This window comes from Manis javanica, chromosome 2 (genome assembly GCF_040802235.1).
Source record: "Manis javanica isolate MJ-LG chromosome 2, MJ_LKY, whole genome shotgun sequence".
Classification (NCBI taxonomy): Eukaryota; Metazoa; Chordata; class Mammalia; order Pholidota; family Manidae; genus Manis; species Manis javanica.
Window position 1 is genome coordinate 139,452,589 of NC_133157.1, and position 72,089 is coordinate 139,524,677.

Here is a 72,089-nt window from a genome sequence, read left to right on the forward strand (position 1 = left end):
AAGTGCTATTGTAACTGTGATTTTAAGAAATCTAAAGACAAAAGCATATAGAAACAAGGAGCTCCCAGGGCCAAACTCAATTCTAAATTAAACCTACTGAGACTGGAGGAGTTGTTTGTTTACATCTCAGGCCACAGGGCCTTGAAGCCTAAGAACTTTGTTGGTACGAAGTGGCCGCCTTAAGGAGGGAGACTCCTGGTGAGACACCCCTTAGGTCTGCCACCTGATGGCCTTGCATGCCCTCCCTTGCCCTCCTCTCCTCAACTGAGGAGATAAAAACCTGTGCACCTGCACGTGGCCAGCTTTCTGGGTTCTAGCCCACAGTATGCAGTCTAAGTCCCAGGGGCTGTCTCCTTCAGCACTTTGCCATCACCCTCTTCTTCTTTCTCCCTACAATGCAAACTTAGTGCCCCTGGTGCAGTAGCTCAGTCCTCAGATGGGGGCTGTGAGCTCAGGGTGGTGAGTTGTGGGCAGCCTCCCTCACCCCTGACTTTCCACTGGGTGAGACCAGCGTCCTGTGCAGGGGACAGGGTTGACACCCCACCCAGCAGCCCTCTACAAGGACAGGCATCTATTCCCCTGCTGCTGGGAGCATTGGCTGCTGACAGTTCACAGAGGCCCCAGAATGTCCTCAGCCGTTCTCAGAAATGCCACCGAGGCATCAAACTTCCCCCAGAGGTGGCTCAAAGCCAGTGACAGGGCACTGGAGTTGGGGTCCCTGTGAATGGGCGGCTATGGTACTGGTCATGGTACCCTCCAGCAAGTATCAGGCTGGCCTCACCTTGCCTGGCTTCTTTCCCTACCTTGCTGCTGTCTTTGTCCCCTTCCAGGGTCCCTGAAGCCCTCCTGTAGGAAGCTACTTCCACAAAAGCCCCAGACCCAGACTCCACTTCTAGGAAATAGATCTAAGACGAGTGCCTATGTGTCCAGGTCATTTGTGGTGTTTCAGTGACTTCTGGAATTCTAGGTTCTATACTTGAAGCTGAACACAATCACAGTCAACAGACTCTCTGGATGCCCACTGGGCAGTAGGGACTGCCAGATGATTAGAAGACATTCAAGTGTGAAAAGCAGAGAAGCACATAAGGCTGCTTGTCCCCTTATGTGGGGGGCTTCCCGATGAGGCCTTCTCGTCATCCCATCATCTCAGGCCTGTCATGGACCTGCCTGCCCGACAGAGCTATCCCCTGATCTCTGACAACACCTCTTCTGGGTTTTTTTTGTTGTTGTATGTGTTTGTTTTGTGTGTTTGCTCTTTTCTGATTGTTGTAAAATATACAAAATATAATACTTGCCATTCTAATGATTTTGTAGTGTCCTGTTCAGTGGCATTAAGTTCCACACTGCTGTGCAGCATCCCCTCATTCTCTCCAGGACTTTTAATCTTCCCAAACTGAAGCTCTGGCCCATTAAACACTCATGTCCCATTGCCCCCTCCCCCAGCCTCTAGCCACCCCCATTCTCCTCCCTGTCCCTGTAAATGATTTCCCCAGGTGCCTCCTATCAAGCGGATGGTGTGGTCTGTCCCTTTGTGTCTGGCTCATTTCAGTGTAATGTCCTCATGCTCATCTATGTGGCAGCAATGTCAGAATCTCCTTCCTCTTGAAGGAAATAAAATTCTACTGTGTGAGTCTACCACATTTCATTTGCACACTCACCCATCAATGATGGGCACTTGGGTTATTTCTCTGTTGGCTGTGAGAGATCCTTTTCTATTTTATGCCATGTTTTTGTGGCTTACGGTTATGTATCACTGTGTTGGGGCTGCCCATGACCCTCTGAATAACCTTCCATGTTTGGGGGCTTCTTTGTGGTTTGAGTCCCACCTGCCCTGCATGGAAGCCAGAACTCAGCTGCCTACCCTCCTTGCCCCCTGTACCCAGGCCTGAGAGTTTGGCTATCCCAGTCAGACTCACCCCGACAAGGCTGACTGGGAAGGGGGTAAACGAGGAAGAGGCTCAGTGCAGGACACGCATCTGGCTGGTTCAGTTATGCAGGTTTCAGCTGCAGGGTGTCCGGCAGGCACTGGTGCTGGCCGCAGAGTCAGTTGCCAGAAAGCAGAGTCCCTGGGAACTGTGCAAATGGTAGCTTCCCATCCTGGGCAAAGACAGGACAATGGGTGAGTTGCATCCCCCTCAAAATCCTGTGTTGAAGCCGTAACCACTCCCCTCCCCTCCACTGTACCTGGGAATGGGACTGTATTTGGAGATGGGGTCTTTAAAAAGGTGATTAAGGTAAAATGAGGCCATTTGGATGGGGCCTTAATCCAGTCTGACTGGTGTCCTTATAAGAAGAGGAAATGTGGACACAGAAGGACACACAGGGAGGAATGCCCATGAGGGGAGGCCGCATAAGGACCCACAAGGACAGAGGCCTCAGGAACCAACCTGCAGAAGCCTTGACCTCAGACTTCCAGCCCCAGGAAGGCGAGGCAGCCCCGGGCCAACTGCCTCAGGCAGGAATGGGACAATTTTCTCAGCCAGGACAGTATTGCTGCTTGGTTCCTCGTGTTTTTCCTGGATCCTTATCCTAGGGGCTACTTTCAGGCAATGTAATGATTCAGTGATCCATCTAAAATCCTTTTATTAAATTCCTTGCAGCTTGAAGTATTGAGAGCGAGGATGTAGATATGTGTAACTAAAATCCCTGGCAGATAAATATATATACAGAAATGATTCAATCACAAGGGACCAAATTTGAAGACCATGTATTTGGACCGTGCCAGTGGGTGGGAAGTACACTATAAACGAAATTAGGGGCCATAAGTTAAGTAATTGATGTACAAAAGGTATTTATTCAACAAAGGCTTTTAAATGCCTATTATGTACCAGGGTGTTTTGCCAGTGGGTTTCAGCCACAGGCAAGTTCACTCTTAGCTGGGTGTGACTGAAAAATTACAATGGAACATAGTTGAGGTGAAAGGGTTTATACCCAGCTTTATTCCCACTGTGGCAGGTCAAGTGTTAGAATCCGATCCACTCAGAACAAGTCTGCATGCAGCAAGCCAGTCTCTGCCTCTGGGCCTCTCTGTCCCCGCAGGCATCTCAGTCTCTGTCCTCGGTGCTGCCACCACTCCAGCCTCTGCTCTCCTGAAGTCGTGCAGCCCAGAGCACTGGGCAGAGCTGTTTATGTGAAGTCAGTAAGAAAGTATTGCCCATACATGTGCAGTGAGCCAGCCGGCCAAGGTCAGGTGAGAATCCTTTCATTTTCTCCACACAGGGACTGGTATAATAGGTGAGCATTTCTGTCTTTAAATTCCTGATCATTTCTATTACTTTTGTAAAACAGTGTTTACAGTACAGTATTAAAGATCTGTGAAATATGTGCATTACAGTAAGATTTAGAATATAGTATTAAATCATTTTAAGGCTTTGGTTATTGAAGTGACATTCTAAATGTACTTAAATGAGTTTAATCCAAGTTAGTAGTGATATTTGATACTTGCCTTTAGGAAAAAACTGGGTGGCAAAATGCCAGTCTTTCGCGTTTGAGATCAGTGATCCCAGAGAAAGGCACTTCCGCTTTGGCATTTGTGGCCGTGTGAAGAGAGTTGCTCCTGAGCCATGGGAGTTAGAGGGAGACCTGTGAAGGCTATCACAGCTTGTTCATTAACTTAAGATCCCAACAAGGCCCAAACTTAGGGGAAAAGACAGCCCTCAACCGCCTTGGCAACCTCCGCTTGGGTGGGGAGGCGCTGCAGGGAGGAAGGGCGCTCCCCGAAACGAGGCAAAGGGCTCTGCCAGGAGCAGATTGGAGAACTGACCCCTGTTTTCACAACTCACAAGTGTGTGATGTTTATTTTTATCTAATTACAAGACAGCATTTTTATCAAAATAAATTTTATGTAGTTATCATACCCACCTGATAGGAAGAGGTTAACAGCCATGCTCAAGGGCAGGGACCCCCTGTCCATAACAACGTTCTCCCGGGACAAATGTCCTGAGTTCGGACATTTTCTTCCCTTCACTTCTTTACCCTGATCATCTTCAGAGATTACCGAAACTTGGGTGTCTTTTCTCCCATTCTATTGGACACGATGCCTGGAATCGGTGTTTTTGAAATATTGTTACTAAGAATGTTTTTATCATTTCTTATAAAACTGTTTTGGAGGATTAATCTTTCAATAACTTTTTTCTAAACTAAAGGTTAGTACAGTTGGAAGCCAAGCACCACCCACTGCCTACCTCTGTAAATCAACTTTAACTGGAGAATATCTATGCCCAGTGGTTTTGGTATTATCTCCAGCTGCTATCTTGCTATGGTGACAGAGTTTGACTGTTTGGGACCAAGACTCCATGGCCCCCAAAAACTTAAGTGTTTGTTATCCAGCCCTACACAGAAAAAATTTGCCAACTCCTGACCTAAACCATGGAAGATCTGAAAAGATAACTTAGACTGGTGTTGATAAAGCATATTTGAGGCAAAGAATATAAAATTAGTGAATTATATACTTATTTCTCTTTATTGATTTTTTTTACCTCTCTGTTTTTCAAATACTATACAATGAAAATGCATAAATTTTGTTAACAGGAAAAATTTTAATATAATTTATTTACTATATACAGAGTGGCATAATATTATTTGAAGTTAGACTATGATTAAAGTTGTGTATTGTAAATTTTAAGAGCAACAACTCAAAATAAACCAATAGTGGAAACAAAATGAAATTGTAAGAAATTGTGGGGTAATTAGTGCAAAGATCTGGAGGTTAAGAGATTTTTCAGAGAAATGGATTAAAATTCCAAATATTATATCTAATCCTTATCATATAATGCTGGCTGAAAGAAAAATCTTAAATTTACTGTATGAATTAATGAACACAAGCTCATACAGAACACAAGGAGAACCGAGAGCCTGGGGAACTATAGTGTTTCCAGACACGTGGAAGGCTGAATTTTCACATGAGAAGATAGCAGGTAGGATTTTATTAATGCCACCAGAGCTGAAGATAAACATCAGTTAAGGTCAGATAAACAGAACTCTAGTCAGAGTGGGAGATTGTCTCCCTTGTGTAGGTACAGATATCGTCATGCAGCTGGGGGTGAATGATACTCCTAACAAGAGTGTAGAATAGGACCAGAGAGAATGCAAAAGGAGGTATTTTCCAAACTCTTTCAAAGGAAAATTGCTCAAGCTCTTGGGAAACTTTTGACAGTGAATGAAGAACTGATCAGTGAAGTCTTGGAACAGCTACTGAACTGAAGATGACCTGCAGCTGCCGTGATCAGGAGGGGGCTGGTGGAAGAAAATCTGTTACAGAGGAGAGCATGCTAGTCTCCCCAGGCCATGCCCTAAGGGCAGTGAGCTCTCAGAGGGCCAGTGTGAGACACCAGCTGGGCGACGTGGGACTCCATGGCAGGAGTCTGTCTGAAAGAATCAGGATTCGGTGCCCACACACCAGGAAGGTTAGATGTTTGGGGTAGTTTGAGCCTCTGCAGAGTGGACAGTACCTTATTCGGTACCTTCCAAACACTTACCAAAGTGCCTTGCTCAAAATTCAGTCTCAATAAACGTCTGTTGGATAAATTAGATTGGGAACAATCTTTGCCATTTTGCAAAAATATCTGAATTCAAAATAAGCAAGATATATTTCTATATTTAAGGATATCATAATCATTTTCTGAATGACAGAGCTAGAAACAGCTTAAGCCTATCTCTCCTTTTTACAGTGTGTTTGTTCATTCAGCCAGGTACAATGCTATGCACTACAGATAAAATGGTGAGTGGTTTCTGATAAAATTAGTTACAGTCTTGCCAGGGAAACAAAGTATTATAATACAAGGACATTTATGGTGACTGACAAAATAATAAAATAAGAAGAAAATTTTAAAAAATAAGGAGGGAGGGAAGGAAGATTCTCACCAGGTGGACTGTAGGTTGTGGTTGAGCAGAGGCAGTACCCAAGGCAGACTTCCCCAGTGAAAAATGTTTTTATGGGCGACATATAATGAACCCAATTGGCCAAAAGTAGTCAGACTTTTATTGTGGTGTTTACAGAAGATTGGATTTTTCAATTTTTTTCTCCAACCCTTTCTTTTGCCATGGTATGAACATGACCTCTGATGAATACTTCTGAGTCAGTTAATGTCAAGTGAGGTTGAACCACCTCAAACCATTGATGAGTTTCACTTATTTTTTTAAGTACAGATACTTTACACAGTGTGTGTGTATGGTGGAGATAGTCAGAGAGAGGGAGAGTAACAGATTTCCCAAGCATAGAAGTAACTGTGCAAACCTATGTTCCTGAACATACCATCTTTCCTGAATTCTCCAAAGTGGAATTGAAAGGTCTTCTCTAACAGATCCTCCTTGTAGGAGAATTCAAAAAAATCCATGTAGGTATTCCCTTGTCCCAGGGGTAGAGTCAATCCCAGTCCACCGCTGGAGGACACACCTGACCTAGGGACTCATTTCTAGATCAGAGAGGAGAGAAGGGGAAGCAGTGACTTTGTGGTGGAGAGAACTGGCAGACCCCACCCTGACCAAGTGACATAGGTTCACAGTGTCTTCCCTGTCACGTGGATGTGGTGTGTGTGCCCTGCTGAGATGTGAGTGACAGAAAGGGCCATTTACATCTACAGTGTTCATTCCAAAAGCCCGTCACCCAGCCTCACCAGGAGAAAACCATCAGATGGGCCCAGACTGGAGGACATGCTGCAGGGTCCTGGCACCACTCCCCACGACAGCCAAGGTCGTGAAAGGGAGGCAGAAACTGCCATAGACCAGAGGAGATATGGCGGCTGAATGCAACATGACCCCGGAAAGGATAGGACATTCACGGAAAACCTGTGATATCTCAAAGTGTGGGGTCAGATTAACAGCAATGCACTAATGTCAATGTCTTAATTTTGACAATGAGCCACAGTAAAGTAAGATTTTAATCAGGGGGGAAAACTATGTGTATGGGAAGTCTATACTATCTTTGCAACTTTCATGCAAATCTAAAATTATTCTAAAATAAAAAGCTTATTGAAAAATTATACTCTTATAGAAGTTAATTGAGAAATGGCAAGATAAAAAGAAAAGTCATGTAGTATTAGCTGTTCATGATTAATATAAAGAAAAGAGATTTAAAGTATGATCAGATTACTAAAAACCAGTGATTATTTGGTTCTTTAATCTTCAGCACACTCAGAAGGGAATGAATGACACCTCTCATCATTTCATTGCAATACTCAGCTCTTTTTCTGTCCATACCTTCAGCATACTCTAGGACATGAAATTAAGAAAGAAGGATTTCCCTCTGCTCTTCATTCTGGGTTTTTCTGAATTCCCTCAGTGAAGCATAAAGGTGCCACGATGACCATTTCCACTCTCCCTGTTGCTCTTTGGCCTCCCAGCATTCATTCTACATTACTCTGATAATAGCACCCCAGTTGTTTGGGGAGATGTGCTTTCCCCATTGAGTAGTGGCTAGTAAGACTGTGAATCAAATCATGAAGCCCCCACCCCAGTCAAGTCAAGACCCATGCCCAAAGATAGGACAATCCTGCTACCTCCTAGAATCTGAGAGCTGAATGGCAGTGATGCCGGGATTCTTGTTTGCTGAATAGAAGAATGAACTTAGCAAACACGCAAGGTAGGAGAGCCAGGAAGAGGCTTCTATTTAAAGATGAAGTGAGAAAACAGAGCTCTTGGTGTAAGAGCTGGGGTGGTGCATTGTCTAGGGGATTTGGGGGCAGTTGAGGATTTGGGGGAACATGATAAAGGACTTAGGGGTGTGGACTTATTAATAGTGGTCCTAGAATGTTCATCCTTGATGAGATATTAAGTCCCTTTTAGCATGCTAAAGTGCATCTTATACATGATTATAAATGATTATCATCATAAAAACATGGGCTATGCTGAGATACTTTCCTTTATTTGGGGACCATTAACTGATCTTACTGAAGAATGACTCTAGAGCTTGATGTTCAACAGAGTTTGGGTAGGGGGTTTTCTTGCATGTTGTTACGCTGCTCTGACTGTAAGTATCTTGCCTTGCTTTTTTCAGAGGCCTTCACCGTACTCTGACTACATTCACAGTCCCTGTCTCAGCAGGTCATACACTAAAGAGTTAAAAGACTTTGCCAAACTTACTGGCAGAGCCTCAGAGCATCAGTGGGAGTGGATTCTAAAAATGTTAAGACTCAACCTGTTTGAATTCATTGACATGGGTGTGTAATCTCGTCTGGGATCTGGGATTTCCTAGGGTGGTTTGAGCTCCTGTGAATGGTATTAAAAGTCTTTTCAGTTGGCTAACTGGAGCTTGAAATTAGAGATGGCCTATATTTAATAAGGTCAAAATGCGAGGACATCCCTATAATTCTGAATAGGAGTCTGAAAGTATTTTATAAGATTCTAAAAGGGGTGATCTGCTAGCCATGCCTTATGATAGTCCTGGAGAAATGCCACTCACCAAGATAATATGAAAGGCACTGCCAAAGGGACCCCCACCACTCTTGAAGAGCTCTCTGGCTCTCAATGGAATTGTTTTACCTGATCACGTGGTACAATGGAACTCTAGAATGGTGGAGGCCAGGTGATCGTACATTCCCATCAGAGAAAAGAATTATCTGGCCTATGAGTGTGCCTGCATTACACAGGCTTAGGCCAGAGGTGGCTGGGTTCAGTCAATGGGAACAGCTTTGGACCATGTGGAGCACCAATCTTTGGGGACATCCTAGGTACTTGAAATCATGCACCCATCAGCTGACAGCTTAGAACTTCCCACTCCATCCATATCTAACCCATTCTACCACCTCTTGCTTTTAGACAACATATTTAGAACCACAATATTTCCATTTTTTGGCCGCAGGCCCCATACCATTGTTGGGAAATACACCCAAAATTCTTGGAACATATATCTTAGCCCAAGTACCACTAACAATAGTTGCCAGTACCTGATTCAGTAAGACAGTTATGGGGTGAAGGCATGTATGTGGTGATATCTCACTTCGCAGGTGCCTCTAGACACAACGTAGACTCAAAACAGAACCAAAAGCCCTGGAGAAAACCAGGTGTGCAGCTCAGCAAGTTGCAGGGCATAGGAAGATAAGAGGAAAGCAGCTCCATGTGAGGCTTCCCTAAGCAATGAAGCCCACCCAGTGCCTCTCCTGCATACCCCCAAAATCTATTTCTATTCATAAATTGTCTCTTAAATACATAAACTAAATCCTCCACCAGTCTCCTCTCTGCTCTCCTTATTTTCCCAGACAAAGCTTATGTCTCTGCTGTATCCTAGACTCAGCTCTCAGATTTGCTGCATGCTTTTCCCTTTCTGGTTAGGACTTTGACTCTTTTTTGTTAATATTAACTCATGCTCTCTGTCCAGGAAGATTCATGAACCCCCTTCCTGCCAGCTCTACCCTATAGACACCAGAACCTGTGCTCCATCCATAAATGATGACACATCCACGGATGCATTTAGATACACCTGTAAGGACTTGAAGTATTTGAGCAATATGATACCATTCCAAGAGTATCAGACTTAAAGTCAGAAAGCCTAGCACCAAATTGCAACTCTGCCACTTGTTATCTGTATAGACATGAGGAAGCTACTAAAAATCTCTGAGCTTCTATCCCCCTTGTCTCTAAAATAAGGTTAAACTGATTATATCAACCTCATAATTTCCATGAGAATTAAAATAGCATGAGGAACTGCTCAAAGCTTCTGCACATAGCATAAATTCAAAAATAAATTTTGACTGTCTCTATTTTAGTCTAATACACACAAAATAGTTTCCATTAGAACACAGTTCAGAAACTTTCATTTATTGATATTTTCATATTTAAAAGTCATGCCACAAATTCTATGAAGCTACTGAATTAAAATTCTAACTTTGGAGGTTGCTATTTTAATAATAATGACGCAACTCCAAATGGTGATGGAGGGAGATTCCAATTCTTCACAGCAAACCAAGTACATTCCACAGATCACTAACAGCCCTTTTGCACTGATGATGAATCAACAGTGCAGTGGAATGTAAAATAAACAGAGCCTAACCTCTTCCTTCCTGCCCCATAACAGCTTCTCTTACTGGCATTTAACTCAAGCAAATGAATTAAAGAGATGTTTAGTATTTCACAAAAGTGAGAAGTTTTGAAGAAGACTGGAAATGTGTAACCACCAGGAGGCGAAATATATTATGTCCCAGGGAAAGCTCACTCTTGGATGTCAACACATGATCCAGTCTGGGCTAGTCAGCATCTCCTGACAAAAAACGTTAACTTTTGAATGTAAAAACATAGAAACTGAGCATTTGCAGAGCTGAATCTTATCAACAACAGTGCACTCATGGGAAGTTCCACAATTTACTGTTGAGGTCCCAGGATCCTAGATTCCTATCGTTTCAAAGGCCAAATTTTATACTGAAACCCATGAGATACCTGGTGTCCTCCATAAATTATCTTTTTGCTTAATCTAAATCAGGTTGTTTCTGTTATTTAGTACTGTTTTTTCTGAACACATATACAAATATATTGGATAAAATAAACTAAAAATTTACTAATGAGAAATATTTTCCTGCAGAAAACTGTAAATTGTTTTATTTATTTTGGCATTAAAATCCACTAAGGGGCAGAAAGGTTTTTAGCTGAAGTTTCTCCAATCCATGAAAAGCAAACTACACAACTAAATTTATGTTTAATTTTAAATGGATAGCTAGTTCTATTTCAATCAAACAGGTGGTTCATTATTATATTCTTTCAAAGAACCATAAACTGATTATTGAAAAGATTTTGAGCCTTATTCAGACATGTTTTCAAGCTCTCTTTTAAAGTAAAATTTTGGAAATAACTTACATAAAACTAAATAGGGCACAATACCTATGTACTAGAATGGCTATATTATAACCAGTAAAATATATTTGGTGTAGTACTAATTAAAGTAAAGCAAGATACAATTATGTAAAAAATACAAAAAAATACAAATCAATTCTCAATGATTGTTGGGGAAGGAAATGATACATAATTTGTCTTGCTTTTTTCTATTTTCCATATTTTTTCTGAAATGTATTTCAGTTACTTTAAAAATAAAGGATTAAAACCAAGTTTTAAAATACAGAATACATAGGAAAGTTCCTAAATTTAAAAAGCACACAAAAATACAATATAGGTTGTTCTGTAATAGAAATACTAATGAAATATTACTAATGAAAAAATACTCTTTAATGCCTTCAGATTAATTTCTAAGGTTTTATAGTCTTCTTGTTATCTATTTCTTTAATCTATAATTACCTTAGTTGAAGAACAGTCAACATATTTATACCAAACTTATCTGCCAGAGGAGACTCAATCTAGTTGTTGGTAAAGACCAGCAAATGAGGAGAGGGGAGGGTATCCATCTTCCCAGAGAAGGTGAAATCTGCTTTAACATTGGAAAGCTAAGGAGAGCCAGGAAAAGTGTTGGGGCACCTAAAACACTTAAAATTCATAAAGAAAAATCAATAAATACTCATTTAGATGAAACTAACTTTTAATGAATTCTGAAGGAAGTTTATATTCTGGAATGGAACATTTAATTACCAATCAAGATACACAACTTTTAGAAGCTGCCCTCTAAATGCCTAGAGCTTTCTTTTCAATCTTGGCTCAGGAGCTGCATTTATCTGCCTCCTGCCCTGGTGGGTCTGTCCGTGATGATGTCAGCACTGACTGCAACAGGTATTCACGCTTCTTCTGACCTATGCTTTCATTAAAGAACCTGTGTGGGTTTCCACATTTAATCAGTTAAATCAGTGGTGCCTAGCTTGCTGGGTGTCATGGATGTTCCTACAAATTTAATGAAAGCCATGGATCCTTTCTTGAGAAAAGTGAAGCATGGATAATAGAAAATATTACACACACAAATGTTATGTATATGCACATGTGTGTACTCCATTCATTTTCAGAGGGTGACTTTGTAGCCTGGCTGAAAACTTCTCGTTTGAACTCTGACTGCTTCATAGTCACCTCCTGGTACTGCCTAACTGGATGCTCCACAGGCATGTCAACATCCTCCTGGCCTCAGGTAAGTGCACTCTCTCCTCCATGCCTATCCCCTGTCCTCCTGTGCTTCCGTGCTTCTAGTGGCATAAAAGATGCAAGTAGCACAAAAATATCAAATACAGATTTTTCTGGAAGTTGAAGCCTGAGCTGAAGTCCTCGCATGTGTCCAAGGTCTGAGGATGTCTGTGTCTGTTGAGAACTTTCACTTGGCAATTAGGGAGGCTCTGGCTGTCCTGCACACCTTCCTGATGCATTACAGCTGCATCATAGGGACTGGGAAGCTCAGGAGGTTTTTAAACAATTATTTTTTTCTTTTCCTTTTTGTTCTGGGGGTAAACTGAGGAAAGCTGCATGGACACACCCCGAATTTAGAGGAAGGACTGGCCACGTTGTTGAAGGCTGATCTTCGAAATGTCCTGTGTGTCCTCTGCCTCCCAACTCCAATCATTCGGTGGACCTGTTATCGGTCATGGCAGCTGCTCCACAACCCACAAGTTGGAAGTAGAGCTCCATTAAACCAAGAAGGAAGGCTGCGAGGATGGTCTTATCCAGTACTTATTAACTGACCACCCAAATCCTTTACACCAACCTTCTGAAACGTGCAGTAGGCAACACTTCTCTGACTTGAGGCAGACAGGCAGGGAGAGCAGCTTCTGTCTTCAAACTATTCTCTCTCTCCCTCAGTTCCTTCTGCCCTACACCCACTGTCCTGCCCAATATTGATTGCCACAGGCTGAAGAGGCTGAAGACTGTCCCCTTTTGACGAGGATCAAGAGGCATCTCAGGGTACTGTGAGAGACGTGGACATGTGGTTGACCTTGCCTGGGGCTACACCACAGGGATCCCAGGAGAAATTTCGAAACAGGGTATTAAGGGGCTGCCAGGCCAAAGCCAAGGTAAAACTTGGAAACTCATCACTAAATCTCCATAGGCACCAGAGAGAAGAGGGATCCAAGAGGAAATCAAACTGAAGAAACTCCCAGGTTAAAATGTCCATCAGACGTCATATAATAGCAGCTTGTGAGCCTAATAGGACTCAATATTTTTTATTTGGCTGGCACACTGTATGTAGATGTTATTTTACTAAGTAACCATGAGTGTTTTCTCCTACTCATCTGTCAATCATTTACTTCTCCACGTGACAAATTTTTTCAGTGAAGACAAATTAAAGGTTCTCTATTCATTGCCCTCTCAACCTCTGTTGAGGTGAATACAGTGAGAAAATGAGTGTGTATAGTAAAATAAACATCATTTTAACTGGAGATATTTTTATCCAATCTTTGCAGGTTTTAAATATATATATATATAGCACAGAATACATTTCTGAAGCACATTAGTCATCTATGAGAATGTTTAAAATCTAATTTCATGGAATTCCATCTGACATAATTTACCTTATTGAAACCATACTAACCATAAAACTCCTTTAGGCTATTTTCTGTGTTGCTGCCAAATACATCTCACCAATAAGTTCTTATTTGCCATTACCCCATAGCCTCTTCACTTTTAGAACAGTAGCACTCCAGCTCTTTAGATAATTATGAGCAAAAACCACTTCATTTTTCCAAATGTTGTAAATGTTATTATGACTACCATGTTAAATGCAACAAACTAAAAATACAGTGTTCTTCTTATTCTCTACTAGACAGCATACTGCAGAATTCCATCCCACCAACCGAGTTTTTTAAATATAATTATTTGTAAGTCTTTTACCCACAGGAACTGAAAACAGAAAATGTAGCTTCATAATATTCTTGAAGCCAAAGGGCATTTTTGAGCCTGGCTTTCTGATGGACAAAGGAATGTATGTTTATATACACAAACAGATAAGATACCCTCCATTATGGGGGGAACCGAAAGTGCTGAGAAATGAAAGGGAGTGCTAGTACAGCATGCATGTGTCTGTGACACCACACAAATAGTGGGAAAGTGATGGAAAGTCAATAGTTGTACTGTCGATGCATTGCTGAGCAATTCATACTTTGTCTACTCTAAAAGGATAGGAGTTTTCTATCATTTCATTGTAACTTTCTCAGTTTCATTACATTATAAGTGTAACAGGGTGAGTTGCTACATTCAAAACAGAGCACCCAGGTAGCCCATACATGTTCTCACTCCATGACACACACACATGACCCCAAATCCAAGTACAATCAGACTTTTTACTTAAGGTAGCAATAGCATATGTTCTAACTTCAAAAAGGCAGAAATTGTCTCAGGATACTGATTATCAGTTCAGAAAACACATACTTATCCATATGTGCATTTATAGTAATCATATTTCAATAGTATATATAACCTCTGCTATAAGTATCTTTAAGTCAAAGGAAAAAAGATAAAAGATTTTTTCATGTTTTGTTTTTAATAAAATTCATATTTCAAATTAATGCAAATAAAGACAAAAATTCTGAATAAATGTATTTAAATATTATTAAGTAAGAATTATTTAAGTGGACTTCATAATGACTATTCAACATATTACTAAAAATCATATACAAAAAAATAATTTGTTGGTATTCTCAGACATAATTTACATAAATATATAATTCATACATGTATGGAATATTAACCATGTAAGAAAATAATATATATCTAGCAAAATAAAATAGCATAATGTTTAATATTCTATTTGCAATATGTGATTAAAGCTTTGTTTTAAAAAAAATAATCAAACTATTGAATACACAAAGATAAACCAAGGAAGACTCCATTCTGTGGTATGACACAGACAAATATAAAGACTCTTATTGTATTCATCATGATACACTATAAAACTAGGAGTTTCAACTCTTTTTTCATTTGATATGATTCAAATTAGGTCTTTCATTTTTTTGTGTTTTTTTTTTTTGCTTCAGATTCTTAAGAAATGCCTGTGGGGGAAGAAAAAGAAAAATGTCATTTAGGACCAGTTTCTAACATCCTTAAAAATATGTGTAGTTTTAATATATAATAATTATTTTGATTAAAGAATCTGTGGACTCTTATAGCCTAATCTGAGAAGGTAGACTAGAGATGGTGGAGGTGGGGAGAAGCTAATCACTACTTTAGAGATTTTAAATGATGACTTCCCCATGAAAGTTTTATGGTATCTAGAAAAAACAGAAAATGAATTTGACATCACCTAAATAAGTCATAAATACTCCTAAAAGTAATATTGTGATTCTGATACCTTGTTAAATAAATAATTAGAAACAGATACTCTCAGAAATGACTCCAACAGAGGAAGCCACTAAATCTCTAAACTCTGCAATTTCAAACAGGCATATTTATCAGCCCTGTCTTCTGTGGATCTAGTCCCAGGAGAATGTAAGTTGGCACACAATATTTTAAATTATAATACAGTAGTTATTTTTTGAGAACTTTTCCAGTTATTAAGTTGTTTCTGCACTTTATTAAATTTATGCATTCAAAAAAAATGTACTCAAACAAAGAAAGAGATAAACACGGCTTGGTTTAGGCCATCTCTGTAGCCTAATGAATTTTCTCGATTTATTCATGCTTCACACTATTCAAAACGTTCGAGATACATAGGGAATAACTAATTCAGGTGAGACAAGTATTACCTTGAGAATAATTAATTCAAGTAAGATAAACACTAAATACTGAAATGACCTCAATCAAAAAGAAAAGAGAATCTTTATGTTTAGCAACTGTACATATGCAAAATGAAGAGTGCCAATTATTCTGCTAATGTATAATTGCTTTTTAAATAAGAGTAAGAATAGCAACAAGAGCAATAGGTTAGGACTGTCACATTGTCATAAGAAACCTGTGAGATGAGTTAATAAATCCCCATGCACCTGTTTCAGAAGGTTTAAGTAACTTGGCCAGATCAAGACATTTGTAGATAGTTCTGGTCTACAGGTACTCCGTGACTTCTATTCCCACCCTCATGAACTAAGGAAGAGTTTCTTTAAAGGGACTTGTCCATGGTACTGAAACTGACCCCCAAAAACATACTACCCTGGGAAAGAGCTACTGATTAGAAAGATTTTTGCAAAATATCTTTCAAACTTTTGTATAGATTCTACTTTTGTAAATGAATTTTACAATTTGAATTAGATTTAGATTATACAAATACCTATTGCCCTAGGGTCCTAGGGTAATTTAGCCAGAATGAAAATTCTGACTTAGCACTTGGCTCTGGCAAAGTTTAACTGGAGCAGATGATGGTTGTGTATTCATTATATTTTCCATCCTTTGCCTTTTCTTCTATTCTCCCAATGCTTTCTCTTCTCTCCTTACCAAACAAACCCAAATCATAGGACCTGGCTCTACTTTTGCTATGTTTTTTGACCAGTTAAGAAAAGGCAGACCTTTAAATAATTTTGTTAATCTAATGTCTATCCACATCAGGTCTGCACAATAATGATAGAACACCAAAACTTGAAATACTTTTAAAAAATCACTTAGGACCAATAAAGCTGCCGAAGTGGTTTATCCTGATTCAATCACTGTTGAGGGCATTTTAATTAAATCAATAAACCAGTCTGTGTAATTAGATCAAACTTCAACACTAAGTGAAAAATCCACAGATTTAAGTTCATTAGTTGTAGAGAAAATCAGCTTCCTGGCTTTTTAAATTGTTCAAAATTTCTTAAGAAAGGCTATTAAGCAGAATAAGAAAGAGAAATAAATACATACTCACAGGGTAGGTCTTCTATGTCTGTGAACACAGTGGACTCACTGCTAATCTTGTTAGCAATCTAGCACATCTTTTGTAGTCTAGGAAAAACATTTAGAGGTAAATCATGTACAGTTACTACAAATGTTGGGTCACTAATTCATAATGATGACAGCTATAATTTAATAAGTAGATAACATAACAAATGCTTGACCTGGATTTTCTCATTAATTCTACTAATAACACAATCAGATAGGTGCTATTGTTATCTTTACTTTAGAGATGAAAAAACAGCATCAAAATGTTAGGAATTTCATCAATAGTAAGCAGTCTGGTTGCAAAGCACAAACTCTCCACCAGGCTGTGCTACCACTTAATCATTTTTGCCTTGATTCCAACATGATTAATTTTCCCTAGTCATTAAACACAAATAGTTTTGGGACAACTCTGACTCAACATCCTAAGTAAAATTAAATATTCCTCAAGATGAAAAATCTAGTTTAAAATAAACAAAATACTTAAAATTCATTTTCTTTAAAAGGAAAGTTTAGGCTTAGAAAGGAATTTAAAAACAGCCAACTGAGTTACCACACAAAATCATGATTTGAGCAGTTCAATGGCATTTAAATATCATGTTTGGAATTACTACTAACTTCAGTAAAGTAAGCATCCAAAGGAATACATTAGAGAAAACTTTAAAACACAATGCTACTACTTTTATTCAACATAGTACTGGAGGTCCTAGCCACAACAATCAGACAACACAAATAAAAGGCATCCAAATTGATAAAGAAGAAGTTAAACTGTCACTGTTTGCAGATGACATATTTAAAAAATGAAAACTCTAAAGACTCCACCAAAAACTATTAGAATAACTGTATTCAGCAAAGTTGCAGGATACAAAATTAATAAACAGAAATCTGTTGCATTCCTATACACTAACAATGAATTAGCAGAAAGAGAAATTAGTACAACTCCATTTACAATTGCATCAAAAAGAATAAAATACTTGGGAATAAACCTAACCAAAGAGGTGAAAAGCCTATACTCTTAAAACTATAAGACATTCATGAGAGAAATTAAAGAAGATACCAATAAATGAAAATACATCCCATGCTCATGAATAGGAAGAATTAATATTGTCAAAATGACCATCCTACCTAAAGCAATCTACAGATTCAATGCAATCCCTATCAAAATACCAATAGTATTCTTCAACAAACTAGAGCAAATAGTTCTAAAATTCATATGGAACCACAAAAGACCCCAAACAGCCAAAGCAATCCTGAGAAGGACGAACAAAGCTGGGGGATTATACTCCCCAACTTCAAGCTCTGCTACAAAGCCACAGTAATCAAAACAATTTTGGTACTGACACAGAAACAGACCCATAGATCAGTGGAACAGAATAGAGAGCCCAGATATAAACCCACACATATATGGCCAATTAATATATGATAAAGGATCCATGGATATACAATGGGGAAATGACAGTTTCTTCAATAATTGATGTTGGCAAAACTGGACAGTCCATGGAAGAGAATGAAACTGTCTAAACCCATACACAAAAGTAAACTCGAAATGGATCAAACCAGAATGTAAGTCATGAAACCATAAAACTCAGAAGAAAACACAGCCAAAAATCTCTTGAGTATAAACATGAGCAACTTTTTCCTGAACACATCTCCTTGGGCAAGGGAAACAAAAGCAAAAACAAACAAATGGGACTACATAAAACTAAAAAGTTTCTGTACAGAAAAGGACACCATCAGCAGAACAAAATGGCATCCTACAGTACGGGAGAATAAAATTCATAAACAACTTATCCGATGAGAGGTTAACATCCAAATATAAGATGAACTCGCATGCCTCAACACCCAAAAAACAAGTGACCTAATTTTAAAAAATGGGCAGAGGATCTTAACAGACACTTCTTCAAAGAAGAAATTCAGATGGCCAGCAGGCCCATGAAAAGATGCTCCACATCACTAATCATCAGGGAAATGCAAATTAAAACCACAATGAGATATCACCTCACATCAGTTAGAATGGCCAACATCCAACAGAAAAGAAACAACAAATGCTGGAGAAGATGCAGAGAAAGGGGAACAGTCCCGCATTGCTGGTGGGAATGTAAATTGGTGCAGACACTGTGGAAAACATAAAAGTTCCTCAAAAAACTAAAAATAGAAATACTATTTGACCCAGTAATTCCACTTCTAGGAATTTGCCCAAAGAAAACAAGATACCTGATTCAAAAAGACACATGCACCCCTATGTTTATCACAACACTATTTATAATAGCCAAGATATGGAAGCAACCTAAGTGTCCATCAGTAGATGAATGGATAAAGAAGAGGTGGTACATATACACAATGGAATATTATTCAGCCATAAAAAGAAAACAAATCCTACCATTAGCGACAACATGGATAGAGCTAGAGGGTATTATGCTCAGTGAAGTAAGCCAGGCAGGGAAAGACAAGTATCAAATGATTTCACTCATTTGTGGAGAATAACAACAGAGCAAAACTGAAAGAACAAAACAGCAGTTGCCAAAGGGAAGGGGTTGGGGAGGGTGAGTAAGAAGGGAGGGAGAAGGGGATTGAGGGGTATTATAATTAGCGATCACAATACAGGTAGGTCTCAGGGAGGCAATACAGCATGGAGAAGACAAGAACGACTCTACAGCATCTTACTATGCTGACAAACAGTGACTGCAATGGGGGTGAAAACTTGATAATATGGGTGAATGTTGAAACCACAATGTTTTTCGTGTGAAACCTTCATAAGATTGTATATCAATGATACTTTAATAAAAAAACTATGCTACTGTTATTCAAGTAAAATGATTACAAATAGTAAAATGATGTGATATAAAACTATTTACTTTAAAATAACTGATGAGAAAATTTTGACTTATACTTCATGATCATCTTATTTTTTTGGCTTCTATGAAAGAACATCTTATTTATGCCAAAGAACTGGAAAAATGATAAAAGGATTAAATCTTAACTTTTTGGTCCTTATGGAAATCTAGCTGTTTTTGGATTTGGATATAGGCCTAATTAGAATGCGTTTTCATTCCCCACAGTGGCAAGGGCACACACAACCTTAACTTAAATAGTGTCAGTGTTATAAATAGCATCTCATACAATGTTTAGTCTATTGCTTCCCACCCGCAGACACTTTGAAATTTAGAATTACGTGCATCAATTGTTGGATAAAGATTTTCTTAAAAGAAAAAAAAAACTACTCAAGCTACTTACAGGCTGGTGTTGAGCAATCCCTGGTATTGTGATAGAGTCGGTGGAAATGTTTGCTACATTCAGCTGAAAATGTGACTGGCCCTGTTGGACAAGAAAAGAATGCTTATGACAAACAAAGGCATGTTTTCCAAACAAAGTTGATCACACTTTATGGACAGAAACCATACAACTCTAGTTTACATCCTTCCATGCCCTTCAAAGAGCTTGTCTGAGAGCATTTCCTACTGAAGTCTGGAGAGAGGCCATATCTGTGAAAAATAATCTAAATTCATTTCACATTCTCAACATCTCACATAATGGAAAACAGTTTCAGGTGAGCTTTTTAGAAAAAGTAAAGAGAAAGCTCTAGACAGGAAAAAAACTCTGTAGAGAGTAAATTGAGCAGCTGTGAGGAATAAAAAATAAGTTATCTAATTTCTGTTCTTCAGCTTTTATTTAATAGGAATTAATGAGTATATGCAGAAGCATGTATTTCATTTTCTAACTATAGTAATTTGTGTCTTATTGGTGTTAAGGACAATTATAAAGTGGACAGAGCCTAGAGACTTCCTTTACCTATCCCTACAGATCCAAGATGTTCTCCAACAAAACTAATCCCTACATCTGCCTTTTTGGAAGTGGAGGAAGTAGGAGAACCCACAGCTCAGCTAACTGCACCTGGATACACTCCATGTGGGGAACTCCTTACACTTTGAGCCTCCCTGGGTCTCAGCTTGATCCTCAGGACCATCACTAGCATTTTGAAATTCATTAACAAAAATGGCCCGTAGCTTTGGTTAGGTGCAGAAACAATGTCCTTCCCAGCGTAGAAGCCTGAGATGTAAAACAATGGGAGGTAGCCAGGATGATTAGGAATAGAGAGGAACAGCAATAGCAAAGGTGGAGGTACACGGTTCAAAATAATCTCATATTTGCTAGAACTGGGGATACAGGATGACTGCTAATGATTCATGAAGTTAACACAAAGAACAAATTGGTGTTATGAGAGAGCGTGCTTGAGATATGGCATGTGAAAATCTGTTCAGAAAATTTCTATAGCCCCCAGTGGCTGGGGAGCACCATCTAAACTTCTTAGCACACAATTTAGGATTCTTCACAGTATATGACTCCAACCTACCATTCCAGCCATACTTGAGCCTGGGGGCCACACACGCCCCTCCTAACTTACCCCAGTGCATCCATACCATCTGCCTGTCCTGCCCTCAAACCACACCATGTGCTCAAAGGATTCCTTCTGACCAGAATACCTCTCTCATCTGGGAAAATCCTGTTCATCCATTAGACACCAACTTAAATATCATGTGTTCTACAAGCTTTTCCTGGTAGTTCTTGGCAAAACTATTCCCTTTCTGTGTAAAACTTTGTTTACACTTCTATTACCAGTTGACACTGCAGTTAATACATGTTAATAGTGTTTGTCCAACTCCCCAGCTGGACTGTGAGCCTCTTAGACATTTATCTTCATATCTCCAAGGCCTGAGTAATTTGAATATCATCTTTTCACTTAATTGAATCACTGATAAATGTTATGCTTACCCGTGAAATGCTTTATGAATTTGTCTTTTAGGTTCAAATCTCTTGGGAATATTTCTGAAAAGAAAAAAAAAAAACCTTAGAATTTCTTAGGTACATTCCACTAAAAATAGGCTATAATGACAAGTACTGAACGGAGGAACTCGTGTCAGTATGTGCAGCCCATTCTGAATCTGTAGCTACAGCCCTGACCATGCCTGGGGCTCCAGACCTCCAGCAGAGCTGACTGCCTGCCCAGCACTCCCTTAGGGAAAGTCCTGGGCCTTGGACCTGGCAAAAGAGCACAACCAGCACTGAACATCTTATTTTTCTCTCTACCCAAGACCTTGATTCTCCCCCATGTTCCCCAGTCTCAATAAATGCCATCAGTTTACCCCTTGCTCAGGCCAAATATTGAGAAGGTATACTTGACCTCCTCTTTCTCCCACCACTACATCCAACTTATTAATTTTGTGTATTACTCTCCAAAAATTATCAAAGACCCATGCACTTCTACTTCCTCTCATTAACACAAGACTAGTCCAAGCCATCATGCTTTTGTGACTCTATTTTGCTGTCAGCTCCTAACTTGTCTCCTTTCCACAGCAGCAGAGCAAACAAATTGACAGTTATTTCAGGTCCTGACTCTCTTAAAAGGCTTTGAACTTAAAAGAAAATATGAAATCAACCTACATCTCAGACTCTACTTTGTACACACTATGAATGCACCATCCAGAAAATGCAATTTATAAAAACCATGTGGGAGCATTTGCAACTCTTTCAGAGAAAAAGAAAATTGAAATTTTAATAAAATCTGGAACCTGCTTGTTGACAGTTAACATGCTTAAACTCACACCATCCTATTACAGACTGGCATCTGTTCATGTCAAACATCATATAAATATAACAAAGCATGAACATTTGTCAAGTCCCTATAGATGAGTCTGAATCACCACATTGACCTTCGTGGCCCCACTGAGATGGTAGAAAAAGAGCACCTGGGAACCTGAACAGCTCCTTACATCTTGGAATTTAATGGGGGTGGAGCCAACGGCCCTGGGAGGGGCAGCAGGAGCTGGCTGAATAGAAGCTCCCCTACCACCACCAACGACCATCGGCACCTGTAAAAAATAAAAACTAACCCAGAAAAACAAAGCAGCAGTGAAGACGAACTCCTTTATATAAATATTTTGGCATTCTCATCAATTACATTCCAGCCTGAACAGGGATCTTTTCCCATACCTCTCTGAAACCCAGCATGGCCAGTTGGCTCCACATTTTATCTGGCAAGGTAGGTCTACTAGCCCTTCCTGGAAGCCAAGAGAAGCGCTGTGGGAAAGCATGCTCAAAGACTTCATAAATATTGTAGTTTCAACACCATTTTAGAGTATAATTTCAGTCTGTAGACCTTGTGCAATGATGACACCCAGGTTTGTAAGGCATACATTTTCAATGAATTCCTCCCTCCTCCTCTTCATCCCTGTAATGCGTTTTGTAACTTCTCTAGAAGCACTCATTGTCACGTTCTGATCGGGCCGACAGCGTCTGCCTCCACCGCAATGCTGCAGGCTTCAGGAGGAAAGGGACAAATCTTGTCCATCTGTTACCACCTAAGGGGGCCCGGCAGTGCTTTGGGGATGGGACACTGCAAATATTTAAGGAATTGAAAGCTGAAAAGATGACTCAGGTAGGTTACCTTTGAAATGTAAATAATCAGTGCCTCACTGGAGCCCAATAAAGGCCAAGAAAATCATACTTAAAATATGTAAGATAAATTCTAGCCGAAATAAGCAGGCAACGAGAGCAACAAGGGGCCAGGCAGTTTATTTGAGCGCAATTCCCGGGTGATATTCCCCTCTCTGGCTATCACAGGCTGGGGAAGTCACACTCAGCAGGGCAGGCAGTGAGTTTTTAAAGAAAGTAAGGGGAGGCAGAGCTTAGATTTACAGCGGCGCGAGGATTGGCTAGCTTAAGGCACATTTTTCAGGTTGGGAGGAGGCAGCAGCTGGGGACTTTGGCACTTCATCAGTGTCTGACGTGCTCACCCCTCCCCCAGTGCCTTCAACCTTAAAAAATATATTTGAATTTCAATTTCAGAGTACAAACATCATATAGGAATATAGGAATGGATAGAAGATTGATTTAAATGAAACAAAGAATGATAAGTATGGGATAGCTGGGTAAGAAGAGACGGGAAGACACCCTAGCCCATTCCCCACAAAAAAGAAAGAAAAACAAAAGCTCTGAAAAGGAAAAGAATACAGTGTGCTCAAGTACTTGAGAAATGTCCAGGATAATTATAGGAGAAAGGAGGTGAGGGAGAGGGGAGACAAGGAAGCAGACATAGATGGGCCTTCTTATCCTTTATAAATTTTGTCCTTAATTCTAAGAGTGATGAAACATCAGTGTGTGTCTCATCACTCTTAGAATTTAAAAAAAAAAAATTTTTTTAAGTCAAGCTTCATTTTTCAAAGATCATTGCACCTAGAAAGAGGGGCAAAATAGCTGCATAGAAAAACTAACAGGTTCACAGAGAAGTTACTGTACTTCTGTGGAAGTGCTGGCCTGTGTTGGCAAACAGCAGCTCAGGAATCCAGCCCTATGCCTGATTTTGTAAATAAACTTTTATTGGAACACAGCCATGCTCACTAGTTCAGGTATGGCCTCTGCAGGCTGTGTACTATAGTGTGAGTTGAGTATCTGCAGAGATTTTTAGGGCCTACAAAGCCCAGAATATTTACTCTCTTGCGCTATCTGAAATGTTTGTCAATTCCTGCTTTGTAGCACACTCCTATTTGTATGAAAACAAACAAAAACAGTGGTGTTTGCAGGGAGGCACCAGGGAGTAGGCTTCTGAGGCAAAGAAGAGACATTTTTCCATGCATACATTTTTAAGAAATGCTAACTTTTCTGAACATAAATCTATACTAATTTTTCAACAAAAAGCTAACTGATTGAAAATGAATTTGTATTTAGCATTAGGTGTACCTGTGGTAATTTTTCAACAGAACATTAAATGACCAACTGAATATGAGAACTACCCTAAACAAGGGTGCTGACTGATCTCTGACAGACAATGGTCTTAAAAAGCAAACGTCATTATAGAAATGGTTTTAGTAGCCACATTTAAAAAGTAAAAAGCAATAGGGGAAGTTAATTTAACAATGTATATATTTAACCCAATATATCCAAAATATGATTTTAACAAATGATCAGTATTTTTAAATTACTAAAAGATATTGTACTTTCTTTATGCTAGGTTTTCAAAACCTAAGGTGTATTTTACACTACAGCACGTCTCAAATTGGACTAGCCACACTGCAAGTGCTCGGCACACGCATCTAGTGGCTCCCACGTGGGACAGCACATGCCTAAACGATAAGCTTTGTTCCCCTGCTATCTAACTACAGGGGCATAAAAGATTATACATATGGATAGATGAGTCTCTAGGTAATGCATAAGGATTATCCTGGAACAACTTGACTAACCTACTATCTCATCCATCCAATATGTGAAAATTTCTATTTTCAATTAACCAAAAGTGTTGCCAACTACCACCCTCATCAAATTTAAGTGTACAATAATAATTTTAAAGAATAGATTAGTATATATGTGTATAAATATGAGAAGTTCCTACTTATTAAAAAACCAGCAGAGATAACGTGAAATAATAAAATATCCTAACAGTTAGAAAACAATAGAAAATATTTAGTGCTTGCTCCACCTGTGTATAACTTAATATTTTACCATAAAGACAATTTACTCTATGATTCTTTATAAAGCCATGCTAATTGATCTTTGAGCCTTGTGAGGCACTGAGGGGCATTATTTTGTGTTGTCATCTAGCATTTTTCAGGTACTTAAACTGAAATGTTTGCTATATAGTTCCATGCATTATCATTTCCATTAAAGAAATGACACAGTTATTGTTTTTCTCCATATAGAAAAAATATTCTATTTTCAAAAACAAGAACTAGCTTTCTTACATTGCTGATATTACTGATGTAGTTTTTAACATTAAAATTTATTAAATATTTGAGTAAAAAATCCTGTCAGCAAATATATTCAGGCAGTACTTTTAAATACTAAATTAAAATTTTTTAAGTCATAAAATTTATGTCATAAATTATTGTCATAAAACTTATACTTTTCTTTTTTCCTTGTATAGTTATATGGCATCTGTGTTAGTATATATCTGTAAATGTGTAAATACATGTTTTTAAATCATGCTTCTTCTGTTAGAGTTTAAGATACTTAAATAGAGGGATGGAAGGGTGGAACTCTCTTTGTATGAAACTTTTTATGGGGCCTAATGCTACTTAAGCTACAAATTACTCTCAGGATATTAAGTATAATCAAACTAGTAGCTTATCAAATTTTTGGTTTCAGAGTATGTTCCATAGACCAGCAGCATCAGCTCCCAAGAAGGAACCCTTGCTGTTCTTAGTGGTTGCTGACTAAATAATTCAGTTCCATGAATATGGAAGCATATAAGAAATACAGAATTTCAGGGCCAAACCAATTGAATTACTTCTTTTAAATATATTTTTTATTGAAGAATAGTTGACATACAACATTATGTTGGTTTTAAGTATACAACATAGTGATGCCACAATTATCTACATTATTAAATCCTCGCCCCAACTAGTGTATTTACTGTATGTCAACATAGAAAGATATTACAGAATCATTGACTATATTTCCCATGCTGTACTTTCATCCTCATGATTAATTTATATTATGATTGAGATTTTGTGCCTCTTTATCCCCTTCACACACCCCACCCTCCCACACCAACCTTTTCCCCATAGTAACAACCAGTCACTTCTCAGTGACTGAGTCTACTGATATTTTGTTCATTTTGTTTTGTTTTTAGATTCCATTAATAAGTGAAATCATAAGGCATTTGTCTTTCTCTGCCTGGCTCACTTCACTTAGCATAATACCCACTAGTCCATCCATGTTGTCACAATGACAGGGTTTCTTTCTTTTTATGGCTGAACATTGTGTACATGTACCACCTCTTCTTTATCCATTTATCCACTGATGGACATTTTGTTTGCTTCCATATCTTGGCTATTGTAAATAATTTGGCAATGAACATAGGGATGCATATATCTTTTCAATTCAGAGATTTTGTTTCCTTCTGGTAAATTCCTAGAAGTACAATTACTGGGTCACACAGTATTTCTATTTTTAATTTTTTGAGGAACCTCCACACTACTTCCACACTGGCTGCACCAATTAACATTCCCACTAACAGTGTAGGAGGTTCCCTTTTCTCCACATCCTCACCAACACTTGTTATTCTCTCATCTTTTAGATGTTGGCCATCCTAACTGGTGTGAGTTGATACCTCACTGTGGTTTTGATTTGCATTTCCCTGATGATTAGCTATGTGGAGCATCTTTTCATGTGCATTTTCTTCATCTGTATGTCTTCTTTGGAAAAATATCTACTTAAGTCCTTGGCCCATTTTTTAATTGGGTTATTTGGTTTTTGCTGCTGAGTCCTATGAGTTATTTATATATTCCAGATATTTATAAAAATGTTAAAACATTTCAAAAATACTTGTATAGCATTCTGCACTGTGAAAACATTTTTATGTGCAACCAGCTGTTAAGAATGATAACTGTTGTTGTTCAAAAGTAGATTAGTGTTCAAAGCAGGCACAGGATCCAGCCCAACTGATGTTTTTGTTGGTTGCAGCAGCTAGAAGATTTAATAACAAACTGAGCCCCAGGAAAACACCATGGGCTGTTAATCTAGTAGTAAATTCACACCACCCTAGAAGAACAGCCATTAAGAAGCAGAAACTTGCCTCTACTGAGACCAGCAGTTATGAGGCAGATGAAGGCAGAAGCATGAGTTGAATTAGAGAAAGGTCAAGTTTGAGATTCCTGTAGTGGAGATACTCAGCAAATAGTGGATATATGCATTTAAAGGACATGCCAGAGAACAGATAGGCACATTTGGAATCAGTGGCACAGAAGCAATAGTGGAAACTAGAAAGGTGCACATCATACAAGGGGACGTGTCCAGGCCAAAAATTCACAATCAGGAATGAAACCCTGGGATACACACTTGAAGCGCAGCCAAAAACAAGTGGTCAAGAGAAAGAGAAAGAGAAGAACAAAGTGAGAATAATCATGGAAATGTAATCATTTTAAAGGACAGTAGCAAAGCAGCCAAGGGTCAAGTAAGATAAAGACTGACAGGTGTCCCCTGGGAAACAGGTGCGCCGTGGGCAGAAACACATGACAGCCAGCCAGCACCCAGGTGAAGCTGGCAACACAGTTCAGATTTTTGTCCTGTGGTTTGTATTAATTATGCCTTTTTATTTTTTGGATTTCTGATGCTTTGACATCTGAGGGCTTGCTGACTCTGAAGGAACTGCCCCTCCCAGAGCTGGACAATTCTTAGAGAGAGTAAAGCTTGCAAGCCCACCTTTCATTTGCAAACCAACAAATCCAGAGCCTACAGCCCATCAATCCCTTATGTAGCTCTCATACTCAGGGGCCACTGCCCCTGCCCTAATCCCCCAGGCCAGGTTCCCGACAACTACAGACAGCCCCCAACCCCAGAGCCCACTGAAATATTCAATTTAGTCAATCCCAAGCTGGCTTATCCTCCGCAGCATGGCCTTTCCTGAAGATACCATGATAAAGTGCCTTGCCCACAGTTCCCCTGGTGCTTCCCAGTATGGCCCTGAGTGGCAGGCTACGATTTCTGTTACAGGGAACCGTGAGTAAAACGTCTTCCTTCACAACAGTCATTTGCATACCTACATGCCTTACCAGACCTGATTAAAACAAATCCCAGGTACATTTTAAAATGCAACAGGTGCTAGATACAAGAACACCTCAGAGATATTGGAGATATCGTGGGTTTGGCTCCAGACTACCACAATAAGATGAATATCACAATAAAGAGAGTAAAATGAATTTGATGATTTCCCAGTGCATATAAAACTTATGTTTACACTACAATGTAATCTATTAAGTGTATTATATCTTTTAAAATGTAGATACTTTAAAGAGAATTTAATTGTTATAAAATGCTAACCATCATCTGAGCTTCTAGCGAGTTATAATCTTTTTGCTGGTGGAGTGTCTTGCCTCAGTGTCGATGGCTGCTGATGGATCAGACTGGTGGTTGCTGAAGCCTGGATGGCTGTGGAAGTATCTTAAAATAAGAAAACAATGAAGTTCCAACATCAATTGATTTTTCCTATCATGAACAACTTCTCTGTAGCACACAATGCTGTCTGATAGCATTTTACCCACAGAAGAACTTCTTTAAAAATTGGAGTCAATTCTCAACTGTTGCTTCATCAAATCTTGCTGCTGCTTTATTAACTAAGTTTATGGAGTATTCTAAATCCTTTGTTGTTACCTCAACAATCTTCACAGCATCTTCAGGAGGAGCAGATTCCATCTCAAGAAACCACTTCCTTTGCTCACCCATTGAAAAAACTCTTCTTCTGTTCAAGTTTCATCATGAGATGCAGCAATTCAGTCACATCTTTAGGCTCCACTTCTGATTCTAGTTTCTCGCTGACTCCACATCTGCAGTGACTTCCTCCACTGAAATTTTGAATCCCTAAAAGTGAAGATGTATTGGAATCAACTTCTTCCAAATTCCTGTGAATCTTGATATTTTGACCTCTTCCTATGAATCATGAATGTTTTTTTTTCTTTCATTTTGGTACCATTAATCTACAATTACATGAAGAACATTATGAGTACTAGGTTCCCCCTTCACCAAGTCCCCCCCACATACCCCTTCACAGTCACTGTCCATCAGAATCATGAATGTTCTTAATTGTATCTGGAATGGTGAATCTTTTTCAGAAGGTTTTAAATATACTTTGCCCAGATCCATGAGAGCGATGACTATCTATGGCAGCTATAGTCTTACAAAATGTACTTCTTAAATACTAAGACTTGAAAGTCAAACTTCTTCCTTAATCATGGGTTGCAGAATACATGTTGTGTTAACAGGCATGAAAATAGTAATCTCACTGTCCATCTCCATCAGACCTCTTGGGTGACCAGGTGCATTTTCAACAAGCAGTAATATTTTGAAAGGAATATTTTTTTCTGAGCAGTCTTAATAATGGGCTTCAAATATTTAGCAAACCATGTTGTAACAGAAGTGCTATCATCCAGACCATTTTGTTCCATTTATAAAGTACAGGCAGAGGCGATTTAGCATAATTTTGAAGGACCCTAGGGTTTTCACAATGGTCAATGAGCACTAGCTTCATCTTATCACCAGCTGCATTAGCCCCTAACAAGAGAGTCAGCCTGTCTTTTGAAGCTAGGTACTGGCTTCTCCTTTCCAGCTATTAAAGTCTTAGATGGCATCTCCTTCCAATCGAATGCTGTTTCATCTACCCTGAAAATGTATTGTTTAGTGCAGCCACATTCATTAATAACAGTAGCTGGATCATGTGGCTGACTTGCATGCAGCTTCTCCATCAGCACTTGCTGCTTCCCCTCGCACTTTTACATTGTGAAGGCGGCTTCTTTCCTTGAACCTCATGAACCAACTTCTGCTGGCTTCCAGCTTCTCTTCTGCAGCTCCCTCATCTCTCTCAGCCTTCATGGAATGGAAGAGTTAGGATCTTGCTCTGGATTAGGCTTTTGCCTTAAGGGAATGTTGTGGTTGGTTTATCTTTCATCCAGACCACTAATACTTTCTCAATATCAGCAATAAAGCTGCTTCACCTTCTTATCATTCATGACTCAGAATGGCACACACTAGATCATAAGATGATAGATCTAATTTGGCTTTGGGAGCAAATAAACAATCTTTTAGGGGAAAGGATTAAAGATGGTGATGTGAGAGGAGAGACAGAGGCTTCCTCCTAAAACTGGATACAATTAGAAAATACACCTGGTGCAACTAATCCTGAGAGAGCAACAAGAAAGAAGATGATGCCAGAATGCATACACCTGGAGAAAAGAGCAGACCTCACCAAATGGAGTAACACACCAGAGCTGTGGCTCAGAGGGACCCAAGCCCTTCCCCCACCCCAGCTCACCAGTGGGAGGAGGAGAAATGGAGCAGGGAGGGACTGGAAGGCTTGGACTGCTGAATACCTAGTTCCAGAGATCTGCGCTGGGAGCACAAACATACATTTCATGGTGCTTTCATGATACTCTTCTGATTATGGGGTTGGAAAGCTGGGACAGGAGGAATTCCTGGGGAGACTGGGATTCCAGCTGCTCGTGGAAAACAGGGATCCATATCTGGCTGCTCTGGGACAAAAGCTTATACCTGTGTGACTGGCCCAGTGGCTAAGGCAGTGGAGACAGGCACAGCAGCCAGGAAGCGGGGAACAGCTCTTTCCTCCCCCCAGGCACCAGTACCGCTCCCCTGCGACCCGCAACATTGCTTCAGGGGCTGAGCAGCTCCAGAGACTACAGCTTCTGGACACTAGAGGGCGCCATATACAAACATGAAATGCCAAAGGAACCTGGTCCAGAGTAAAATTATTAACACAACTCCCGAGAAAGATTTAAATGATATGGGCCTTGTGACTCTTCCTGAAAGGGAATTGAAAATAAAAATCATCAAAATGCTAATGGAGGGATGGAAAGACATCCAATAACTCAGGAATGAATTCAGGTCAGAGATACAATCGTTGAAGAGCATGATGGAGAGTATTAAAAGCAGGTTGGATATGGTGGAGGAGACAATAAACGAAATAGAAACTAGAGAAGAGGAATACAAAGAAGCTGAGGCACAGAGAGAAAAAAGGATGTCTAAGAATGAAAGTATATTGAGAGAACTGTGTGACCAATCCAAGCGGAACAATATTCACATTATAGGGATACCAGAAGAAGAGAGATACAAAGGGATAGAAAGTGTCTTTGAGGAGGTAGTTGCTGAAAACTTCCCCAATCTGGGGAAGGAGATAGTCTCTCAGGCCATGGAGATCCACAGATCTCCCAACACAAGGGACCCAAGGAAGACAACAGCAAGACACATAGTAATTAAAATGGGAAAGATCAAGGGTAAGGACGGACTGTTAAAAGCAGCCAGAGACAGAAATAAGATCACATACAAAGGAAAGTCCATCAGGCTAACATCAGACTTCTCAGCAGAAACCTTACAGGCCAGAAGGGAGTGGCATGATGTATTTAATGCCATGAAGCAGAAGGGCCTGGAACCAAGATTACTTTATCTGGCAAGATTATCATTTAAATTTGAAGGAGGGATTAAACAATTTCCAGATAAGCAAATGCTGAGAGAATTTACCTCCTACAAACCATCTCTACAGTCTATTTTGGAGGGACTGCTATATGTGTAAGTGTTCCTAAGGCTGAATAGCTGTCACCAGAGATAATAAAACCACAGTAACGAAAATAGGACAGTAATTACTAAGCAAATGCAAACTTAAATTAACTATCCCCAAAGTCAATCCAGGGATAGATAAAGAATACACAATATGACACCTAATATATAAAGAATGGAGGAGGAAAAAAAAAGAACCTTTAGATTGTGTTTGTAACAGCATACTAATTGAGTTAAGTTAGACTCTTACATTGTAAGGAAATTAACCTTGAACCTTTGGTAACCATGAATATAAAGCCTGCATTGGCAATAAGTACATATGTATCAATAATCACCCTAAATGTAAATGGACTGAATGCACCAATCAAAAGACACAGAGTAACAGAATGGATAAAAAAACAAGACACATCTATATGCTGCTTACACGAGACTCACCTCAAATGCAAAGACATGCACAGACTAAAAGTCAAGGGATAGAAAAAGATATTTTATACAAACACGGAGAAAAAAGCAGGTGTTGTAGTACTAGTATCAGACAAAACAGACTTCAAAACAAAGAAAGTAACAAGAGATAAAGAAGGACATTACATAATGATAAAGGGCTCAGTCCAACAAGAGGATATAACCATTATAAATATATATGCAGCTAACACAGGAGCACCAGAATATGTGAAACAAATACTAACAGAACTAAAGGAGGAAATAGAATGCAATGCATTCATTTTAGGAGACTTCAACACACAATTAACTCCAAAGGACAGATCCACCAGACAGAAAAAAAGTAAGGACACAGAGGCACTGAACAACACACTAGAACAGATGGACCTAATAGACAACTATAGAACTCTACATCCAAAAGCAACAGGATACACATTCTTCTCAAGTGCACATGGAACATTCTCCAGAATAGACCACATACGAGGGCACAAAAAGAGCCTCAGTAAATTCCAAAAGATTGAAATCCTACCAACCAACTTTTCAGACCACAAAGGTATAAAACTAGAAATAAATTGTACAAAGAAAGCAGAAAGGCCCACAAACACATGGAGGCTTAACAACATGTTCCTAAATAATCAAATGGATCAATGAACAAATTAAAATAGACATCAAGCAATATATGGAAACAAATGACAACAACAACACAAAGCCCCAACTTCTGTGGGACTCAGCAAAAGCAGTATTAAGAGGAAAGTATATAGCAATCCAGGCATATTTAAAGAAGGAAGAACAAACCCAAATGAATAGTCTAACATCACAATTATCAAAATTGGAAAAAGAAGAACAAATGAGGCCTAAAGCCAGCAGAAGGAGGGACATAATAAAGATCAGAGAAGAAATAAATAAAATTGAGAAGAATAAAACAATAGGAAAAAAATCAATGAAACCAAGAGCTGTTCTTTGAGAAAATAAACAAAATAGATAAGCCTCTAACCAGACTTATTAAGAGAAAAAGAGAATCAACATACATCAACAGAATCAGAAACGAGAAAGGAAACATCACAACGAACCCCACAGAAATACAAAGAATTATTAGAGACTACTATGAAAACCTTTATGCTAAGAAGCTGGAAAACCTAGAAGAAATGGATAACTTCCTAGAAAAATACAACTTCCTAGAAAAATACAACCAAGGAAGAAACACAGAATCTAAACAAACCAATTACCAGCAAAGAAATTGAAGCGGTAATCAAAAAACTACCCAAGAACAAAATCCCCGGGACAGATGGATTTACCTCGGAATTTTATCAGACATACGAAGAAGACATGATACCCATTCTCCCTAAAGTTTTCCAAAAAACACAAGAGGAGGGAATACTCCCAAACTCATTTTACAAAGCCAACATCACCCTAATACCAAAACCAGGCAAAGACCACAACAAAAAAGAAAATTACAGACCAATATCCCTGATGAACATAGATGCAAAAATACTCAACAAAATATTGGCAAACTGAATTCAAAAATACATCAAAAGGCTCATACACCACGACCAAGTGCAATTCATCCCAGGGATGCAAGGATGGTACAACATTCAAAAATCCATCACTACCATCCACCATGTAAACAAAAGAAGGACAAAACCACACAATCATCTCCATAGATGCTGAAAAAGCATTCAACAAAATTCAACATCCATTCATGATAAAACCTCTCAACAAAATGGCTACAGAGGGCAAGTACCTCAACATAATAAAGGCCACATATGATAAACCCACAGTCAACATCATACTGAACAGTGAGAAGCTGAAAGCTTTTCCTCTGAGATCGGGAAGACAGGGATGTCCACTCTCCCCACTGTTATTCAACTATAGTACTGGAGGTCCTCCCATGGCAATTAGAGAAAACAAAGAAATACAAGGAATCCAGATTGGTAAAGAAGAAGTTAAACTGTCACTATTTGCAGATGACATGATATTGTACATAAAAAACCCTAAAGACTCCACTCCAAAACTACTAGAACTGATATCAGAATCCAGCAAAGTTGCAGGATACAAAATTAACACACAGCAATCTGTGGCTTTCCTATATACTAACAATGAACTAATAGAAAGAGAAATCAGGAAAACAATTCCATCCACAATTGCAATAAAAAGAATAAAATACCTATGAATAAACCTTACCAAAGAAGTGAAAGACCTATACCCTGAAAACTATAAGACACTCTTAAGAGAAATTAAAGAGGACACTAACAAATGGAAACTCATCCCATACTCTTGGCTAGGAAGAATTAATATCATCAAAATGGCCATCCTGCCCAAAGCAATATACAGATTTGATGCAATCCCTATCAAATTACCAACAGCATTTTTCAACGAACTGGAACAAATAGTTCAAAAATTCATATGGAAACACCAAAGACCCCTAATAGCTAAAGCAATCCTGAGAAGGAAAAATAAAGTGGGGGGATCTCGCTCCCCAACTTCAAGCTCTACTACAAAGCCACAGTAATCAAGACAGTTTGGTACTGGCACAAGAACAGAGCCACAGACCACTGGAACAGAATAGAGACTCCAGATGTTAACCCAACCATATATGGTCAACTAATATACTATAAAGGAGCCATGGACATACAATGGGGAAATGACAGTCTCTTCAACAGATGGTGCTGGCAAACCTGGACAGCTACATGTAGGAGAATGAAACTGGATCACTGTCTAACCCCATACACAAAAGTAAATTCGAAATGGATCAAAGACCTGAATGTAAGTCATGAAACCATAACACTCTTAGAAAAAAACATAGGCAAAAATCTCATGAACATAAACATGAGTGACTTCTTCATGAACATATCTCTCCAGGCAAGGGAAACAAAGGCAAAAATGAACAAGTGGGACTATATCAAGCTAAAAAGCTTCTGTACAGCAAAGGACACCATCAATAGAACAAAAAGGATCCTACAGTATGGGAGAATATATTCATAAATGACAGATCTGATAAAGGATTGACTTCCAAAATATATAAAGAGCTCACACACCTCAACAAACAAAAAGCAAATAATCCAATTAAAAAATGGGCAGAGGTTGCTTGGATTAACACATAGTCTACAGGCACACACCTGATCATCTACAATTGCTCTCCTACAACACTAAACTATGTTTTCTACCTTTATCTTGCATCTACCTACCACTTCAGCATTTTATTAAAAATAAAAATAATAATAAAGGGAGAAATGTGGGATCAACATATAAATCAAGTATAAAAATCAAATGAATATTCAAAAAAAAATGGGCAGAGAAGCTGAATAGACAGTTCTCTAAAGAAGAAATCTAGATGGCCAACAGGCACATGAAAAGGTGCTCCACATTGCTAATCATCAGAAAAATGCAAATTAAAACCACAATGAGGTATCACCTCACACCAGTAAGGATCACCGCCATCCAAAAGACAAACAACAACAAATGTTAGCAAGGTTGTGGAGAAAGGGGGACCCTCCTACACTGCTGGTGGGAATGTAAATTAGTTCAACCATTGTGGAAAGCAGTATGGAGGATCCTCAGAATGCTCAAAATAGAAATACCATTTGACCCAGGAATTCCACTTCTAGGAATTTACCCTAAGAATGCAGGAACCCAGTTTGAAAAAGACAGATGCACCCCTATGTTTATCACTGCACTAATTACAACAGCCAAGAAATTGAAGCAACCTAAGTGTCTATCAGTAGATGAATGGATAAAGAAGATGTGATACATATACACAATGGAATATTACTCAGCCATAAGAAGAAAACAAATCCTACCATTTGCAACAAGGATGGAGCTAGAGGGTATTATGATCAGTGAAATAAGACAAATGGAGAAAGATAATTGCCAAATGATTTCACTCATCTGTGGAGTGTAAGAACAAAGGAAAAACTGAAGGAACATAACAGCAGCAGAATCACAGAACCCAAGAATGGACTAACAGTTACCAAAGGGTAAGAGACTGGGGAGAATGGGAGAGTAGGGAGGGATAAGGGCAGGGAAGAAGAAAGGGGGTTTTATGATTAGCATGTATAATGTGGGGGGTGGGGGAAAGGGGAGCGCTGTGCAACACAGAGAAGACAAGTAGTGATTCTACAACATCTTACTATGCTGATGGACAGTGACTGTAATGGGGTTTGTGGGGGCGGTACTTGTGAATGGGGGAGCCTAGTAAACATAACGTTCTTCATGTAATTATAGATTAATGATAACAAAATGAATTTTAAAAATAAATTAATAAATAAACAATCTTTTACTTTTAAAGTTAATTTTAAGACCCTTCAAATTTTCTTTTCACAATTTCAGTTCCAAAGAAAAAATATTTCCTAAATGTCAACTTTGCACAGTGACTTCAGTACAAGCTACCAGGTACTACAAACTGAGTAATCTGTGGTCCCCAACTTAAAAGAGGCTTATATTCAGACAAATATAATATCCAATTAATGCAAGTTATAATATGAACATATGAGTATCATAGGAGAAAAATGGTTTGTGTAAAAAGGAGAAGAAATTGTTACTCAATGAGGTAATCTAACCAAAAGGCTAATAATAATTCCAAGTAAATCACATTTAAATGGTATTTTAATTTTATTAGTATGTAAAAGACTACATTTTCATATACGATATATTTTAGCTACTGTTTCCTGATTGATAGATACAGAATTATATTGAGTTGTAACAAAAGAGTTATATAGGAGTTCTGACAAAAGCCTACACTCCAAAATATGCTACTTCCCCTGTTGGTAAGTTTCTTTACAACAGCAGATACAGGAGGGAAACTGCACCAGTCACCTGGCCACATTTTTCTGTCCTACACAGCAGCAAAGATCTTACAAATCTATTTTTAAATGCTTTACAGCTCATTTCCAGCAATAAATATCAAAGCCCAGGGTAGGGGGAAGTTTAACCATTAAAAAGGAATTTTTACAATCCTAATTTTCCTAACCAATACCTGATTGGAAAGTAGCCTCCCAGGACTGTGCCATTCCAGGGAAAGAGAAGCCATTGTATGTGATTCTGTCAACTAGATGCACAGAATTTCCCTACCTAGCCGCTAGACGAATAAGCTCCTGCAAGTAAGCCACAATTAATACTCAGAGATGGGCAGAAATTCATTCACATAAGTTAGCTCTGCTAGTCACAGTAAGTGTTCTTCTGGTGAGAGCACTTGCCTAATACTTAGCAAAATATCATACATCACCTTTCCATCTTGACCTATTCCCATGCTAATGGTTTTCAGTAAAACAAATAGCTTCAAGTAACTCTGCCAGTGAAATATTTAAAAGTACCCATCTGCACCCCCCTTCCTGGTGATATGCAAGGTAGAGAAAATTATTTTTATTATTCATGTGGAAGAAATTTTGCTCACCAAGTACATGGGCAGTTCTAACAGTAATAGACTTGTGACAGAGGAATTTGGGTTGTACACAAAACCTCACTCTTACGCAAGTCCCAGTGGAATTTAGTATGTATATTTTCTTGTTTTATCAGAACTGTGGGGATAAAAAAATGAATTAGGATTTAGATATTTTTGAACATCTAAATAACTGCAAAGACATCATGAACGAAGGGAACCTAGAAGGATAGATAGAATTCTGAGAGGCGGACAGAGAAGCACACTCCAGAAGGCTCCAGAAGAGCCCAGCAGAGTCAGACAGAGGGCGCCACATGTGGGCCAGCCTGGGGCACTTACTGCTACACCCTGTGAGGGCCAAAGGAAGGTGGGGAGCAGGCCGTGAGGGGGCTTGAATGTCCTGCCTTCAAGAGAAGTTAGGACTTTCTTAAATAATCAAGAGAGGCCACTGCAAATCCAAACCAGGCCAGCACTCCTTACTAAGAATACTCATTTGCAATTGTTCAGAATAACCTCAGTGAAAAGATCTTCATATTCTCTTGCCTTAAGCATCCTGCCACCAAGGTTTTATATTTAAAACAACAATATAACATAAATCTGATTCCAGAAAGTTTGTAAAATAGTATAAATGTTTACTGAAGTCTCTTGAGAAGGCAAACAGGATATAATATAGAGTCAAAACTCTCTAAAGGGCTCCCTTACACTCCCATCTCCCCACATTTCACACTATTCCTTTTCTGTCCCCAGCTCCTGCTTGCCTCTGCTTTGCCACCTCTGCACCCCATTTCTCAGTCTGGCCTAGGCTGAGCTGCAGTGCTCCCTCCCTGGGCAGTTTTAGGGTAGGAGTCTGCAGATGTGAGGGTCAGAGAGGCTGTGGACATATACTTTCTCACACTTTCCAGAGAGGATGGCCTGGTTGGGCATCTTGCCTGAGGATTTCAGCCATAGGCAAGTTCACTATGGATTCAGTGAGACCAAAAAATGACAAAGGAATGTTCTTGGGGCAAAGGGTTTATACCTGGCTTGTATTCTCACGGTGGTGGGTAGAGCACTAGAATCATGTCTGCATCCAACAGGTGGTAGGTCTGTCTCTGCCACCACCCAGAGCACTGGGTTGAGCTCCTTATATAGTGACTCAGCCAATAATTACCAAGAGGTGTGGAAGCAGTAGCCTAGCAGTAGGCCAATTGTATCATTAAGTTGTTCAGGGTCAGGTGAGCATCCTGGCCTTAGGAACTTCCATTTTCCCCACCCTGGGCTACTGGGGTTGGGAGCAATCTAGAAGGCCCATGTAGAACGGTCATGGGGACTTGAACTAGGGTGACAAGGACAGTGAAAAAGGGAGGATCCGCTTCTAGAAACACTCCAGGCAGGATTTGTTAACTGGACTGAGCTCCTCAAGACCTGGAGTCAACAACATTGATCAGCCCAGCTTCCCAAGCCCGGGAGGGCTGACGGGCTGAAGGAATGGGAGAATTTGTGCTCACCTCTGGTGAAGCCCAGGTCCTGGGAACCTAACCCACACATCTCCCACCTTTTCCCCCAGCCACAATCCTAGCAGCCCTGGCTGGGCACCTCCCTCCCCAGGCTTTGGCACCCACTGCTCTCCTAGCCGGCACACTCCCCCACCTGGAGCACACTGTCTGCATTAAGGGAGGTCACCTAAGCCACAGAAAGGAGAAACGCACACCTACATGCAGCAAGGATTCCAGGGGCCAGCATGTGCAGCTCCATGTGATGCTGCTTATGTTGCAGAATTGAAGGGGCATCTGGCCAGATGAGGGTCCTTGGCCTCCAGAGCCTGGCAGAACTCTCCTCCAGAAAGGGCTGCAACACCCAAGCACATCCCTGGGACACCCAGAGAGGGCGCTGTCCTCTAGTTGGGCCCTGACCACACCCACATGTTCCAGCCACAGACTCAGCTGTGGATGGGATGAGCCATCCTTTCTCCTCGTGTTAATAAACCACAGTAGTCAGAAGATGAGGCCATCACAAACAGCTGTAGAAAGAGGTGGGCAATAAGTCGCCAGTGTCTTTTAACAAGAGAAAAGTCTGTTAAATGTCAGTGAAACAGGTCTGACTTAATGTGGTGTTACCATAAATGTTCTGTAGTTTGAGACTTTCTGCCACTCTTTTACATTCCAAAGAATTCTGCGATGTTAAAATAAAAAACAAATGGAGACCAACCTGGAGCATTCCCTGAGCAGACAAAACCAGTTTAGTCATACAAACAGAGCTTAATTTAGCTTATTTTGCAAGGCTAACATGACTCGGGTCACTTCTTGCTTATGCCTCTCAAAATCATAAGCAAAACTAATGCCGTTTCCAAGGTCGACATAAGGTAACCATTGGCCAATTTCCTTATTGTCTAAGGAAATTCTATTATTTATATCCCATCATAATGACTAATGAACTCACTGCCTCTCACTACATAAGCTGCTTGTTATTATACACCCATGAGCCTCGTTCCAGGTTTTGGGTTGAGTGCTCTTAGTTGGCAAACTGTCTTTTCAGTGTGTGCGCAATAAACATTTTTACACAATATATTTACTATTTCAGTGATTCTTTGGCTTTACTTGAGCTACTTCTTAACTTTTGACAGAGATAAAACCTTGGACTAGCAGAAATTTCAAGTCCAGGTATACAGAGGGTGTGCTTCCATCACTGGTCACAATCCCCACCCCCAGCGCCTCCCTGAAGGTCCTGCACGGTCTCCCTGGGAATCTCTGTTCAGTTCCTGGACCTCCTCCCTTCTGCCCTCCACCGGGTTTCCCAGTGCAGGCTCCCCCTCTCTGCACATCTAGAACCCAGACACCTGGCTGCCTGCCTCTCTGGGGGGCTTTAGCCCTCTGCACAGTGACTGGCATGTAATAGGTACTCCACGAAGGCTGGTGGAGTAAATACGTAGATATTTTTATCATATCTATCATGAGAGAAATATGTTACTAAGTAATCCCTCTTTGCTTTCCTACAGTGAAGTATGGGGCAGAAGAGCCGCCACAGCCAGGCGCAGTCGGAGGCCAGGGCTATGTCCTCGATGCTGGCAGATAGACGGCCTGAAAAGGCTCTCTGCTCCCAGCCTAGGCCCCAGCCCCACCTTGCTCTTTGCTTTCAGTGTCCAATCAGAGACACCGTGCAAGTGCCTTCCGGCTTCCCAGCTCGGTGCCCTATCCCCTCTGACCTCCTGGTGCCCAGGGCCTTTCCGGTTCCCTTTATTTGGCTGGATTAAACTGCCTTGGTGGGTCCATGGCCCTCTGTATTGTATTTTTCTCACTCCTCATTCCTCCCCACCCCTCCCTGGGATTTCTAAGTAGCCAGGAACCTGCGTGCCCGGAGCTGATTTGGGATCCGCGGGTCGCGTTTGAGGGCCCTCAAGTGACCTAGGAGAGGGCGTGTCAACAGGCCGCAGCCTGCAGGAATTCGCTTGGTCCCAACACGTGCTGCGTGTGAGGGCAGTGCCTCACTTAATTCCCAAAGCCCGGGAAGAAGGCGCTGACCGGCCCCGAACCGTCTACTGTGCCCACTGCGGAACTGAGCCTTGGGATGCATCCCAGCCCCTTACACAGCTGCCACTTCCAAGCCGCATTCTCTTTGATTTTGCTGCTTAAGTGTCAACAAGAATCAATCCAATAAACTCACATCTTTCTCTAAGAACTGGTCGTCTGCAAAGACCGGCTGTTCTCCACTGGGCTTAGGCTTCCCCGCCCCAAGGGTGCGCCCCTAAAACCCAGGCTGGAAGCCAACGACCGGCGGGGAGGCGCCTTACCTGCGCTGCGGAAGGCTCTGCGAGCCGGGCCTCTTCCGACCGCGGCAGGGAAAAGCCAGGGCTCGGGGTTCTGGTCCGCGACGCGCGATCCCCTGCGGCCCCGGGGCCTTCCCCGGGCTCCGTGCGGGGACAAAGCTAGGGCGAGCAAGAGGAGCGCGGGCAGCGGGGTGCCTGGCTTGGCTGGCCTCATGGCTCAGGAAGGAGCGGGATCGCAGGGCGGGCAAAGGGAGTCCCGGAACTGGGAGGCTGGGGAGCTGGGTCCCCGGGCTGGGCGGGAAGGAGGGTCCGCGGCCCACGAGGAGCGCCGGCGTCCCGGTGGTGTCGGACTGGCGCAACGCCTGGACCTCAGAGGACAAGGGTCGGGGAGGAGGCGGACGGCGGCTGGGGGCCGTCCGGGTGACAAGGGTAAGTCCCAGCGCACGGGACACTCAGCAGGCACGCTGCCTCCCCGACGAGCAGCTGACTCAGCCTGCTCTTCGGGGCCCTCGCGGACCCCGCGCCCTGGCCCCGCGTCGCTCTCCCTGCCGCCCAGGGCCTTGACCCCACTCCGCCCCGTCTGTGGGGTAAACAGCGGGCAACTTCACAGCCCGGACAGGAGGGAGCACCGGCAGGACCCGGACTGAGATGGGCGGGCGCCACACGGCCCAGCGGGAAGATGTGGAGCCCGCAGTCTCCGCCCCTACCCCTGCTTTAACCCCGTCGCACACCCTGCCCGGACCCGCCCCTTCCCAATCCCATCCCCAGGCCTCTACCCCCAGGACTCCGCCCCAGGCTGGCACCCACCTCCCGGCCCCCGCTCCCGCCCCCAGCCCTCCGCCCTCCGCCCTCCGCCCTCCGCCCCAGCCTTGTGCATCAGCTCCCGCCAGCACTGCCCTCCGCGGAGCACGCTCCTGCGCCCTCTGCCTGCTACACCGTGGAGTCTCCGCTGCGAGCGCTCCCGGAGAAGCGACCACGTTTGCCCGCCTGAGTCCCAGTCGGCTAGAATTTTAAAGATGAAGAACTGTCCAAACTTTTTGCTGATGCCAACAACAGAAAAACAGTAAGTGCACTTGTTCTGATTAAAATAAAGTGGGCATCTCTGATGAAACCGTGCTTCGTGTATTAATGTGATTTTCTCATTTCATTACCCACTTTATTGTTTTCCATTAAAGTATATAGAGAAATATTTAAATTGCTCACTAATCAACTGCTAATTATCTTCTCAGGTGTCAAGTGGCAAATAGGTGAAAGGTAAAGAAATAAACACTTCGGGTATTGTCCAATGTTAAATCACCCTGCAAAGAGAAATTGTCAATCACAAACCCTAGGAAAAAAAACAGCTTATTCAAATAGTTTTCTCTAGACTTGGTATTTCCAACCTGCCAGGAAATGTGGTGTTAAGTCCGGGAAGAGGAAATCCCGGGGCAAAATACCTCCAAAAACCGAAATTAGTCAAAGGGAGAAATAAAGTTTAAAACCCGTTTGTTGCTTACAAACTGCAGTCCGGGGCAGTCTCTTTCCTGCTCCAGCAGAAGCAAAACCGGCCCTCCCCTCACCTCTCAGGTACTGATAAGCCCTCTGTTGCCCAGGTAATTACCCATTGATATGGAGATGACCTCTCTCCCAGGCCCCTGAGGAATAATGCAAATGCACTAAAGCCATACTTCTTTCCACCTCTGAGCCTATTGCTATGCAGATGTACTTAAGCCAGGTAAGACTTTCTCGAAATACTATGGTTTTACCCACTTGCAGGAAGCAGCAAGCTTTACAAGAACCCTATAAAAATCATGCTAAATGAAACCCTTTTGAGGAAGATGTTATATAGGTGAGGACTGCCACTTTCAATGACTTCACTATAAAGGAAACACAAGAATCTGTTATTTCCAAAGAAAATGCAATGGCCTAGGAGCATGGGTTCCACCTGGGAAAATTAATAAAGAGAGACCTCACTGAAATGGAGTGAGGAGGCGAGAAGAAGGTGTCCTGCCACCCAAGGTCAATTAGAATTGTCAATTGCAGACAGCATAAGAAGAATCTTCAACTGAAAAGAATCATCAATTATAGGCCCCAAAAAGAAAAGATGTCTGTTGCATCTTCTATAAGAAATCAACCACCCCTACCACTCAGCCAGTGGGTAACCATCAGCACCCTGAATGCCTGCTTTTCTCCAATGGACTCGTAAAACAACCCCTCCCAACTTCCTCTTTCTTCTCCAGAAAATAATGTTCCTCTCCTTTCTTTGCTGGATTTGCCTGTGGTTTGCCGACAGCTTGCATGTCCTGCTATTCTCTAATAAAGCTATTTTTGATGATAAAATAACTGACTTTTATTTTTAAGGTTAACACACCATGAGAGACACAAGAAAAGGCAATCTTAGAAAAAATACATTGAAAATGTCTCAGGAGGCCCTAATTAGGCAGAAGATGTTCTTTCTCACAGCTCCACTCAAATGAAGAAAACATTAGAAGCCCACAGACATTGGCAAGCAGTTTAAAAATTAATTTTAACCAGAAATGTAATGTTAGGGATGGAAACACAAGAATCTGTTATTTCCAAATAAAATGCAATGGCCTAGGAGCATGGGTTCCACCTGGGAAAATTAGTAAAGAGAAACCTCACTGAAATGGAGTGAGAAGGCCAGAAGAAGGTGCCCTGCCACCCAAGGTCAATTAGAATTGTCAATTGCAGACAGCATGAGAAGAATCTTCAACAGAAAAGAATCATCAATCATGGAAACAATAGAAAAAATAAAGTGTGAAATGATGCTGGAGAAGCCATACAGAAATGACAATGAAAAGTGGACTCTAAATCAACTATCATGAAAAAAATAACTCAGAAGAGTATTTCCCTGCTCTCTGTACACTGAAACTAGAGGAAGTGAGCCATCTGATGCACTTTTCAGAGCCTGACAGTTTGAACTCTACATTTTGCTCAGTCTTGTGTCAAGTGACCTTGAGCTGACAATTTAGCCTCAGTTTTTCTCTGACAAAGTGAGGAGACTGAATTTCAGTTGTTTTCAGACAGTATGAGGCATGTGAGAGAAGCCCTTGGTGTGTGTCTGGAAGAAATGCAGATTCTGACCCTCTGGGGGGATTTCAGTTCCACCTAAGGACTGAGCCCTTTAAAATAGATCTGTATTTTAAAGGTTTCTGGTAGTTCTAAAGCTGTTGTCCTTGAAACCTACTATATTCATTCAATAAAAATGATCTGAATGTGAACTACAGGCCAAGCACAGTGGAAGCACTGGAGCTACAACAGTGAGGACAATAGACAAGACGCTTGTCTTTGTGAAGCTTCAGGGATGGAGCTCCCAACAGAATGGTTTTATCAGTAATCAGCTGGCTTCTTGTTTTGCTCCTTGTTTATCACTGATGACTTCCTACTGCCCAGCTAACTAAACACTGCTTGCCCTACCTCTTCCTAATTCGTTCAGCTTCAGCAGCAACTTTAAGTGTTTATGTAGAAAACAATTTCAGCAGCACATGGTTACTTATTTTTTAATGGACTTTTTTTTTAGAGTTTTAGGTTTACAGCAAAATTGAGAGGAAGGTAGAGATTTCCCACATACCTCGTGTCCCCACTACACACAACACACAACACACACACACGCACATACACACCCACTCGCACACATACATAGCTTCCTCTGTTATCAATATCCCAGACCAGAGTGGCACATTTGTTGCAACTGATGAACCTTCACTGACACATCATTGTCACTCAGAGTGCGTAGTTCATGTCAGGGTTCACTTTTGTTGTTTTATATTCCATGGGTTGAATAAAATGTGTGGTGACATATATCCACCATTATAGTAGTATAGTATTATATGGTGTAGTTGCACTGCCCTAAAAATCCTCTATGACCTACCTATTCATACCTCCTTCTTCCCCCATCCAACTCAATAACCACTTCTCTTTTTACTGTCACTATCATTTTGCCTTTTCCAAAAAGTCATACAGTTAGAATCACACAGTTATGTGACCTTTTCAGATTGGCTTCTTTCACTTAGTAATACACATTTTTCTCCAGTTCTTCACATAGCTCGATGGCTCCTTTCCATTTAGCACTGAATAATATTCCATTGTCTGGTTGGACTGGTTTGTTTATCCATCAACTACTGAAGGACACCTTGTTTGCTTCCAAGTTTTTGTGATTATGAATAAAGTTGCTATAACATCTGGGTTCAGATTTTTGGGTGGATATAAGTTTTAATTCCTTTAAATAAATACCAAGGAGCATAATTGCTGGATCATATGGGTGTTTTCTTCTAGGAGTTTTATGGTTTCAGATCTTATGTTCAAGTCTTTAGTACATTTTGAGTACATTTTGAGTGTTTAGTTTTGTAAGAAACTCGCAGACTGTCTGCCATAATGGCTGTACCATTTTGCATTCCGACCAGCAGTGAATCAGAGTTCCTGTTGCTCCACAAGCTCATCAGCATTTTGCGTTGTTAACTTGTTTTCTACTGTATAAAGGAGTGGTTTCTGTGTAGAAAAGGGTACTTAGATTAATGTTTTAAATAACTTAATATTTAACAGTGCACATATTGAGACAGGAACCATGGGTGTAGTCAGAGTAGGGTGAGGGCCTCTGGAAAGACCCCTACCAAAACTCCATATTAAACAATTAAGGAAAGTCAGAGTCACATTAATTCTCTAAAGTAAAATATCGAACTGGGAATATAAGCATTCTTCAATGAGGTTAGTTAAGACTAAAAAAACCAGGAGTAACTTGGCCTGGAATGTTTGAACATCCCCCAGATAAGAAAATACCTCAGTATAGCCCATGTTCTCACTGTGTAAATTAAATGAGGCTATTGTAAAACTTACTTTAGCCTGCTGAAAGGCCCAGCGTATCTTCTTTAACTTTACCCAGATGCTGCTTTTCCCCCTCCAGCCCCTAATCAAGTAATATATAACCTGGGCAATTAATACAGCACGCAGGCCCAGTCACAAACAGCACAGTGAAAACAGGAAAGATTCCATCTTGAAGATAAGATTGCATTTTAAACACCTCCCCCCCCAAAAAAAATTGGTTTCTTAACATAACAGACAATAACCCAGCCCACCCACACTTGGGAGCAGAACAGGTGGTTTTGATTTATGTGCTCCCAAAGCAAGAAGCTGCTATTCTGGTAAAGAATGAGAGCAGTGAATTTCTGGTGTTAACTCTGCAAAATAATCCAGAGGACTGATAAGAAACTTAGTGTCTCTTCAAAGATAAACATTTGGGGACCATTTAGTGGGTCATCATCCCTAGCCCTTTGTCTCTCAACTGCCTATAAATCCCCTAGACAACACACCAGCACGGGTTCTCTTGTCTACTCCTGGCATAAGTCAGGAGCTCTGTCCTCTCACTGTATCTCTCAATAAAAGCCTCTCCCTGGCTCGCCTACCTTGGGTGTTTGGTAAGTTTATTCTTTGACTCCGTGAACAAGAACTACGGCATCAATATTAAAAACAAATTACCAAGCCTTGAAACTCAAATCTTATTTTCTTTATAAGTTAGCTAATCAATTGAACAAGTTAAGTTCCCCTAAATATTTAACACCAACAAACCTTATTCAACATTTCAAATTATAATCATGAATTTAATATATTTGATTCTCTTAAACATTTTTTTTGAGGAGGTAAGAACATTTCAGTTTTCTCTTACCAGATTTTGCCATGTTATACAGCAGATCCTCAGACCTTATTCATATTATATATGAAAAGTTGTGTCCTTTTCCAAACCCTCCATATATTCCCTGTCCCCAAGCCCCAGCAATCACTCTTCCACTCTTGTTTCTATAAGTCTGACTTCTTTTTAATTCTACATGTAAGTGATATCATGCAGTATTTGTCTTTGTCTAGCTTATTTCACTTAGCTAATGCCATCAAGGTCCATCCATGTTGTCACAAATGTCAGGATTTCCTTCTTTCTCATGGCTGAATAATATTCTAGTGTATATGTGTGTGTATATATAAAATATCTTTTCTAAATCCATCCATCTATTTATAGACACTAGGATTTTCCCATATCTTGGCTACTATGAATAATGCTGCAATGAGTGTGAGTCCAGATATTTCTTCAATATCCTGTTTTTATTTCCTTTGGATAGATACCCAGAAGTGGGGTTGCTGGATCATAAGGCATTTCTGCTTTCCAAACTGGTGACACCAACTTACATTCCCACCAATAGAGCACAACTGTTCTTTTCTTTTTGCATGCCCTCATCCACACCTGTTATTTCTTGTCTTTCTGATCATAGCCATACTAACAGGTATGAGGTGTTATCTCATTGCAGTTTTGATTTGCATTTCTCTGATGATTAGTGATGTTGAGCATCTTTTCATGTACCAGTTGGCCATTTGTATGTCCTCTTTGGTAAAATACCTATTCAGTTCCTCTGCCCATTTTTTCATTGGGTTGTTTGGGTTTTTTTTGCAATTGAATTGTGTTAGTTGTTTATATATCTTAGATATTAACCCTTTATCAGATATATGATTTGGCAATACTTTCTCCCATTTAGTAGGTTCCCCTTTCATTTTGTTGATGGCTTCCTTTGCTGTGCAGAAGCTTTTTAGCTGATGTAGCCCCACTTGTTTATGTTTGCCTTTGTTACCTTTCCTTTAGGTGTCATATCTAAAAAAAATCATTCCCAATTTTTGGCAATTTTTTAATTGTCAAAATTATACAATGTCAAGGAGCTTTTTTATGTGTTTTCTTCTAGGAGTTTTATGGTTTCAGATCTAATGTTCAAGTCTTTAATACATTTTGAATTGATTTTTGTGTAGGGTGTAAGATAGAAGTCAGTTTTTGGTATGTAGCTGTCCAGTTTTCCCAATGCTATTTATTGAAGAGACTATCCTATCCCCATTGTACATTATTGTTTCTTTGTCATAAATTAGTTGACCATACACAATTAATGACCATTTATTTCTGGACTCCATATTCTGTTCCATTGGTCTATGTGTCTGTTTTTTTTGCCAGTATCACAGTTTTGATTACTATAGTTTTGTGATATAGATTGAAATCAGAAAGGGTGAGGCCTCCAGCTTTGTTCTTTCTTGAAGTGTCTGGCTATTTGGATGCTCAAACATTTTTAAAAGACAAAAATTTTTAAGGCACAAGTATTTAAAAATCCATTGCTACACTTTACCAAAATTATTGATAATATAAACTTTTTTCTTAAATCATCACATCTATGTATATTTTGTATATGTAATTTGGATAACAAGGTCATTTTTCCTGACCAGGGTGGATTAGAAGTCCAATTCAGGTCAACTGAGGTTATTTATTCAGGGCTATCTGTTAGAAATGGAGAACACCAATTCTGTTTTGAATTTGCAGAATAGGACATGATTATAACACAAAAACCTGGGAGAACTTACAAGACAAACTATGTCATGGGGTTTCTGCAGCCAGGTTCCTTCTATAGTAACAAAGCTTATCAAGCCCATTTCTCTCTAGAACTTGGCATATTATATTTCACTCTTACCTCTTTCTTTTCATCACAATCTCTCACAAAATTTTTCAAATATTTCTTTCACAGCTCTTTTTGCCAATGTTAATGGAATTTTTTATACAGACACACCCTAGGTTACACAATTGTTACATAATATTTTACTGCCTGATTTGACCTAAATGTCACTCAATACATGCACCATTTGAATTGAGTAACATAACATGTTCTGTGAATATGATTGAAGAATCATGTATGCTTTTGACTATTCCTTTTGAGTAACATTAACAATTCTTAATAATTTTCACAGCGTTATTTATTTATTTTTGATGCTTGAACAATGTAATTTGGTCAGCTGGAACCCTGTAAACTAATTTCTCTTTGACACTCCACAAACTGTGATGTATCGAACATCCTTGCTTTCTGTCACCAACCAAGGTGTCCAGGCACACTTTGCTTTCCCTGATTTTTTTCTGTCATGGAAAGACATTAAATTGGCTGCTCTATAGAAGGCTTTAGTGGAGATAAGTGTCAAATTGCTCCCAGTGACAAAATATGGCAGGTGGAATGACTTCTCAGCAGGGTATCAAAGATCTACGTTTTAAAGGTTGTGAGTTGATGTGGTTTCCAGTTTAACTTTACAAAGCTCTTTCCTAAAATAATTTTACAAATGTGTTTTAGCAACCAGGCTCCTCAGAATTTTGTGGTGTATATATGTGATTCATACACTCATATAGTAGAACAAATAAAAGAAAAGGAATGGAGAAAATCAGTATGGTCATTTGTAACTTAAATGAATAAATAACAGACATATTTATGAACATTTCCTATAACAAACTGGTTTATGACAACATGAATTTTCCATGTTTCCATACAAATGTGTCTCAGCAACTTTTTAAATTAACAAGATTTGGAGTTAATGAGTTAACATTATGGACAATTAAAGACTCCATAGTAAAGCAGTCAACGGTGCAAAACCCTTGTCTCCACACTGAACATCAGGAAAGTAAAACAAAACATCTGCAACCTCAGATAAATGTGACATCCAATCTTATGTAAAATCATTTAGTTAGATCAGGCAGGTAACACGAGGCTTTTTGTTTTGTATGCTGAGTGGGAAGTATTCCACATTTCTTACCATCTTAGCAAAAAGAAAACATTTTACAATGCAGCATCTAAATAAAAGACATATAGTTCTAAGGAGATTGGGACATCGCTTTGCCCCTGTGAAAGAGTCCTTGCCCATGTTTCACTTTTTGTCAATGCCAGGCAAGAAGGGAATTATTCAGTGTATTTGTTCTACACATTTCTCCTTGCTGATTCCACACTCATTTTCTCTACTAGAGGAGGCCACAAACTGGACTCCACAGAAAAACTGCTCTGGGCACCAACACAGGTGGTAGTGCTGCACAAAGAGGCCACTCTGAACACAGGAGTATGGGGGAGCATTTATAGCTATTCCTATATATGTACAGTTGTTTGTGACAACCTCTCTTAACATGTTTAGTCTAAGCTACCTTTATATCACTTTTATGATTCTGAGTCAGCTCAGTGGCATACTTACAAAGTGAGAGGAAAAAAGATAGTACTTATAGTTATCTAGCAAGCACATCACAGTGCATTCTATTAATATTTTTTAGCTGAGATACTCAGACACAAAGATAAAGAAACAAACTGTAATGTTCTTAAGTAAATGTTTGAATGATTACAAATATTTATAACGTTAATATCCTAGGCTGAGTTCACATAAATCACCCGAGTGATTGGGAATAATTAAAAAAGAGTAAAAGATTGGAACTTAAGATTGTAATACAGTTTTATATGTACAATGGTTTTAGAGCAAAATGAATTATGAGACACCACTCTGACCTTGAAGGAAAAAGAAGATGATGAATGTTGGATTGTGCTTAAAATAATAAAAATTAGTCATAGTCCATGGTACCAGCAATCTACTAATGCCATATTGACTTGCTGTTAACTCAAGGAAGAGCAAAGAATAGGAAACAGTCTAATACAGTAGTTCCAGAAAATGATCTCCAAAATCAGTCTGCCTGGATTCAAATCCCAGCTCCACCACTTCACAATAGTGTGAATTTAGGGAATATTTAACTCTCTCCATGCCACAGTCTCCTCACTATAAAACAGCAATAATAACCCACCACCTTTAGATGACTGCCATGTCTAGGTTAGACTCAGTTATAGTCTTTTTTTTAAAATAACACAGAGGTAAAATTCCAGGACAGCCAGCTACCAGCTATCTGATTCTGCTTTAGCGCACTGTTAACCACTCAGTTTTCAGTCCTCTGTTAGGGTGAATAACGTTTTTCATTTCTTTAGAGAGACCAGGATCTTTTCCTTTTGAGGAGATGGCCACAGGTGTTTTGCCTGCAGTATCTGTTTCAAAAAAGGAAGATGTTCCCACCCATAGAATTTCACACATCTCAGAAAAGTACAGCTGGCTTTACATTTAGGACAATTAACTTTCAAGCCTGTTTATGAGAAATGCCCACAGAATCTGCCGTTGTAGCCTCTCTTGGGTGCCTTGGACCTGGAAACTCCCTCTTCACCCCACACCTAAACTTGTCCCCTTTTTGGATGGACCACACATCCCTTCTGTCAGTGACAAGCAAAATTAGCCCATCGAATGCCCCCTTCTGGGTCCTCACATTGCACTTGAGCAGATTAGCAGGTAACTGTTTTGCATATATTATCACCCAAACTGTATCTTAAACTTTTCCAGCCTGAAGACAGGGCATTTATTTTTCACTCCTGTCAGTACTTTGAAGAGCTCAGTCAAATATCTGGGGACAGGCTGATCAGAGAGAGAGAGAGAGAGAGAGAGAAATCAGCCTCATTCTTGCCAATATATTGTAAAATGTTACTTTTTATGTGTAGGGCAACGTTAGGATGGGAAGTTTATTCACCAATAGGTGGCAGTAATGATTTAATTTCTAGACAGTTTATCATAACAGAAATACAGTAAATTGCCCCAAATGCCTGTTTTCATTTTCCATCCCCACACGGTGTTTTCACCAGCCTCCAGTGCCGTCACTGCATCTGCCTCGCCTGGAACCCTGCTTCCTGACGTGTGGGCTATGGCAGTTTCATTAACCAGGCTGCCTGGGTCTGCACTCTTCCAAACCACCACAGGTTTTCTACTATGACACATTCATAAAAGATGATCTGCTTGTGTCAGTCCCCTCTCAAACCTGGAGGGGCTCCATGGTTTACAGAGCCAAGGCCAAACACCCAACCTGGTCCTCAGACTATCATTGTTTGGAACCTCTGTCATTCTTCCTCTTACTATCTGGCTAAAGTAGTCTTCACAATTATTCTCCCAGGCAATTCTTGATACTCCAGCAATGAGTATTGTCAGGTTTTGGGGTTTTTTAAGCCATTATAATAAATGTGCATTGGTATCTCATTATTGTTTAGTTTGCAATTTCCTAATTACAATGACTGGAAGCAGCCAAGATGTCCTTCAACAGGTGACTGTGTATAACAGGTGAATGTGGTACATTCATACAATGGAGTATTACTCAGTAATAAAAACAAGTGGGCTATTAAGCCAAGAGACATATATGAATCTTAAATGCATATTGCTAAGTGAAAGGCTACATACTGTATGATTCCAATTATATGACATTCTGGAAAGCTCTAGTGACACTGGAAAGATAAGTGGTTACCAAGTGGTTCCAGGTGAAGATGGGAGGAGTGAACAGATGAAACACAGAGACTTTTTAGAGTAGTATGCACAAAATTTTAAATGATTGTTTAGGAGGTTTCGGGATCCCAGGATAGAATACTGAACGTAACAATCTGTATTACAAAAGCATAAAACTTACTTGTTACCTTACTAAACAGTGGAGGTGAGGGAGAGGTGCTGACCTATGCAATTCGGTAAATGAGTGGACTCTGTGGGAATAAATGCAAAAGAAACTGTCCATAAGCACTGTACCACAGTTCATAATGTTACTTCCTATGGGATTAGGGGTTCACCATCTAACATCACTATGCATGCAATCTAGAATTGAACAGTTAAGTAAATGGGTGGTGGGTGTGGGAGGGGTTTCTCACTGTCGGAGTGGGAGTTTGCAGGTGAATGAGGGAAGGAGGCCGAAATAATCCATGTGATAATGGATTAGAGCTGAAAACTTCAATATGAACTCAAAGACTTCTTAGTCTCCTTTATATTTAATTCTTACCTCCTACAATCTATTCTTTCTGTATGAGCTGCTGCTTTCTATAAAAATGAGGTAATAATTATAGGGTGTATTTTCAAATCTTTAAAACTTGTGTTGTAAATTTTACTTAGGAAAACATTACTTTGCAAACAACATGAACAATAAAAATGTTAACGGTTGACTTCATAATGAATAAATTAAATTTGTGACTATTTCAGTAAAGAGAACACTGGTTAATTTAATTTTTCATTAACTTCATTAAATACATTTTGTTTCAAAACATTCTTTGAAAGTGCAATCTACACCATGGAGATATATTCAGCTGGATTATAGAAATAGACATGTTGCCCAAGGCCCTCCCCACTGGCATATAGAAGCACACAAAAGACCATATTAGATGCAAACCTCACATGATAAAAATGGACTTGAAATAAGTTAAATATTTTTTAAGGACTATTTCTATGAATCTCTTTCTCCACTTTTGGGATATTTATTTCTGCATAACTAGCCAATGTTTTAAAACAGGACAAGAATATATCTTGTAAGAGGTAAGTGCTGTCAAATGGTTTTGCCTTAATTTTTTTAATCTGTCACCAGAAGCATCATTGCTTTGTGAAAGGTTAACTACAGCATGATTGAATGACTACAGTTTTCTTAACATCAGTCTATGATCAGCTTGTACGATCTAGGTTGACACCCTGACCTCTGAGTGAGACTTAGAAGTCTGTTCAGTTCCACTGACCTCACACCTTTCAGGGATTTGCATATGGGGCTAAGTCAATCCATTATATGTTGGTTCTTCTGTCAATCCAGAAGATAAACTTCTTGACCCTCTCAATTTTTTTTTTTTTAGCTTAATATAGGAGTTCCTTCTCTTCTAAAACTTTGGCATTCTTAAACCCACCCAGGGATTTTTTGAAAAGGCAGTTTCTTGGATCCCAATTCTAGAAATTCTGATTTTCAGATCTTAGTGTGGCATCCAAGGACCTGCATTTTTAATAAACAATCCCTCCCCTCAAAAAAAAAAATCTAAGCAGGGAGTATGCAAACCACACTTTCTAAATGATTTAGTTTTTAAATGTTTTATTTGAAATCATTTTAGACTTATAAAAAATTTGCAAGAAGAGTTCCCATATACCACTGACCTAGCTTCCCTAAATGTTAACATCTAACATAACCATAGTACAGTTATCGAACCCAGAAAATTAAAATTAATACCATTCTGTTAACTGGTCTACAGACTGGAGCCACACTTCATCAACTGTCCTACTGACATCCGTTTGCTAGTCCCAGATACAACCCAGGATTCAGCATCGCTTTGAGCACTCATGTCTCCACAGTTTCTTCCAATCTGGGACAATCTTGTCTTGCATGGCTTTGACACATTTCAAGAGTACTGACTATACATATTGCAGAATCTCCCTCAGTTTTAGTTTTCTGAGGTCCTCTACAGGACCAAATTCTGCTTATAATTTTGGTAAGAACACGACATAAGTGATGGTGTGCCACGTTATTGGGAGGCCCTTGATGTCACTATGTATCATTACTGCTATTATCTTCAATCACTTGTCTACCAGACATTTCTATAGTAAATTACTGATTTCCCTTTGTAATTAATAGATGTCTTATGGGCAGATACTTCTTGACAAAATACCTTGTTTTTATTCATGATTTAATCTACTAATTGTAGCATCCATTGATGATTCTGGATTGCAACAATTATTCCTGTGTCTTTGCTAAATAGAAATTTTCCATTTGTATCAGTATTTTATATTTATTAATTAGACATCTATTTAAGGCAGAACCATCCCTTCTTACTCACCTATTTATTTATATACTTATGGATTTTTATTCAATTCCTTGTTTATATTTGAGAAATGCCATTCTATGTATTCATCCAGCACATAATGAGCTTTTCTAATCAATTAGGTTTTACTCTAAGCTCTGGGACATGTAAGTGAGTAAGGAATGGTCCTTACTCTTGAGGATTCTAGTTTATTAGTCAGATCCATATGATTTTGATTATTATGACATATTTTTCTCAAGTCTACTTTTACAGACTGAGTTGATAATGAAACTTCCTGATCCACCAGGCTCTCTCAAATCCTAGAGAGCATAAGAATCACTTAAGAAACTTGTGGAACATGCAAGCTCTCCAGAAAATCTGACTCAGTACATCCAGAAAGAGGCCTGGCCATCCGCATATGTTGCTCTGGCTCCTCAATGACTGAAATGCCGGAAACCAAGGACCACACTTGAGAACCTGCTCCAGGACAGGGCTTCAACTAACTTTGACAGGTTTTTAATCACAACAGGCATTTTCACTTCTTCAGAAGATTATTCTAAAGCATTTGAAGAATTATTTTATTAAAAGCCATCACTCTTCCAGGACCCATTAACCTGTCTGTCCAATAGAGGAAGACATTTGTAAAGGATGAAAAAACACCATCTTTTATTGAAATTGAATCACCAGGACTTGCTAGCAGTGTTGCAAATGAGTGGTTTTGATTAATCTTGAACTTTTGCGGGCTCTGGATGGCCTGAGGCTTGTTGTATAAGGTTCCCACAGACAATCATAGAAAAACCAATGGAATACATTATTGTAATTCAGAATGAGGTAAAAAGCTCATTTGCTTAAGTAGACTCAATAGCAATTTTATGGATGTTTATATAACTGACTTCATTCCTTAGGAGAAACTGAAGTACAGTAGGTCAAGAAAGAGAGTCTATTTAAGGTTGGTAATGAAAAACCAAGATTTAGAAGCAGCTTCTCCACTTCCTGGCATGTGAATTTGGGCATATCAGTAATGAGCTCTGAATCTTAGCTTCCTCATCAGCAGGACCTGGTAATCCACTTTACCAGGAATGGTTCCAAAGAATGGGAGTGGCTCCATTGAGACCCTGATGCAGGGAAGCAGTTTTTGTTTCAACTACAGCAATCCATATCCATACTCTTTGTTATTACAAGTCATAAAGAAATTAATTGATTGCCATCCTTAGAAATGAAGGGAATTAACTCTGATTACTTAGTGTTCCTGAAAAAAATAATACATTCTACTTAGATTGTTAAAATGTTTAAATATGATTAAAATAATGGGGGAAATGGATTACCCCCCCAATTTACTTGCTGTTTTTATTTTTATTTGATCTATTCAGCAGCAGAAAGAATGCCAACTTATAATAAATTTCAAGAAATATAATTTGAGGTATATAAAATAGAAATATTCATTTTTGCTTTAAATAAATCATTCACATGATGGTTTATTTCTTATGAATGGACTTGGTGCCACAAGTTAAATTAATGAATTTTTTCTGCGTGACAACAACGGCTAACTAACACACAGGAAAAGTCTCCAGCCCTCTGCGTTGCTGGGTGTGTTCAGCTTACTATAAAGTTTGTTTAAATATCAACCTATCTTCTTAAAACAGTCTTAAATAAAAAACAAACTCAAACCCTTTAGGGGAAAAAATTGCCTTATTTATCTGCTAATTTCCTTTTCAGTCTCCCAAGGATGATAAATATTACTTAAATCCAACCATCCAAGGGGGATTTTTGACAGTTTTATGAGGGAATTGGTTGCATTCTATTTCATGGCTGGCCTTTTCCCTCTCAGCTGTTTAATATCACTCTTCTGGGGCATCTCCATCCTGTCCCTACACACCAAGCCCATGACCAGACCCTGAGCTGCCTTCCCTCCACATTTTACACCTTCATTCTGTCTTGCCTCATTCACAATTAAATCCCAAGGTCATGTCATGAGTGCCTTACCTGAGACTTTTCCTTTTATGCTCCCTCCCTCACAATTCTCTCTATCTAAGGTGGGTGGATAGATCAATAGATAAAATAAACATTTTCTGTCCTTTTAGCCATATTATGCTAAATAGATTTCCCCCTTTTTATTTCACTGAACAGGTGTTTCTGCGCTATCCACTACTGCCCAGAACCTTAGGACTGACACCCCAGAGTTTTAGTATGAGATAACCATTCCTCTGATCTGCTTAGACATTACTTTTATTCTAAAGATTTATACTATTCTGAACTCTGGCCTGTCCCCTATTTCTCCAGATTTATGGGGCAGTTATTTCTATTTTTCATTTTGTTGAATTCTGTGCCCATATATCAACTACATTTCTTTCAAAAGGCTCTTGGACTGTCATTTTCCAGGTGACATAAAGACTAGAGCAGTGGTTCTCCAAGCCTCATGTGGGAACTTGTTAGAAATGAAAATACTCTGCTCCTCCCAGAAGTGCTGAGCAAGAGGCTCTGGGTGGGGACCAGCAATCTGGGTTTTAAGAAACCCAGCATGGGGTGTTGTTTTTTCCTAGTGTGAGAACCACCAGAGTAGAGGATTACCCAAGGTCCTCACAGCAACACATGAATAACTGGGCCCCCAGCAAATTTATACTATTTTTCCCCTAGCACTGGGGAAGAGTCATGACCTCCTTCTCCCTCCACTCTCTGGCTGGTGTTCCCCATTGATTAAATCCTCCCCAAAGCCTGAGCACAGACAGATGGTTCAAGGGTGGCAGGGTGGAGAGCTGAGTGGAGAAGATAGGAGGCTAAATCAGGAGCAGTGAAAAAGCTATCCAGCCTGACTTACTAGGAAGGCACAGTCCCTGCCAGCAGTGAAGAACAGCCCAGGGGCAATACAAATACATATGTAACTCACAAATGCAAAGGAGAATATACTAAAATTAGGGTCATTCTTCATCTCAGTTTCCCTTGGAAGAAAAATGGACAGAGGGACATCTTCCATCTGTTTCCCAGGACACGGGGCTTTCAGGGCCAAAATCAAAAGAGAATAGAAAACAAGTATTGGTGAGAACACAAGGAAATTGGAATCCTTGTGCATTGCTAGTGTGAATGTAAAATGGTGCAGCTGCCAGGGGAAACAGTACAGTGGCTCCTCAAAAAAATTAAACATAGAATTACCATATGATCCAGCAATTCTACTTCTGGGTATCTACCCAAAAGAACTGGAAGAAGGTACTCTGATACTGGTACACTCATGTGCATACAGCATTATTCATAACAGGCAAAGGTGGAAACAACGCAAGTGTCTGCCCATCAACAGATGAATGATACCCAAGTAATGGAATCTTATTCAGTAATAAAAAGGAGTGGATTGGGAGTCACAATATACTGTTCGGATTTTTTAAAATCCTCTCTATTGGGGGGGTGGGGCTTGGTTAGTTTTTTGTTTTGTTTTATTTTATCTTAAAAGAAACTTGAAGCCACAGATCCTTCTATTCTGCTGTAAACTTTAAAGTGCTGGTGCCCAACCAAAAAATTCAAAGGGCCATTAAAACCCAAAAATGCTCTTGATTTCAAAGCTTATTTTCTATCATTTATTTTTTTATTTATATTATATTCTTTTATTCTCTTCTCACTTGTACTTTGGTTCACAGGAGGATTTCTTTAAAAGAATGTAAGTGTGGTATCTGCTCTACAGGGACAGTAGAGCTGTAGCTCCATGCCACATGATGTCATTGTGAAAGTTTATAATGACACTAATGGAAGATAAAAATATTTTTAAATGCTTTTCCCAGTTACATCAGGGATTTCTCTTTACTTTTGATACATAATAGAAATAAGATGGATTAAAAAGAGTTTAGGCTTACAGCTAACATCATACTCAATGGTGAAAGATTAAAAGCTTTTCCTTTCAGTTCATGAACAAGACGAAAGTGCCTGTTCTCACCACTCCTGTTCTACTTAGTATTGTAAGTACTAGCTAGAGCCATCAGGCAAGTAAATAAATAAAAGCATTAGAATTGGAAAGAAACAAGTAAAATCATCTCTGTCAGCAGATAACATGATTTATACAGAAAATTCCATAGACTCCACCAGAAAACTATTAGATCTAATAAAAAAATTCAGTGAAGCTGCAGGATACAAAATTAACATACAAAAATCAGTAGCATTCCTATACATTAACAATGGACTATCTGAAAAGAAAGAAAATGATCCCATTTACAATAATATCAAAAACAATAATATACTTAGGAATAAATTTGACCAAGGAAGTGAAAGATCTCTACACTGAAAACTATAGGGTACTGATGAGAAATCAAAGAAGACAAAAACAAATGGAAAGGTCGCCCATATTCATGGATTATAAGAATTATTATGATTAAAATGTCTATACTAGCCAAAGCCACCTACAGACTCAATGTATTCTTTATTAAGTTTCTGGCATTTTTTATAGAAGTAGAAGAAGCAATCCTAAAATTTATATGGAACCATAAAGACTCCTAATAGCCAAATCAATTCTGAGAAAGAAGAACAAAGTAGGAAACATCACACTGTTGGATTTCAAACTAAGTAATCAAAATACTATGGTAACAGCATAAAGAGAGACATATAAACCCAGGGAACAGAACTGAGAGCCCAGAAATCACCTCATGCATATATGGCCAACTAATATTTGACAAGGCAGCCAAGAATACTCAATGGAGGAAAGACAGTCTCTTCAATAAATGGTGCAGGAAAAATAGAAATTCACGTGTCAAAAAATGAAAGTTGATCCTTATCTTACATCATACACAAAAACCAACTCAAAATTGATTAAATATTTAACATAAGACCTGAAACCATAAAACTAGGAGAAAACACAGGGGGAAAAGCTCCTTGAAACTGGTTTTCTCAATTATTTTTTGTATTTAACATTAACAAAGCAGGAACAAAATAAAAAATAAAAAAGGTACGACTCATCAAACTAAAAAGCTTCTGCATAGCAAAAGAAGCAATCAACAAAATGAAAAGACAACTTACAGAATGGGAAAAATTATTTGTAAGCCATATATCCGATAAAAGGCTAACATCCAAAATATATTATGAACTCATACAACTCAATAGCAAAGAATCCCAAATAATCCAATTAAAAAAAGGGGCAAAGGACCAGAACAGACATTTTTCCAAATAATATATTCAAATGGCCAAAAGGTACTCAACATCATTAGTCATTAGAGAAATACAAATCAAAACCACAATGGAATTTCACCTCAAGTCTGTTAGAATGACTGGCATCATAAAGGCAAGAGATAACAAATGCTGGTGAGGATGTGGAGAAAAGAGAGCCCTCATACACTGTTGGTGGGAATATAAACTAATACAACTACTATGGAAACCAGTGTGGAGGTTTCTCAAAAAATTAAAAATAGAACTACCATATAATCTAGCAAGTCTACTTCCAGGAATATATCCAAAGGAAAAGATGACACTAGTTTGAAAAGATATCTGCACCTCCATATTCATAGCAGCGTTATTTACAATAACCAAGACAAGGAAACAACCTAAGGGTCCATAAATGGATGAATGGACTTATCCAATTACAGGATAAGTAAGTACTAGGAATGTGATTTACAGCATGGTAACTGTAGCTACTACTGTTGTATGATATACAGGAAGTTGTTAAGTGACTAAATCCTAAGAGTTCTCATCACAAGTTTTTCATTTTTTTGTATCTATAATGAGATTACAGATGCTAAACTTACTTTGATAAGCATTTCATGATATATGTAAGTCAAATCATTATACTGTGTACCTTAAACTTACACAGTGTTGTATGTCATTACATCTTAATAAAACTGTGGGGAAAAAAGAAGACTTTCGGGAGGTATTTTGAAGAGAAGGGAAGCAGGGCACAACTGACCTGGGTACCTGTTTGCCCAGAGCAGCAGCCTCTGCACCCTGAGGCAGACGGAAATGGACGTGGGGAGAGCAGTGTCCTGGGCTTTGGATTCCCAATTTGGGGTAACAAACAAGCCTGTCAAGACAGGAAGGCTACCCATACTTCACTGTCCTGAATTCTGATACTGCCAGTGTCTGTGATGGAGGAGAATGGGGCCCTTTGCTAGGAAAATGCCATCATCTCTCCAGAAAGCTTAAAATAAGAGACAACCTAGTAAGAAATAATAGGAAGACTCAGAAAAAAAGGATGTGAAACATAAGAAAATTTTTACCAGAGGAGAATTAATGATGAAAAAGAAAAAAACATCAGTGCCAGCAAGACTCTGCGTTGACCCATTGTAATTGAGAGCCTTCCCACCCACTGTAGAGAAATAAGATTTTCTTTTTCTATTTTACTATTAAAAATGTTTGATTTATTTGATGTTTTCAAGTGTTGCCTTCAAGTCTTGAACCCATCAAGGACTGGAATGAACTTTTTCCAAACTCCCTTAGTGTTGATATTTTGACCCCTTCCCATGAATCATGAATGTTCTTGATAGAACTGTGAATCATTTCTAGAAGGTTTTCAATTTACTTTGCCCAGACCCATCAGAGAAATCACTATATATGGCAGCTATAGCCTTATGAACTGTTTATTTCTTAAATAAAACACTTGAATAACTTCCTGATCATGGGCTGTAGAATAGATGTTGCTTTAGTAGTCATGAAAACAGCAATAATGTCATTGTCTATCTCCATCAGAGCTCTTGGGTGACCAGGTACATTGTCAATGAGCAGTAATTTTTTTTTTATTGAGGTATCATTGATATACAATCTTGTGCTCAGGTTCCACATGAGCAACATTGTGGTTACTACGTTCCCCCCTATTATCAAGTCCCCACCACATACCCCATTACAGTCACTGTCCATAAGCATAGTAAGATGCTATAGAGTCACTACTTGTCTTCTCTATGCTGTATTCCTTTCCCATGCCCTCCCTATATTATGTGTGCTAATCATAGTCCCCTTAATCCCCTTATCCCTCCCTTCCCACCCACCATCCCCAACTTCTTTTCCTTTGGTAACTGCTAGCTCATTCTTGGGTTCTGTTAGTCTGCTGCTGCTTTGTTCCTTCCATTTTTGCTTTGTTGTTATACTCCACAAATGAGGGAAATCATTTGGTACCTGTCTTTCCCTGCCTGGCTTATTTCACTGAGCATAACACCCTCTAGCTCCATCCATATTGTTGCGAATGATAGGATTTATTTTCTTCTTATGACTGAATAATATTTCATTGTGTATATGTACCATATCTATCCATTCATCTACTGATGGACATGTCTTAGATATTGTAAATAGTGCTGCAATAAACATAGGGGTGCATATGTCTTTTTGAATCTGAGATCTTGTTTTCTTCAGGTAAATTCTTAGGACTGGAATTCCTAGGTCAAATAATATTTCTATTTATAGTTTTTTGAGGAACCTCCATACTGTTTTCCACAATGGTTGAACTAATTTACATTCCCACCAGCAGTGTAGGAGGGTTCCCCTTTCTCTGCATCCTCACCAGCATTTGTTGTTGCTTGTCTTTTGGATGTTGGCCATCCTAACTGATGTGAGGTGATATCTCACTGTGGTTTTAATTTGCATTTACCTGATGATTAGAGATGTGGAGCATCTTTTCATGTGTCTGTTGGCCATCTAAATTTCTTCTTTGGAGAAGTGTCTGTTCAGATCCTCTGCCCATTTTTTAATCGGGTTATTTGCTTTTTGGGTGTTGAGGTGTGTGAACACTTTATAGATTTTGGATGTTAACCCCTTATCAGATATGTCATTTATGAATATATTCCCCCATATTGTAGGATGCCTTTTTGTTCTACTGATGGTGTCCTCTGTTGTACAGAAGCTTTTCGTTTGATATAGTCCCATTTGCTCATTTTTGCTTTTGTTTCCCTTGCTCGAGAGATATGTTCATGAAAAAGTTACTCATGTTTATATTAAAGAGATTTTTGCCTATGTTTTCTTCTAAGAGTTTTATGGTTTAATGATTTACATTCAAGTCTTTGATCCATTTCAAGTTTACTTTTGTTTATGGAGTTAGACAATAATCCAGTTTCATTCCCTTCCATGTAGATTCAGTTTTACCAACACCAGCTGTTGAAGAGGCTGTCATTTCCCCATTGTACATCCATGGCTCCTTTATCATATATTAATTGCCATATATGTGTCAGTTTATATCTGGGTTCTCTATTCTGATCCGTTGATCTATGGGTCTGTTCTTGTGCCAGTACCAAACTGTCTTGATTACTGTGGCTTTGTAGTAGAGCTTAAAGTTGGAGAGCGTAATCCCCCCATTGGTATTTTGATGGAAATTGCATTGAATCTGTAGATTGCTTTAAGCAGGATGGCCTTTTGACAATATTCTTCCTACCTGTGAGCATGGGATGTATTTCCATTTATTGGTGTCTTCTTTAATTTCTCTTATGACTGTCTTGTAGTTTTCAGGGTCTAGGTCTTTCACTTCCTTGGTTAGGTTTATTCCTAGGTAGTTTATTCTTTTTGATGCAATTGTGAATAGAATTGTTTTCCTGATTTCTCTCCCTACTAGTTCATCATTCATATATAGGAATGCAACAGATTTCTGTGTATTAATTTTGTAACCTGCAACTTTAATGAGTAATAATATTTTGAAAGGAATCTTTTTCTTTTTTCTGAGCAGATCCCAATAATGGGCTTCAAATATTCAATAAACCATGTTATAAACTGAAGTGCTGTCATCCAGACTTTATTATTCCATTTATAGAGCACAAGCAAAATAGATTTAGCATAATTGTTAAGGGCCCTGGGTAATGAAAGATAAATGAGCACTGGCTTCAACTTTTAGTCACCAACTACATTACCCCTAACAATAGAACCCGCCTATCCTTTAAAGCTTTGAAGCCAGGCATTGACTTCTCCTCTCTAGCTGTGAAAGTCCTAGATGGCATCTTCTTCCAATAGAAGGCTGTTTCATCTACCTTGAAAATGTATTGTTTAGTACAGCCACCTTCATTATTATCTCAGCTAAATCTCCTAGACAATTTACTGCTGCTTCTCCACCAGCCTTTGGGGCTTCCCTTGCACTTTTGTGTTATGGAGATGGCTTATTGCCTTAAACCTCATGAACCAACCTCTGCCAGCTTCCAACTTTCCTCTGCAGCTTCCTCACCTCTCTCAGCCTCACAGAATTAGGGAGAGTTAAGATCTTGTTCTGAATTAGGCTTTGCCTTAGGGGAATGTTGTGGCTGGTTTGATCTCTACCCAGACCATTAAGACTTTCTCCATTATCAGCCATAAGGTTCTCATCATCCATGTATTATTCATTGGAGGAGCACTTTTAATATTCCTCAAGAACTTCACCTTCACAATTTAGCCAACTGTTTGGGGCAAGAGGCCAAGCCTTCAGTCCATCTCAGCTTTCATCACCCCTTCCTCATTAAGCTTAGTCATTTCTAGATTTTGATTTAAAGTGAGAGATGTGGGACTCTTCCTTTCTCTTGACTACGTAGAGGCCACTGTAGGGTTGTTAACTGGCCTAATTTCAATATTGTTGTGCCTCAAGGAATATGGAACACTGAAGAGAGGGAGAGAGACAGGGGACAGCCAGTGGATGGAGCAGTCAAAACACACATTTATCAATTAAGTTTGCCATCTTGTATTGGTACTATTTGTACAACCCCAAAACAGTTACAATAGTAGCATTAAAGATCACTGATCACAGGTCACCATAATAATATAATAATAATGAAAAAGTTTGAAATCTGAAAATTTTCAAAATGTGACACAGACACATGAAGTGACCAAATGCTGTTGGAAAAAAGGCACCAAACAACGTTCTTTACTCAGGTGACAAACCTGACAAACCTTTGATTTGTAAGAAAAAAAAAAGTAATATCTGCAAAGCCCAATAAAACAAGTATGACTGTACTTTCTGGTGGGAAAGCAGTGTGTCCACTCCTTCTTATCCCAAACCAGGAGTCTGTGTGGCACAGTTCCAGTCACCCTCATGTCTGGATTATTTTTTCTTAAGGCAAATCATCAAGAGGACTTATGATGGTATGACCACAAGGCTCTCTCTGGATTAGAGATTTTATAATTTGATATCAAACAGGCAGAACAAAACAAATATTGTTTGCACTTGTTCTGGAAGTTACTCTAAATTGGGTTCCACTTACTAATATCAGTTCAAAGTTGTTTCATCATCTTCTGGTATAATTCATACCAGGTTAATTCAGAGCCCAGCTGTCCTATGAGCTCATATTTTATCCAGGCATTTCTTAAACTTAATAAAGGAGTTCTCAAATAATTAGTTTTAAAGTCATGTGTTTCCAAAACACTCACAACTAATTTCTTACATGTACTGTAAGGTTTTCAGATACTTAATAAAAATTTTCTCAACTTTTATTCAGTTTACGAAATTAAGCCTGATAGAAAATTAAATTATTTATCCAAATTAATGGTGCAGCTGTGTTGTGTAGGATAGTTATTGTCCATATTTGAAGGTTTTCATTATGAAGTTGGATCAGAAAAGCCTTCAAGAGCAGTACAGCACTGAGAAAACAAGTGGTGACTCTATAGCATCTTACTATGCTGATGGACAGTGATGGTAATGGGGTATGTGTGGGGGACTTGATAATAAGGGGAAATGTAGTAACCACAATGTTGCTCATGTGAAACCTTCATAAGATTGTGTATCAATGATGGCTTAATAAAAAGAAAAAGAAGGAAAAGCCTTCAAGAAGACCAATAGTTTGGAGTTACAAGGAGAATATTTTACAAGTCAGATTATAGACACAGGAAATTAACTGTCCTGGGTGGTAGTAATTTTTCCATCTCTGGAGCAGTTCAAATATCAGATAAGATTTAAACATTGCTCAGGTTTTTGGTGATGATGGCTTTTATGGGCTCTGATATTTTATGATTTTATACAACTCTATTGATGATTTATAACAGGTTTGAAATTTAGAATATTGAGGCCAAGGCAAATGCTTGAACTCATGCTTTGTATCTAAATCACACTAGAAAAGATCATATACCATTCAAAGAAATCATCTATTAAATTTTGATTTTCCTGAGAAGTTGCCTACTAATTATAAGAATAGATTTTAAAATATTAATTGCAGAAAGACTCCATTGTATGAATGAAATCTGGAAAATTAAACATGTAAAAAAATTACATGTTTATGTTAGATTTTTCATCCATTATTCTTCAGCTTAAAGAGAGTTTTGAACTAAATGTATAATAAAGAGGCTTCTCTGCTCTGCATGTGAATATTAGCCAATTTTAAGGAAATGAGTTAATTTCATATGCCCTTTGGTGCACTAATTATTAAAGCAATTGCCACTTTTTAAATAAGTACCCTTGAATGTCAAGTAGAAGAGAGGAAATAGAGTATCATAAACTTCATTATCAATAATTGAAACACCACACTTACTTTAGCAAGATAATTGTTGTTGTTTTCAGTGGGACCATACTCTGACAATTGTGAGAGTTTGCCTTGTCTCACCTTCTGCCACTAGGAAACATGTCCAGGCATATTTCAGAGCAGCAGATGGGCGGAAATAATAGTGTTTTCTAAGTATATCACTCAAAATCTAAATGCCTTTCACTTACTTATTTCCTTACTGTCCTATCAGAGGCATTAGGCTACTGGGGTCCTGTTGATAGCTATCTCAATTACCTTTATTTAAGGCATCTCTCATTCACCAGATACTGCTTCAGTTGCTCATATGTGGACTATTTTTTTCTGACACAGTCAGCAATTGGTGTTGAGTCCTTTGTTACATCTCTAGGTCCACATTCTTTGAAATGTGTATTTAAGGTCTTTTTGTAAGTTGGTCTTCAGGCATTTATAAAAAATTAGAATGAAAAGAAAATGGTCTTACACTGCACTAAATGTAATCTTATAAGAAAATATCTTTCAATTGTGCCTTATCCCTGTAAACAAGGTGTTTTGTCATTATTGCTAGTAAAATAATTTTAAGTATCATCTCTAAATTAAAAGAAAACTTAAATAAAACTATTGGAATATTTCTGCGAACACTAGCTGGAGAAACACAGGCTTGTAATTTATGTTTTAAAACATCTTTAGGATTGTAATGTATATCATTTTAATGTCTCAATGGCTATTGTTTAGATCACATTTAATACAAACTGTTATCAATATAAAGTTTGATGAAACAACACTGAGTCTCTAAGGCTATATTCCACTCATGCTGAGTCACAACCACTAAAAGAGCATACTGTTAAAATAATTAGTACTGGCCAGTAAAAAATTACTAATAAATTACTAAGAGGTTAAGTTACTAGTGCCATGTATGAATGTAGAGTAATTTTAGAGAAATATATCATAATGTATTTCTTATATTGTTAATACATACGAATTTGGGGGTACTGTGCTAATTATGGGAAAGATAAAGACATGCTAAAATACCTACCTGTACTTCCATAAAGGAGCCCCTGAGGGCCAGGCAGTAACAGAGCAAAACACCACATGGACTCGGCCAGCCTAGCCTTAAGCACTTTACAAACATAACTTGAGTCCTCACTCTGAGTTGTTAATGTTACAACTACCCCCATTGTCATCGTATTCCTACATAGAGAAACAGAATGATGGAGACAGTCACTGGTCCAAGGCCAGAGCTTATAAATGGCAGAGTCAGGATCTGAACAGGGAGGTCTGCTCTAGACTTCCTGTTCTCACCTCTCACCTGATAGCACATTAGGTTCATCACTCCATATTAGTTTATTCAGTGAACATGGTCATCTATGCCAGCTCATATTTCACCAGCTTTGCATGTCAGGAGGACTTTTTTTTTTCCTGACCTGTTTCAGGATGGTACTTGAGAGGCTGTTGCTAATTTGGCTTTCCTGTCTACGGACAGTACATTTGCATCTCTGCAAAATTAGCATTTAGTTCCTTGGCTTGACTGCAAGCATTTTTATATAATTGCTAAGATAATAAACAACTCCTAGTTATCCACAAGCAGAGTTAGCTACTGGACTGCAACAGCCGCAAAAGGGCCAAATTTTAAATGTTCATAGTACTGCTCCACACGGTGTGACTCAGTTGGCCATGTGCAGGGCCTCCAAACCCCATGTGCAGACCCCCTGCCCCAAGGCCCTGAGCCCTTCTGCTGTAAGTCAGCGAACTAGCCATGTTGGTGGACAATCAGTGGAGCTAAAGTGTCTGTGAATAGCTTCTATTTATTTGTTCCTGCTTGAAGATTACTTACAAGATATTTATTCATGGCATGATTTCCTTATTTTAAAGCAATTTAAAAAAATTTCCACATTAAATATTTTAATGTAAAAATTGTTCATAAACATAGGACGCATAGAAAACAGACATCCCCTCATTCTTCTTGTTAGCATTTCACACTCAGCCCTCCAGCAAAGTGGGAGGAACAAGCTTCGGCTTTACTGGTGTTTAGTGTGAGGACTCACTGGGACTTTCTGAGACTCCTTTCTGGGTCCCTGTGAATGACCACTGCAGGCTGGACTGGGTGTGAAGGGCCGCTCACCACCTTTGTTTTCCAGATCTTTTCCTCTGGGAGGCAGCAGAGTGAAGTATAAATCGCTTGCGTGAGATAGTTGAGTCTGGAAGGAGAGGCCTAAGGCTAACTTTACAAATATAGAAAGCAAACTGGGCAGCCTGGCTGTCCTTCCCTGTGGCTTAAAGCAGGGCCAGGCATGCAGGACATAAACCATGAGCTCAGTAGAAAGGCCAATAAGTGCCTGCACTTTCAGTTTTGAAGAATTTGACACTTTATAAAAGGCAGCTTTCCAAAGCTCTTCAAGGACTGTGACCTAAGCACAGATTAATCCAAGTTCGACAACGTTGCCAAAATATGATTGACTTATTAAGAGACCTAACTATACATTTTTCTGTCCACATTAAGGTATCGAGCACTGAGGTTTCCCAAAAGCAGTCAGGCCTGATATAACTGCAGTGTTCCTTAACCAGGTAGCTCAGAAACACTGCAAGCATGAAGCAGAAATGTGTAGAGTAGGCAAAAAAAGAGAAAGAAAATGAGAGTCAGAGTTTGAATCTATATGCAATAAATAGTGATCAGCAAATGTTTTTACGTAATGAACAGAAATAAAACTAAACATTTTGATGACAACATTTTGATGCTACTCAAAAGTTGAATTTCCCCTGAAGAAATATAAAACTCACCACAAAGAAAGTGGGATTAAATTCTTAAGGCAACTGTTGGAGGAAATAGCCTGTTGTTTAGGCTGTGGAGAACCGATATTTTCAGAGCTGTGACTTTCTCTTTGCACCCTTTGCAAAAGTTAAGAAACGCAGGTTCTGATTTGTGCAGAGATTTTCTTGGCACCTTTTACAGTAATTTGACCTATTCATCTATTGATCTTAGTAACTTTCTTGTTAATTTGTATTTATTTTTAATTATATGAAATAGTAAGCTTTTATCATATTTGTAGACCTAGTATTTCTTTGTGAGCTGTTGACCATTTCATTTAGGTTATTGCATTCACTGAAGACATTTTTTCATTAGCAAGTGGACATATCTACCTTTTTTCCCCCTTTGTGCTTATAATTTCTTCTCTTTGTAAGATTAGAAAGCCTTTCCCCTTTCAGGGTGGGATGTAACAATATTGAATCAACTCTGTCACTGCTCTTGTTTTTAAATGGTGTCTACAGTTTCCATCTTGCATTCATCTAGATGTTATTTTGGACAAGGAACTAGGCTGATTTTTCTTTTTTTTGTAAAGGCAGGTGTCTCCTCTGCTGAAATTTATGAAGTGTGTTAATTTGGTTTCCCCTGTTTTATAGAAGAGATTTCATAGGCTCAGGCTCTTCACTCCTGATGTGGGTTCCATCCAGCACCAGGGCTCTGACCCAGGGAGCCCCTACAAAATGGGGAAGGTGGAGACTGGGTTAAAGACTTGAAATGAGTCATCCCAGGTTGTTTCCTTTCACTGTCATCACAACTATGAAACTGCCCTTCTCTTTTTCATGCATAGACTTCCTAGGCTACATGCCACATCATTTAATTTGATTTAACTTGAATTTTTTTAAAAAGCAGATCATTTGTTCTGAGTACTGAATCCTGTCTAGGGAAGCTGTTCACCACTGCCTCAATGCCTGCCTCTGGTTCTGGGGAGGAAGGAGGTGCCCTGGTTGGGGCAAGTTCCATATGTGAATCCTGTCAGACTGAAGGAAAACATGGGTGAGGGGTTGGAAATGAAAGGTTTAAATGTTTATTCTCACAGCTCAGTCTCTTCTAGCTTACCAGGTGAGGGACTGGCAGTTCTGCTGCAGTAAACATCACACTGACAGGCAAACAGGTCCTTACTTGCATATCCCTATCAAGGCTAGGCAGGAATTCTGGCTGAAAACTTCCATTTATGCCACAAAGCCCTTTTAGTGTCAGCAATCATAAAAGCACAGCTATCCCCATTTTCTTTCTTTAAATTCTTTCTACCATGTTCATCCTGTGAGCAGACATGACAAAGGATTGTATTGTTTAAAATCACACCAGGATGAATCTAGGTTAGACATAAAGAAGGTCTCTGAAATTATGAGAAATGGGTTGAGGCCTTTGCTGGGCCCTGGCCTTGCCTTTCTGGAACTCATAGTCTAGGGTGACAGACAGAAAGGAGGGATGATAAATGCAAAATAGAAATATGAAAGCAGACAATAAATTTTAAAGTCTAAGACATAGCCTGTATACCCTGCATATCTTACAGCGGTGGTCCAGTATGAAGCTTGCAAACTTGAGTTTTGGAGACCAAAGGGATGGTAGTGGTCACATGTATGAGAACAGTCAGACGGGACATGGGGACACAAGATGGGCTGCATCATCTCCCCACCACATCCCTTGGTCCTCACAGTGTCACCTGCAGGAGTGATGCTGTGAATGAGACATGGATTTCCCAACTGAGGTAAAAGTGGGGGGGAGAGTAATGCTTCCGGCACAATGGGAAGTCAACAATAGGAGTGAATTTGAGATGAAAATGTTGCCATTCGTATGTAATAGTTGGCTTTGTGAAGAGTGAAATGAACAGAATTCATGGTCCTGACCCTGGGTCAGTCCAGTCCCTTCCTAAACATTGGTGTCTTTATGTATAAAAACAGAGAGAAACTTATTTTGAGATTGAAAAAGATGGAGAACCTGGCTCTCTTGACTCACCTCAATCCTTGAAATTTCAGGATGTCAATAGGTTGTCAGAATAACTTGGAACCAAACCCCAGCAAAATCCTAATATGGGCAGTGTCAGAAGGAAACAAAAGGGACCTAAGGGCTGGCTAAGACTTTATTTAGGGGAAAGCTTTTCTTTAGAGAAGAGCATGGATAAAAGTAAATATAAATAAACAAATCTATAGATACTTAAGAGGAATTGAAGCGTATATGTGGGTCTTAATAAATTAGGGATAATTTTCTGGTTCTTTGATGTTTTATTTTGCCAGATTTTAAGGGAACCTTTTTCTCTTTTCTCTAGTGCTACCAAAACAGTTTGGTAAGATATACCTTTGTGAACAAAAATGAAAACTTACTTTTTCTCCTTCTGATCCCTCCAGAATTTGGATATTCTTTAGTATTCATTTTGTGACAATATATTTATTTACATAAATTCAATGAGAATCTGTTCTCCGTATAACAGGACTCAGTTGGAAATACTGGTTATATCCCCAGTATTTGACTGGAATGTAACATTCGAGAGAGATGTGCAGAGACTCAGATATGACTAGACCGCTCTAAGGAACTAAGGTTGACTTTATGGAGCAATAAAACCCCTTGGAAAAATTGGCCTTGTACCTGTTTACAAAGTTCCAGCAAAGCAATCTAAAAAGAGCTTATGTGGTCAGTCACTCTTCCTGCTGCACTTACATAAATAATCAGGCCAAGGTAATGCAAACAAACTAGTTTTACTATGAATATCTTTGGGGCGGGGGGAATGGGAATAATTGTAGAGAGAAAAATTAAGTTTGCACCTTTGTCTACATTGTTTTCTAATCCTGTTAATTGTCTTTGGACTTTTGTCATAAACCTATAAACCAGACTAGATCCTGGATCCTAGTTTCCTCAAACAACTGGCTACAACTAACCAAACTAACATTTCCAATGTTCTCCTACTTTTCTGATTTAGAATCACTAAGAACAAAGACTGCCCTTGAATTTCCTTGAAAGGGACCATACTTCTTGGGAGGTCCTTCTCACTACCAAAATGGCAGCCAAACTTCAGGGACATGAACCTTGAGTACACATCTCACAGCTGAAGAAGGCTCCACCTAACATCTGGTCCTGTGAAGATGCTGGAGACCTTCAAGTCAAACTGAGGAGAAAGAGAAGCAGCTGACATGGAGGTAGACCGCTTCCTCCAAGACACCAAATTAAGACTTCATACTTTAAACATGAAACCCTTTCTTTTACTCTGCATTGGCCTGGAAAGATAACACCACCATTTGTATCTCTGGCCATTGCTAAGTCGGGTAACCTCTGGAATTTAGAAATTTTGTTGCAAGGAGGAAACCTAACTGACCTC

General features: G+C 39.4%; 1 protein-coding gene across 2 annotated transcripts; it reads right to left on the minus strand.

Moving 5' to 3' along the window:
• Positions 1–14,209: 14,209 nt before the first annotated feature.
• On the minus strand, positions 14,210–41,613 carry ALKAL1 (ALK and LTK ligand 1). Of its 2 annotated transcripts, none has more exons than XM_073219160.1 (5): positions 41,256–41,613; positions 21,397–21,450; positions 19,861–19,941; positions 16,616–16,692; positions 14,210–14,837 (listed from the first exon to the last, which is right to left on the minus strand). In XM_073219160.1, the coding sequence occupies exons 1-4, from the start codon at positions 41,443–41,445 to the stop codon at positions 16,628–16,630; spliced, it is 390 nt and encodes a 129-aa protein (XP_073075261.1). In that variant the 5' UTR covers positions 41,446–41,613; the 3' UTR covers positions 14,210–14,837; positions 16,616–16,627. The 2 variants fall into 2 exon arrangements, with proteins under 2 accessions (XP_073075261.1, XP_073075267.1); XM_073219166.1 differs by having other exon boundaries at positions 16,612–16,692.
• Between the last annotated feature and the right edge of the window lie 30,476 nt (positions 41,614–72,089).

What these genes read in the sequence shown, in the direction of transcription:
- ALKAL1 (XM_073219160.1), bottom strand. Translation starts at nt 41,445, where the DNA reads ATGAGGCCAGCCAAGCCAGGCACCCCGCTGCCCGCGCTCCTCTTGCTC. An exon ending in CAGAGCCTTCCGCAGCGCAG is followed by an intron (nt 21,451 to 41,255) that starts GTAAGGCGCCTC and finishes TTTTCTTTTCAG; the next exon opens with AAATATTCCCAAGAGATTTG. An exon ending in GGATTGCTCAACACCAGCCT is followed by an intron (nt 16,693 to 19,860) that starts GTAAGTAGCTTG and finishes TGTTTTTCCTAG; the next exon opens with ACTACAAAAGATGTGCTAGA.